Source organism: Salvia splendens, chromosome 9 (genome assembly GCF_004379255.2).
Source record: "Salvia splendens isolate huo1 chromosome 9, SspV2, whole genome shotgun sequence".
NCBI classification, from domain to species: Eukaryota; Viridiplantae; Streptophyta; class Magnoliopsida; order Lamiales; family Lamiaceae; genus Salvia; species Salvia splendens.
In genome coordinates, this window is record NC_056040.1 from 24,268,453 (window position 1) to 24,340,541 (window position 72,089).

Consider the following 72,089-nt stretch of genomic DNA (forward strand, 5'->3'; position numbering starts at 1 on the left):
TAATGTAAAGCACATAAAAGATTATCCGAAAGGTCGTGCAACTTTAGAATTGAGTCGACAGTGGAGCCCCAAAAATTGAATAAAAGACGAAGCAAAGAAGGACCCCTAGAATGGAAATATCAACCATAAATTGAATAAAATGGCAGCCCACACACATGTTACCATTGCAGGCAAACTACAGTTGCTTTGGTCTCTCAGAGCTTGCAAATACCCCACACAAATATCCCCACTCATAAATATAGTAGTACTAATATTTCTTAAATTTCTTTCCACTTCTCAAAACAGGACCACTTTTCAATGTTTTTCCTATTGAGATGTTGAGTGTGTATTATATGTGGTACGAGTTCTTAACTATGATAATAAAGAGAGGCGATGTTGTGGCTCTGCATAATGAAGAGAGGAAAAGATTGAGAGAAGGAATCGTTTATTTCTTATGTCTATGTAGTGTTTTACAATCTCCCGTTGTATAGGAAAAATATAATTCCTAACTAAGGAAAACAATCAATTACAAATCAATCTAAAATCAATGATTCCCTTAATCTTCTCTCATTTATTTACGTATTTTGACACTCCCCCACAAGTTGAGTAACGATATCTCCGATACTTAACTTGCCCAGTATTTCCTTGAATGCCTTTGGATGGACTGCTTTGGTTAGTATGTCAGCCAGCTGTTTAACAAATGGGAACTCTATGATACTCGTTTCGAGTTTTTCTTTGATGAAGTGGCGATCGACTTCCACGTGTTTGGTTCTGTTGTGTTGTACTAGATTCTCTGAAATGCTGATTGTTGCTTTGTTGTCACAAAATAGTTGACTTTTCTGTGTAGGTGGGAAGCCAATTTCTGTCAACAATCTCCTCAACCATATTATTCTCGTGAGTCCACTCTTGATTCCTCGAAATTCGGCTTCAGCACTAGATAGAGCTACTACTTTTTGTTTCTTGCTCCTCCAAGTAACGAGGTTACCCCCAACGAATGTGAAGTATCCCCATGTCGACTTTCTATCGACTGGATTGCTTGCCCAGTCAGCATCAGTATATCCATGGATCTCCAGATCTTCTCCTTTTGCTAGGAACACTCCATACCCCACAGTTCCTTTCAAATATCGAACGATCCTTAAGGCGGCCTCCATATGATCAATTTGTGGCTTGTGCATGAACTGACTAATCACGCCAACTGCATATGTGATGTCCGACCGAGTATGTGAAAGGTAGATAAGCTTCCCCACTAATCGTTGATATCTTTCTCTGTCAGCGAGATCAACTCCTTCTTCTATTTTTAACCCATGGTTTGGAATCATGGGAGTTTCTGCAGGCTTGCACTCCAATAAGCCTGTTTCTGCCAACAAATCCAAGACATATTTCCTCTGCCTCAAGAAAATTCCGTGTGATCTGAACACTTCAATTCTAAGGAAATACTTCAGCGCTCCTAAATCTTTCATCTCAAACTCTCTGACAAGTTCTCTTTTAGACTCTGGATTTCTTCAATATCATCTCCAGTGATGATCATGTCATAAACGTAGATGATCAGACATGTCACCTTATCGTCTATTTTCTTTGTGAAGAGTGTGTGATATGAAAGAATTTGCTTAAATTCTAGTTTGAACATTGCTTGGCATAATCTTCCAAACCAAATCCTTGGGGATTGTTTTAGCCCATACAGTGTTTTTCTCAACCGTCATACTTGTCCAGTTCCAAATTCAGCTGAGCATCCTGGAGGGACTTCCATATATACTTCTTTGTTTGCCTCAAGTTCTCCATGAATGAAGGCATTTGTAACATCGAACTGGTGTAGGGGCCAATCTTTGCATGCTACCACACACAGTAAAGTCCGAACGATATCCAATTTTGCCAATGGAGAAAAGGTTTCTTCATAGTCTACCCCATATACTTGTGAGTATCCTTAGGCCACGAGTCTCGCCTTATATCTCTCGATTGAACCATCAGCTCTTCTTTTGATTGTAAATACCCATCGACATCCCACCGTCTTCTTTCCTTGAGACAACGTACACTTCTCCCATGTTCCATTTTTTATGAGAGCATCTATCTCCTTCTTCATGGCTTCCCTCCAATGTTTATGTTTCGCAGCTTCCTCGGATTTCTGTGGGATTTCTTCTTCCTCATACAATGCTGCTTCGAATGCCCTAGCCATTTCTGAGAGTTGTCCCTGTGCAACATTGGTTATTGTGTAACACCCCTTACCCAGTTAATTTAATAATCGAATAAGTGATGTCACCTTTTGAGTACCAATCCCGACTTAATAGAAAATCCTTGATTCTTTTTTTTATACAGAGAGATTATTTTCCTTTACTTGGCAAACGGAAAACTGCTATATATCGTCTGAAATTAGACCATAAACCTGTTTCCGAAAGTCTATATATAAATATATATATATATATATATATATATATATATATATTTATACAACCTGGATAGAGAAGTAAATGAAACGTCTGAACTACATTACACTTTCTATACATGTCACATCTAGAATATCTGAAAGAATTTTCCGAACACAAAAAGGTTGGCTAGTGACCTGACTTGAGCAGCTGTACATCGAAAGAGTTAATCTGCAGGGGGGAAAAGAGGAATGGAATGAGCTTCAACAAGCTCAGTAGTATAATCAACATTAGAGCCTAATTTCCGGAGTTAAAGTAAACATTATGCAACCTATGTGTTTTCATTAGTATTAATCCAGAAAACACTCCAAGGCCTACCTCATCATATCTATTTAAATATGTCTAATATCAGAAACCCCCAACATCATAATCATAAGTTTAGGTCGTCATTCCTTGATCTCATGGAATTTACCAGATACATAGTCACATATAAATTCAAAAACCAATAAGATAGAACACGAAGTAAAGTGCACATCACCAATTATCGAGTTAACCACAGAATATGTCACAATATTATTTATACACCAACGCATATACAGATCGCCAACATTCTCATAACCATATACATATCAAAATAACCAACAATAAGTCTGACCTTTCCTCCTTTGATTTCTTGGGACTTATTGAAGGCATAATCATATAAACTCATAATATACCAATAAACATGATCAATTATCAATTGCTAGTGTCAAGCAACATCATAACTTCATACAACGTCAAATCATATCAAACAATGTCAGATTCACCCTTTTTGCATCAGAGGATCATTAGCATCAGAATGTATCATTTAGCATCACATAAGAATATAGCTTTCACATATCCAAACACATATAACAAAATCTGCTCTCATGTACCAGATATATCATAACACATATAACAGTCACCATTGTTCTCACATATCAGAACACATATAGCCCCATTAAGTGCTTAGTGACAAACTAGGGTACGCGGACCAGATCATAAACAGAATCAGATACAGACGCGGCCATGGTCCTCGAGAGGACGCCGCACAGACCACCCATTAGGGTGCAGACAGATAATCAGACCACCCATTAGGGTGCATATCAGACAGATCAGATAGGGGCCCATCAGATAGGGGCCCATCAGATAACAGACGATCCTCGCTTCGGTTATCCAGAAGACGAGAGATCACAGATAATGCAGCGCTGCTGTCCTATGGCATGCCAATTGTACCCACAGAACACACTTAAGCACGAGGCGTAAACAAGGTCAAATATACTCATTTTCATATCAATACTTATTTTCAATAGTCACTAACATAACACATCAGTATCATCTTTTCATACCATATCAGATCAGATAAACATATTAATTTTCAACTCTCACAATACCATCGCATATACAAAATTCACATAATTCACGTCACAAATAACATATACAAATCACATAAAAGCACATAAGATTCTATATACAATAGCGTAGACTTAATTCAGGAATTAAGACCTAATGTAGAATACACTACCTCAAAACCGAGAATGCCTTACTGGAATCAGTTTATCCTTTGCCTTCTCGATGCTCATGCTATCTCTCAGGGAAGAATTTCCTTTTAATATATGTAACTTTTATCAACAACACTACCAATAATGATTCATAACAAGTTCTGTTTACAATTACTTTGATCTACTAACATATTTTAGCTTTTTTCAGAGAACTGTATATTTCTTCCAAATTCCAAACCAACAACTTAACACCAAATCAAAGTTAAAATCTTATGAACTCGTGCACTAACTAATTGCATAAAGACTCAATTTAATCCACCAACCTTAGTCTGAACATTTAGAATATAACCCCAAAAGCTTATCGTGAGCATCTTTAATAAAAATAAATATAAAACTCCTCCAAATTCTATGTTGTGTATGGGCTATCCCAAACCTTCCCTTGCCAAGAATACACATTTCATGTTTATTAATGTGAAATTTATGTGTAGAAGATCAATTCCAAGGTCAATCCAAAGCAGCTTAACAAATTTCTCTATTAAAAAAAGAAGAATCTTAAGCTTTGCAACATTTACACCCCAAGATAAACATTTTATTCTATATCGTCTCTCCAATTATCTCTGGGCAAGGAGTCAGAAATTAAATGGTCAGATCTGCAGATTTGCACCTATTTTACTTGAATTCCAAATTAGGGAAAAATTTGATTATGAACCGTAGCTTTAATTTGAAGAAGTAATTGAATAAATAAGAGATGTAAGAGACTTGCTTATGGAAAAAGGGAAACAATTCCAGCTTATAGCTGCCGGAAAAAGGCGACGGTGGTGGCGGAATCGGTCGGACCACCGCTGCAGAGAGAGTTGTAAGTGTGTGGGAGTGTAGAGAGGGAGAGGTGTGACGAGACAGAGAGGTAGACAAGGAGGGGTTGCCGGAGGTGTGGCGGTGCTCCACGGAGGAATGTGAGCATAGCTGAAGTGGTGGGTGTGAGGTGAAAGTGTGAAAATTGTGGGATGGATTAATCCCGTAGGTTCCAGAAGAATGCATAGGAAAGAAAATCTCATTCAATTTTCCAATTTCTTTTTCTATTTCTTTAAATCACTCTTTTTTTCCTTATTCTTTCTCTATACTTCTAATAATAAACACCACAAACAAATAATTCACATTGTAAGAACTATCTACACACTTCTGGAATTAATTTTCTTACCAACCCAACATACTAAGTTATAGTACTAATTAAGACCTATAAATTAATTTATTTACGTCCTCCAACGCATTTGAACTAATTTAAATTTTCAAAATTTTCAGACCATTACAACTCTCCCCCCTTAGGAAATTTCGTCCTCGAAATTGATACCTAAATCGAAGAGACAGAATGTTGTTTTCATATCATATTCTCTCAAGGAATTTTTTTTTTCAATCTCATCAACATCAGATAGCAGAATCTCAAATGATCACATAAGCATGTAGTGAAGCTTCTGTAAGCCAATCACTATCACAGTAGTTCAAAGATTTTAAATCATAGTAACCAAACCAACATGAACTCAAGAGTTTTAAATCTTCAATTTGTCACAAGTCACAATCTCTCACCAACAATTAGTTTTGCAAGATAATCTTAGATCCGATCATCGTAGGCTCAAGGATTAGTCTCAGTAAGCACAAATTATAGGTTTATCGCAACTCAGATTTGAATGAACCTCAAGAACTTTCATAACATAACAAGTGTAGGAAAATCTTAAGTCAGTTCCATTTTCGATCGAACAACTCATACTCAAAAAAAGAAAGGAAAGAGAACTTTATATAAAGTGAATGATTGATTCGAAGATAAACGTGATATAAATTTGGGGAGAGGAATCTCCATGATTGTCAATGAGATTGGATTGTTCAATGACAGAGAAATGCAAACCGTACTTCACCAAAAGCAATGTTTGTAATATAAGAGCCATAAGACATCCGGTTCAAATTCAGACATAGAGACACTATTCACCAGAGAGAGAGTGTTTCGAAAATACCTCGATATCTCGAGTGGATTATTCAGAAAGGATCATAAGAAACTTACCGACAAGACAATCAATTTATCTTTGATAGAAGTTCTGGTAGCAGAAACTAACATCAGATGGTCAAAAATATCACCAACTCCAATAGGCAAGGGTACAGTACAGTATCGAATTATAGAAGGTTACACATTACGGAAGAAATAGGTATGGAAACACATATTGCCTCCTAGTAAGCCAAAACAGAAGATCCTGGACAAGGTGATCCAAACTCAGATACAAAGAAATCCATTAAGGCATGACTTTCTAGTGCAGATGTACGAGAAATATTAGATGACAGGAGACAGAGATTGACATAGAGATTGGTTAATACGGTTCACATGATTTAGGAAATTATTGAGGCAAAAATGGATCATTAACTTATTGGATGCATCAAGTGAATAATAAGTGGTTAAACTTGATCTTCAAAAGAAAATTAAGAGATTGACCATCTAAGATGTTCAACTAATATGATATCACAAAAAGATATTTCAGATCAAGACATGAAGATACCAATTGGAAGATTTGATCCACAAATTCCATGGAATGGAAAATCAGCAGGAAACAACAATGACGAGAAAATAGATGATCCCTTTAATACATTGTAGTAGAGTGACTGATCAAAAGATTTCATCAAATAATTACCGAACAAGCTTGGAAAAGGTAACCGATGGTAAGAATGAATTGACAATAAGTCCAATGAAATGACTTCAAAGTTAAAACCCATTGGTTTGTCGAAGAAGGACGCTACTAAGATTCGAGTTACATGGAGTGGCCAGTTCCACTTAACTACTTTCTCAGTCACATGGAAACTTTGCTCCATAATTCAGATATTTATTACCTCCCAGAACAATTTAAGCATCTGTAGGACATAAGCGAATGGTCAATAATCTGAAAGTCAAAAAGCATGATTGAAGTGGTAAAATTTTCAATAGAACAGAGACTGATTAGCATATTCTCTGAGCCACATCTGGTCTTATGTTAACAAACATCATGGTTAAGGTTCAATAGGAACATACGAATCATATCGTGGCTGGCTCCATATGTTTCGAAGATAGTTCAAAGAAAAACAACTCAGAGATGATGATTGAAGCAGAGTCGTTGGAGATAATGGTAAAACATCAACTCAATCTCAAATTGCAGAAAGGTCTCGAGATAGAAGACAATTTAAGGCTAAAAGAAGGAATCATTGTAATTTCAGCAGGAAAGAACGTCAATAATTTATATCGAAGGGGTCAATCAAAGATATTATGGTTAATGTGTCATCTCTTAAAAACAACAATCGAAGAGGTTTTGTCAAAATGAAAGACATAAGCTTGAATAACTTCAACACCAAACATTTAGTGACAAAAGCACACAAGTAAAGAATTATTGTCATTAGAGACAATAAATCACAAAGGACAGAAGGTTCAACCAAAAGTATCCCAAGTTTCAAGGGTAAGAATCATGTTTCACATATACTGCAAGTGGCTCCAGACTCGGTATAGAAATAATGACACAGTGGTGGTAGATAAGTAAACACTTAATGTTTAGATGACCCGGAAGGATACAATTATTAGGAATTAATCAAAGAAGATAATTCTCCAAGGTAACAGTACTAGCAGGAAAAATCACTTCCTTCAATTATCTTATAGGGTCAACAAAAAGGCAAACACGTTTGAGGGTCCCAAACAACAATTCTCAAAGGAAGAGATCACGAAGGATAACTCTCATTTGGCATATTCATATTACTACACCGTATCAGTTAAAGGAGCTTTAAAGCCTAGTTTTGATGAATGATCAGATCAGTGGACAACCAAAGTGGACTTTTTCGTTTTGTTGTTGAGAAAGTTCTACTCAGAAAGCGAGGGCAAGCCAAACTTGAGGAAGAGAACACGACGACGACTGACATCGTATATAATATAGGTTGAAGAGCCAATTTAAAGGGCAACAGATGCAGTTTTTTTTTTCAATAGCCGGCCAAATGACTATAGGATCATCGGTCTACTCAACCTCAATTCACCATTTCAAACCTTATACGGAAGGGTTTTCCATATCACTCAGAAACTAAAAGTTGTCAATTCTTGAAGCCAAAAAAACATGTACACATCAGGCCACTAGCAATGACTCAAATCAAAATCCTATGTGGCATGTTTCTAGACACATCTAAACACGTCTCAAGCCTAGGACCGCCTAAACCTAGGCTCTAATACCAAACTTGTAACACCCCTTACCCAGTTAATTTAATAATCGAATAAGTGATGTCACCTTTCAGTACCAATCCCGACTTAACAGAAAATCCTTTATTCTTTTTTTATACAGAGAGTGATTATTTTCCTTTACTTGGCAAACGAAAAAACTGCAATATATCGTCTGAAATTAGACCATAAACCTGTTTCCGAAAGTTAATATATATATATATATATATATATATATATATATATATATATATATATATATATATATATATATATATATATATATATTGATATATATATATATAGAGGTGTGATCAAATACAAACTCTCTATAATACAAATTATACAAACTATGTCACCGGAGTGTACAAATTCTGTCACCGGAGTGTACAAATTATGTCAACAGGGGTCGATGTCAACGGACTGTACAAATTCTGTCACCGGGGTTCGATGTCAACGGGATGTACGGAGTGTACAAATTCCGTCGACGGGGGTGTCCAAATTCTGATTTTTCGATGTCAAAATGTTGACATTAGAAAAATCTCTTATATTAACCGTTGATTAATTGTATTAAGTGAGTAGGATTAAAGTTTGTATAGTTTGTATTATAGAGGGTTTGTAGTTTATCACACCCCTATATATATATATATATATATATATATATATATATATATATATATATATATATATATATATATATTTATACAACCTAGATAACGAAGTAAATGAAATGTTCGAACTACATTACACATTCTCTACATGCCACATCTAGAATATCTGAAAGAATTTTCCGAACACAAAAAGGTTGGCTAGTGACCTGACTTGAGCACTTGTACATCGAAAGAGTTAATCTGCAGGGGAAAAAGAGGAATGGAATGAGCTTCAACAAGCCCAGTAGTATAATCAACATTAGAGCCTAATTTCCGGAGTTAAAGTAAACATTATGCAACCTATGTGTTTTCATTATTATTAATCCAGAAAACACTCCAAGGCTTACCTCATCATATCTATTTACATATACCTAATACCCTACATCATAATCATAAGTGTAGGTCGTCATTCCTTGATCTCATGGAATTTACCAGATACATAGTCACATATAAATTCAAAAACCAATAAGATAGAACACAAAGTAAAGTGCACATCACCAATTATCGAGTTAACCACAGAATATGTCACAATATTATTTATACACCAACGCGTATACAGATCGCCAACATTCTCATAACCGTATACATATCAAAATAACCAACAATAAAAGTCTGACCTTACCTTCTTTGATTTCTTGGGACTTATTGAAGGCACAATCATATAATCTCATAATATACCAATAAACATGATCAATTATCAATTGCTACCAGATACATAGTCACATATAAATTCAAAAACCAATAAGATAGAATACAAAGTAAAGTGCACATCACCAATTATGGAGTTAACCACAGAATATGTCACAATATCATTTATACACCAATGCGTATACAGATCGCCAACATTCTCATAACCATATACATATCAAAATAACCAACAATAAAAGTCTGTCCTTTCCTCCTTTGATTTCTTGGGACTTATTGAAGGCATAATCATATAATCTCATAATATGCCAATAAACATGATCAATTATCAATTGCTACCAGATACATTGTCACATATAAATTCAAAAACCAATAAGATAGAACACAAAGTAAAGTGCACATCACCAATTATCGAGTTAACCACAGAATATGTCACAATATTATTTATACACCAACGCGTATACAGATCGCCAACATTCTCATAACCATATACATATCAAAATAACCAACAATAAAAGTCTGACCTTTCCTCCTTTGATTTCTTGGGACTTATTGAAGGCATAATCATATAATCTCATAACATACCAATAAACATGATCAATTATCAATTGCTACCAGATACATTGTCACGTATAAATTCAAAAACCAATAAGATAGAACACAAAGTAAAGTGCACATCACCAATTATCGAGTTAACCATAGAATATGTCACAATATTATTTATACACTAACGCGTATACAGATCGCCAACATTCTTATAACCATATACATATCAAAATAACCAACAATAAAAGTCTGACCTTTCCTCCTTTGATTTCTTGGGACTTATTGAAGGCATAATCATATAATCTCATAATATACCAATAAACATGGTCAATTATCAATTGATACCAGATACATTGTCACATATACATTGTCACATATAAATTTAAAAACCAATAAGATAGAACACAAAGTAAAGTGCACATCACCAATTATCGAGTTAACCACAGAATATGTCACAATATTATTATACACCAACGCGTATACAGATCGCCAACATTCTCATAACCATATACATATCAAAATAACCAACAATAAAAGTCTGTCCTTTCCTCCTTTGATTTCTTGGGACTTATTGAAGGCATAATCATATAATCTCATAATATACCAATAAACATGGTCAATTATCAATTGCTACCAGATACATTGTCACATATAAATTCAAAAACCAATAAGATAGAACACAAAGTAAAGTGCACTTCACCAATTATCGAGTTAACCACAGAATATGTCACAATATTATTTATACACCAACGCGTATACAGATCGTCAACATTCTCATATCCATATACATATCAAAATAACCAACAATAAAAGTCTGACCTTTCCTCCTTTGATTTCTTGGGACTTATTGAAGGCATAATCATATAATCTCATAACATACCAATAAACATGATCAATTATCAATTGCTACCAGATGCATTGCCACGTATAAATTCAAAAACCAATAAGATAGAACACAAAGTAAAGTGCACATCACCAATTATCGAGTTAACCATAGAATATGTCACAATATTATTTATAGACTAACGCGTATACAGATCGCCAACATTCTCATAACCATATACATATCAAAATAACCAACAATAAAAGTCTGACCTTTCCTCCTTTGATTTCTTGGGACTTATTGAAGGCATAATCATAATCACAAATTCAAACAGACTTTTTAGCATCGTGGCCTTAAGGTATAAATGTCAAGGTACACAAAATATTTCAATAATGCACAATATCAATTAAAGTACACAAACTATATGCAAATATCATACTCCCTCCGTCCCTTAAAAATAGATCACATTTGTTATTTTGGGATGTCCCTTAAAAATAGACCAATTCTAATCAAAGAAACGCTTTTCTCTCTAATGAGGTGGGTCTTATTCTACACTAACAATACTCCAATCATTTTTTCTTTCTACCTCCCTCTCTTATTTTACCAAGTATGCATTAAAATTCGTGTCATTTCATATGTCTATTTTTTAAAGACGAAGGGAGTAACATGTTGGAAATTATTTATCATCATATATTCAAGAAGACATAAGTGAATATAAATAAAACAATATATTCGAACAACATGTATTTCACCTAAAACCATAAATATAATAGGATCGAAATATACCTTTACGATCCATAGCGTAAGCGATTGAGGAAGGAGGAGACGATTTCCTTGAACTCTTTTCGGCGTAGTGGCGCAACTCTAACTCTAAGGATTTGTTTCTCTCTCTTTCCCTCGTTTATGTACGCTCTTTAATGTGTGTGATTTGATGAGATCACCACACTGATATTTATAAGCAGAGAGATGACAAACCCTAATTATCCAAACTTAAAAGCCCTTTCCATCAAAGTGGCTATTAAAATAATTAATGTACATTTCTTATTGATAAAAATATGAATTGATACTACTAATTGATCATAATCAATTTTAATCAAATTATAAATATATGTACACATGTTTCTTTCCTTAATAGCCAAGGGAATGAAATATCCATTCTAATTAATGGCCAATCAACGGCAGACATATATATTCACATATATTCTCTCAGTATTAGTCAATTATATAAGGACTAATCAATAAATTGACAACGTCTCTTATTTTTTAGAAATGCTCACAAAATATAAAAAATCGATCCAATCGGTTGGCAGTTTACGGTTTAGCTGGTTGGTTTTTCCTGTTAATGGTTGCACAATAATTTTCACTAGTTTTCATAAGCGAATTGGAAATAACCAAGTATTAGTTTAGAGCTTAATCGATCGAATCTGTTCTGGCTAAAAAATATAGTCCCTGTCCCCCAAGAAATATGTGATTATCACAAGTTTTAATGTATAATTGATAAAATAAAAGAGAATGAGAAAAGTTGTTGAAACTGTGTATTGGATAGTAGGGCCTATAAATAATAAAGTAAAAAAGGAGAAAAATGTTGCAATAAATAAATATGAACTATTTTTATGACGAAAAATGAAATATGACCTATTTCTACAGGACGGAAGGAGTACGTATTTATTTTTGAAAAATGCTCACAAAATTTAACAAAACCGATCCACAGCCAACCAGATGTTCATCAAAACAGATCCATCCGGTCGGAGTACAATATTTCATTAGTTTACATATGCGAAGTCAACAAGACCAGTATCAATTCACAACTATATATATTGAATCTCATTGGCACAAAAATAAATTATTTTTGAAAAATTCTTACAAAATTCAAAAAATCAACCCGGTTGGTAGTAGATTGTCAACTCGGTCAGTTTCCCGTAGGGGTGAGTCTTTGTTTTTTTACCCAAATCAAATCGAATGGAAAATTAAAATTTTATGAAAATGAATACATGTAACTGAATTATCTGAAAAATCGAACAAAAAAAAACCGAAATCCAAACAATGAATACTGATCCGAACTGAAAAAATTGAGATTGCATGAATATATCCAAAATCTGAAAAACTTAACTCCAAACTATAAAATCGAACCCAAAAAACTGAAACTATACAATATATCCCAAAAAAACCGAAATTTGAAAAAATAACTTTCGATAATTGGCACAAAATACATTCCATATCACATCAACCAATTAACTAATCTTTATTAATATCTTTATCTAAATAATTGCAATCCTTATAAAATATAAATATTACTACTATTATACTATTTAATATTTATTAATATAAATCAATACAAATAGAGTTTGTTTTTAGTTATTAATATATTATATGTATAATAATTAAAAGAATTTCGGTTCTTTGTTTATAATATTTGAACAGAACAAACCAAATCGAATTTTAAATTATGAGTTGGTTCGGATCGGATATTCGATATTAGATATTTTTTCTCCCCCTAGGTTGGTGGTTAAAATGGCACGATAGTTTTCATATGCAAACTAGATCGAACCAAGTATCGATTCATAACTTAATCGATTGAATAGGCCTGTCCGGCTCAGTTTTAAAACATTGAGTCTTCACTAAAGAAAATGTGAATGTATAATTTATTATAGAGTAAAAAACAAATTTAGTCCAAAACCTATGACCAAAAAACAAATTTAGTCCGAAACCTATGACCAAAATACGAAATTGATCCTAAACTTGTGACCGTTAGTTTTTTTATGGAATCTTAAAAAAAGACCACTCCAACAAGGATTTCATTTGTTATGGACTGTTTTTCAAAAAGTAAATGTTTTGGACCAAATTCGTATTTTGGTCATATAGTTAGTACCAAAATTGACATTTAATCTTAATTATTGCATATAAATTTTTATAAACTCTGTCTATGAAAGTTTCCAAACATGGTAAGGTTTTGCATATAGACAAAATAATAAAGAACTTTTAAAAGGAAAATCACAACATAGAGAAACATACCTTGCTGATTGGGAAAGGCAGTGTTGAAATAATCCCAATGTTGTTGCTCCCACACGTAGTCCATAACTATAAAATAACTTGTTCCCTCCGATTGTCTATGAAGCATTTCTTGAAGGTTTTGTAGGAGATACATCTTGTCCTTGGTCGACTGCTCCAATTTCTGGATTTCTTCAACTATATTTAAGATAGTTATCAACTGATTATATGCCCAGAGGAAGTATTATAAATACATATGTAAAAGCACAATTATATACTTCCTCTGTTTCATGAAAATAGACACTTTTGGGGTGGCAAACCAACTTGGGAGCTTCAAATAAATGTCGGTTCAGTTTGTAATTCGCAAGTACTTCAATCCAACCAAGCACCAAGCACCGAAAAGAGTTGGGCACTTTCTTAAACCCAAATCTATCAAGGTAGAGTGTCTAAAGGAGTTGAAAGCTAATCCAGTAAGGAGTTGGAATATCCGTAAGACAGCTGATCTCAGTGAGGAAAACAGAGTGAAGATACTTATTCTTAAACCCAAATCCAGTGGGCAATTTCCTAAACCCAAATCCATTAAGGTAGAGTGTCTTAAGGAGTTGAAAGCTCATTTCTCTCTGATGAGGTGAGACTCATTCTCTACTAACAATACTTTAGAAACTCCTTTCTCTCTAATGAGGTGAGACTCATTCTCCACTAACAATACTTTAATTATTTTTTCTTTGTACCTCTCTCTTACTTTACCAATTTTATATTAAAACATGTGTCGAACTCAAAGTGCATATTCTTTAGGGACGGAGGGAGTATTAGAGCATCCGCCATAGCATACTAAAGGTAAAACTAGCGGTAAGGGCGTAGAGACATCCACTATTGCGTTAGGCTAACGCGACAGACGTTCTGAAGTAGGACGAGCGCTCATCCGCGACCTAACACCGTTTGCCGATCGCTAGTCCGCTATTGTGCGGACACCGATCGGCTAGCCAATTTATTTATTTATTATTATTTTAATATTTTTATTTATACTCTATATTTATAACTCACTGCACTTCATTTTTTTAATATTTGATAAACACCTACGATTAGAATAAATTAATCATATTTGTGAATTTGTTTTATTGGCTAGGGCATCGGCTAAACCTAGTGTTAGACTATTATTGTGTTATGGTTAGTTCTAATGATGTGACATGATGTGTTTGTGGTTAGTCCTAATGACTTAGCTATTTGTTAGTCCGCCGTATGATGGATGGATGGATGGACATATTAAGATCACAAGTTTATAAAGAATTATCAAATGAATTAGAGTTGTACTTTTTCTTTTTCGTATAAAGCCCAATAAAGGCCCACACGAGCTGCCAATTTTCTTTGTCGACCATATTTTCGGTTCTACTGTATCTCTCTCCCTCCCTCTCTCTATCTCTCCGACGAATCTAAATTCGCAATTTCATCAGGTCAGCTTCTTATGTCGGATAGATACACTGAATAATAGCGTGGCGATTCAATTTTTTGCATTACCTTTCCGCCCTTTCAATTATTTTTAGTGACGAGCTCCATCAGTTTCGATTCTAGGGTTAGAAAATTTCTCATTCATGGCTTGAATTGATTATGGAATTTTGTGGTTTTGCACAAACATTTTGGCGTCCTTATCATGATTGGCTGTTTGGGTACATTTAGGGTGCTAAATCTCTTCTTGAATGTAGAAATTGAAGTTTTTATTTAATTTCCCGATTTCAATAAATGTTGCGTTTTACCTATAGTTATTCTCTTGGTCTGCAGATCAAAATTTCTGAAGTGGATAATGCCCTCCATTTTTGTTTCCATTTTTGTTTGATCGGTTTTTGTATTTTTAATTTATTTGCCAGGAACATTATTGTAACCCTTATTGTTTAGAGTAGTGAGTCAAGTGATGGATGAAAATGAAGTTGGAGTTGGAGGTGATGGCTACAGTGGAGATCCGAACGAGCAGTTCCACCGGAACGAGGCAATCTCGGCTGTTGCTGATGACGATGGTTTTCTGGGCGAGGAGGACGATGACTATGAGGATCTCTACAATGACGTCAATGTTGGTGAGAACTTCCAGCAGTCTCTTCGTAGGAATGACGATCACCCAGCTCACAGGACTGAGGATGTTCAAGACAAGAAGCTGAACATGGACCTGCCTCCACCTCCTCCGCCACAGATGCAGCTGCAGCCACAGCTTCAGCCGCAACCTCAACCGCAGATAGAGGGTGAAGGTATGGGTTTGCCGGATGAGGCAGCTCCATCTAGGATTCCTGGTTTAGTGGCCGGGTTTCAAGATGTGGGAGTTAGAGGGGATGCCAGTGCAAGTGACGTGGGACTTGGTAGAGGTGCGGGTGGGATAGTTCCTGGTGGTGGGGGTGAATTTAGAGTTGAGTTGGGGCAGTCATCGAATAATATACCTGATTTGGAAAAGCGGGGAGTAAACAACAATGTCCCTAATAATCAACAAATGGTTCACCATCAACAGCCACATGCGGCTAGCATAGGAACTTATGATAATGCAAGGAACTTAGGGAATATGAACGGGACTGGTGGAAATGTGTATGGAGCTGATGGTATGGGTGGAGGGCCTGGTATTGGAGGTGATGGGGCAGTTGGAGGTGGAATTGGGGTTGGCAGTGGGGGTGGAGGGACAGTTCTCTTTGTCGGTGACCTGCATTGGTGGACAACAGATAGTGAACTGGAAGCAGAACTGTGCAAGTATGGACCGGTAAAAGAGGTGAAGTTCTTTGATGAGAGAGCTAGTGGCAAGTCCAAGGGATACTGTCAAGTCGAGTTTTTTGATCCTGGAGCTGCCACTTCCTGCAAAGAAGGAATGAATGGCCATGTTTTCAATGGGCGTCCCTGCGTTGTTGCTTATGCCTCACCATATACTGTTAAAAGAATGGGTGAAGCCCAGGTTAATAGAAATCAACAACAGATGGGTGGGACAGCTGTTAACCAACCAAGGAGAGGCCCTGCAGATTTACCCAGTAAACCTGGTGGAGTTGGTAACAATATACATGCTGGTGGGAATCCTCACAATGGTGGTGATAATAATGGCAGGGGTTTTGGGAGAGGAAACTGGGGTAGAGGTAATGCTCAGGGAGGGATTAATAACAGAGGCCCAGTTGGCCCCATGAGGAGTAGGGCTGGTGGAATGGCTGGTCGTGGCTTAGCTGGTAACGGATTTGGTCAGCTTGGTGGAGCCCCTCCAATGATGCACCCTCAGGCCATGATGGGCCAAGGTTTCGATCCTGCTTTTGCAGGTCATATGGGGAGAATGGGTGGTTATGGTGGATTTCCTGGTGCTCCTGCAGCTCCCTTTCCGGGCATCTTGTCTTCATTTGGGCCTGTCGGGAATGTCGGTTTGCCCGGTGTAGCTCCACATGTTAATCCTGCGTTCTATGGGAGGGGGATGCCCTTAGGTGGCATGGGGATGGGTCCCACTCCTGGAGTTGATGGGCCTAATATGGGAATGTGGTCAGATCCTAATATGGGAGGATGGGCTGGAGATGAACATGGAGCGAGAGCAGGGGAATCTAGTTATGGGGAAGAAGCTACATCTGACCATCAGTATGGGGAGGGGAGTCAAGAGAGGGGGCCGTGGACAAATACCGTGAAGGATAAAGATAGAGGGTCAGAAAGGGACTGGTCTGGCTCTTCTGAAAGAAGGTACAGAGATGATCGAGGAGCTGGGTATGAAAGAGATGCGTCTAGAGAGAAGGATGTTCGACAAGATCATGATTGGTCAGAAAGGAGACATCGTGATGACAAAGATGTTGGCAGAGACAGGCAAAAAGAGCGGGAAAAGGATCGTGAGCGTTCCACAGACCATGAGCGTGGTGGCCGTGAACGTGAAAGAGAACGACGTAGAGATGATAGAGACAGATATGGTGATCATCATAGGCACAAAAATCGCGAGGCAGAATATGATGATGACTGGGACAGGGGAAGATCATCAAGATCGCACGGAAAGTCAAGGGTATCTCATGAGGAAGAGCATAGATCACGGTCAAGGGATGCTGATTATGGGAAGAGGCGGCGTCTGACCTCCGAGTAACTCTAATGGATTGCAGGGCAACTTGAAGATACTGCTTCTCTTCTTGCTGGATGCTAGTAAGTTCTCCTACTCTATTATTCTTATTGAATTTATTCATATGTTATACTTTTTTGACTTTGTTATTTGTTTTAATTGCAATCTCTTCTTAGTTGTAAAATTAGCCTTTGACTTTCTTTGTTATGTTGATTTTAGTTGGATCATTACACACCAATAAAGCATCAGATTTTGGTCATGCATATCTGTCTGTTGATTCCCTTTCTTGAAAACCTAAAACTAAAGTTGAGCTGCCTATTAGGTTTATTTTATAGTATTTCTAACTCTGAACTGACAGTTTCCATTTTTTAGTTTAGGTACCTCTCAGCATGGTTAAACTTTGACTTTTTGAGAATGTTGGTGCATTTCCTTAACTTCTTTTTTATTCACTGGATATTCTTCTTGAGCAAAAAGTTTCAGATTAGTTGAAAAACTTAAGCAAGAATTAAATGTTAGTTAGCAATTATCACCTGGCATGATCGAGTAGAAAGGACCACACAGGAACTTAAGAACCAAACACGAATGTTAATTAATAAACAATCTCGAAATAATAGGAATCAACAAAGGAGATAATTTTCAGTTCCCCAGTGCTAGGCCCCGCTATTCTCCAAAATGAATCCTAGATGCCTCTGTGTACGGAAAACAGCCCTTTTATTTTACAGAGCCAGGGCAAAATGGCCAAAGCCTGACCACTGTCTAGCTCTAATCTAATTTTGAGAAAACTAACTCAACAAGATAATTATCTGTTAAATGAAATAACAGAAAATAGATGCGTAAACGTCCTCTTGCTTGCCTTTTTCTCTCATAAATTGGTTATCTAGCAAGGCATTTCGATTGATAAATTTTCTTTTGGACTGCTTTGTTTGTTTATTGGGTGTAGGTAGTGCTGAGTGGGGGTTAGAGTTTTCTAAGTTATGTGTGCTTATTTCAGTGAGGATCGCCTTTCTGCTGGCACAAGAAAAGAATTTTTACATGAATTTTATATGTGTTTATTTTGTAAGTTACAATTTTTAATGGGCTCACGAAACGACATTAGGTCTGAGCTTTTTTATGTAATAATAAAATTGCAAATCAATCAACTAGGGGTGTGCATTCGAGTTTCGGTTCGGTTTTTTGTCAAAACCGAACCAAAACCGAATTTAGTTCAAAATCCAAACCGAACCGAACCCGAAAAACCGAAAACCGAACTTAAAAAATCGAAAAACCCGAACAAAACCGAAAAAACCGAAAAAATAAATATAATATTAATATATATATATGTGTGTGTGAAATTTATTTTATTTTATATATACTAATAGAATATTTATATATAATATAAAATTAATAATACATATAATATATATAATATAGTAGAATTTATTAAAAGAATATACTATATATTATATATAATATAATATATTAAATTAATAGAATATATATATAATTCGGTTATTCGGTTTTTCGGTTTTTTTCTTCGCCCGAACCGAACCGAACCGAACCGAAAAACCGAAATTTTTGTATTTTCAAAACCGAACCGAACCGAAAAACCGAAATAACCGAACCGAATTTCAAAATTTCGGTTTAGTTCGGTTCGGATATTCGGTTTCCGGTTTTTTTGCTCACCCCTACAATCAACTTATCAAAAAAGTTATATATGCTCCAAAAGTAGCTATAGAACGTAACCCTATCTTGACTTGTCATGTCTATCCTCCAAAGTAAACAGGTTATTAATGTATAGATTATATGGACCTCCAAATATTATTCTCACAAATAGTTAAAGTGAGAACTGGATTTAGGACTCTGATCCATGAAATGGACGGAGTCCTATCAACTGTTCCCTGCTCTGCAAAATTTGTTCTCGACTTTTATTTTATACCTGACATAGTTACATAAAGCCCAGTGATGTCAATGGTGCGTAGATGGCTCTATGATGTAGATGGTGATAACAAATTGGGGATTATTAATTAAAAATATTTTCTGATCCTTGAAGAACTGCTGTCTCCTTTTTGTGTTAGGCGAAGGCTAATTTAGAAGTACATCTCAGATTGTTGGCTAATTTAGAAGTACTTCTCAGATTGTTTTTAATATATACCCATGTAATGGAAGGGTGAAGTAGTATATTAACACATATTTGCAAACACAGGAATATATTTTAGCATTAAATTTGATGAGGAAAATATACAGTTAGAGAGCAGTTTCCTGGCTAAAAAAAGTAGAAAATTGTAACGATGTATTATCTGTTGCCTCTTACTCATTGCATAGTAGTTTCTTGTAGGATTTTTTTGTGAGATCTAACACACCTAGCACAATTAAGGAGTACTGTATGCCATTTTTTACTTACACCCATCTTGTTGGACAGCTTTATTTTTATTTAAATATGTCTATTCAATCATTTATTCTGATTATGTCATTGATATTGCTATTGGGGTGCTGATTTAAGGTCAATTAGCACTGCAACACCCCTAGTAGATATCTGGTTGATACTGACAGTATATAACTCGGGTCTAACATATTTGTTCCGACAGTAGTTGGGAGCCGTGATATTCTGTTGGAAGTTGTTCGGCTGAAGTCTGGAGGAGTCCAGCAAAAACAGATAGGTGTATGCATAAAGATTCTACTTAGGAGAGGATGAGATGGCATGGGGACAACACCTCTTCGTGTTCGCTAGGCAGAACCTTCTATTTAGTTTTCAGACATTTTCATTTATGTTTAATTCGATTGTGTCTTTAACAAATCAATGTTGTGGATGATGGTTTAAAATGCTGAAGTCTAGCCTGAGACACTGAATATTTGAAAATGAATTGTTGTATGAATATGATGTAATAGATTAAAAGACTTAGGATGTTCCCTCTTTGCCCCATATTTTTGTTTTGAATTTTGTTCATGTAATTGTTTCTGCCCTGTTTTTAGTTGGGTGTAACTTGTTTAATTGATTTGGGCAAATATCATGTAGCAGTAGAGCATAGTAGTAACTATAGACAGCTAACAAATGTATATGTGTTTGTATGTAGAAATCGATTTGTATATATGAAAAAGAGGAAAATGATGTGTGTATTCATTGTTTTATGATTTGCTGTGTTTAACTTTATGTATCCCCCTCGTATTTACCTTTACTCTTTTATAATAACTTTTATTTGATTAACCCGAAACTTGAATAGGATTGACATGGTGAATTGGAAAATTTAAATTCGTTGTAAAAAATTTTTAAACTTTAAAACATGCTTGGATATTTCTTAAAAGGGTTATTTGCTCGTAAATATATACACTTTCACAATTTTCTGTTATTTCCTCCAAATTTTATTTTTTTTAATATAAATACATTAATTTTAAAATTTTCTAGTTTTTCTCCAAATTAAAAAATCAGAACTGATGTGACAATTTAAAACTTATGGGGCAATTATAATTTTGATTTAAATAATTTAAATAACTAAAAATTAAAACTAAAATTCTATGTCATCATCTTCTTCACCTATCTCTCTCCTTACTCTTCTTCCAAGTTGTAGAACCAATATGTCATCCCAAGGCATATCCCACTCGAGCATTGGGTCAAGTTGCTCCAAGTCGTGGGACTCCATATCAATTCTAACAGCAAATAAAAATTAGAATTTGGGGAAAAATCACAGAAGTACTAACGGAATTAGATTTCAGTATAAAAGGTGTAAGTTTTGATTTGACCAGGGAGCCCAAAAATGCATCAAAGACGAAGAAACAATTTTGGTGGGATGACATGAAGAGGGGCATATCATCGTTTATAGAGAGATGCCTGGCTTGTAGCAAGTGAATGCTCTACATCAACGATCCTATGGAAAATTGCAACCCCTTGAGATTCCTGAGTGGAAAAGGGAGAACATTGCAATGGACTTCGTGACGGGACTGCCAAAGTCCCAACGAGGAAACACTGCCATTTGAGTGATTATAGATCGTCTCACCAAAAGTGCTTGATAAGGCTCATTTCATGCATCGGTTTAAGGGTAAAAAGTACGCTACTTGATCGGTTTTATCGCGGAAAACAAGTGTTAAATGTGCAAGAATGCCGCTTGACCAAGGCAACAAGGCCAAACTGACCAAGCTAGTACAATAGGCGAAAATGTCAGATATCGGGGGGAGTTGATCAAGGGGAGTAACCAAGCAGTTAAGGAAGGGACCACTGAATTTCAGAAGAAGGACAAGCGAGGCTATGAGCTGGATGGTGCGCAGCATTCTGTTATCAAGGACAACGTTTTAGAAGGGGACACGTGCTGATATATGAGACGCAAGGACAGAGCTGAGTCATGAGTTTGTTACTGAAAAGCATCGACATTCTAGAAGAAGAGCACGTAGCAATCGATGAATCGCTCACTCTCAGCGTGAGCGAATATTCCCTGCCAAGATCGTTATCCAGCTGGAGGTCGTTGTCGAGCCTATATATAGAGGATGTGCCACCACATGAAGGGAATGTGATCTTTTACTTTCCGTCTTAGTTTAGTTTAGTTTTCTAGCTTAGTTCAGTTCTCTAGATAGCTTAGCTTAGATAAAGTAATGCTTAGTTAGAAAGGGCGATCAAAGGAGCGCTGCAGAATACTCGATTTCTGTCCGGCGCATTCTTTAGTTTCCCGCCGAGGATCTCCTCGGTTTTACTTGTTTTCGTAATCTCCAAAGTATTAGCTTAGTTTAAATTTCACGCTGTACTGAGTTTAGTTTTAATCGAAGTTATTTCGTTTTCATCCTCGCATTTACTGTTTTAATTTCGTTTCCGAGTACTTGACCCAGTAGTTAAAATTCCCTTGATCAAGTTAGTAAGTTAAATTCTGTCTAGAGTAAAACAGTAGTTAAAAACTCCCAAAAGTTAAAGCATGGCAGCAGTCAACCCCATGTTCACTACTCACACACTTGATACACTATCTTCTCTGTGGGACCGACCCGAACTTGCCGCTTTACTGTTAAAGTAGTGCAAAATTGGGAGTTATAAATTACTTCGGTAGGAATCGAGTGAGAGTGAGATTGCATTGATCAAGTGGCAACGACATTTGCTAACTGATCCAACCGGTTCGGTTATCTTTCATATTAACTTGATCCATTCATGCAACCTCTAATTCGAGGCCTTTCCAGTGCTCACTTCATACCAATCCGTATCACTTATGGATCGGACAAGTTAGCTCAGATCTATGTGCAGTTCCTGGTTTGATCCGGACACTGAAAATGATGGGTAACCATGGAGCGACATTTGCTGCTATTGGTGGAATCTACATGGGGGTGGAGCAGCTTACGCAGAAGCAGCGTATATTAATGGAGCAGTTGGAGGATTTTCTTATTCCAGTTTCAACATCATTTCATATTTGAGAGGATGCAAGTACATGATATGTTTATTTCCTATATATATATTTGCATCTAAACATTCTTTGCTGATTGTGATAAATGGTTTAAAAGGAATGGATGCCTAGAACATTCTAAGGGAGAAACATCAAAAATGTCTTTCTATGTGTTGCTAAGATGTCATCGCCTTTTTGTCTGTTTATGTTTCTGTTTCGTTCAAACTTAAATAAGGCCTATGCTTGGAAGAAATTTTGTCTGAGTTGTGACCAAAAGAAATTAAAAATACGTATATAGGGGGGAGCGTTTCATCAGCCATGTCAAATTAAAGACTATCAAAACAACTTTAAACACTGGTTCTTCTGTTTTAGGCAAAAACATGTTTCTTCACCCCGGGACTCCCAGCAGCCGGGAACAGAGGTATGGGCTTATATTCTCAATCGATAACGCACAATTTTTCTGATTGAAGGCCGAGCTTCGTCCCTAGAATGCAAACGAGCAGCTTCGTCCTGAGTTTGTTCTTGAATCCGGCTAACACTTGATTTTCTCAATTGTGTTTTAGCAGTTCCACTTTTGGTTTGAATCAGTACTCTGATTGGACCATATTGTGATTGTATACATAATATCTTATTGGTAGGTATGATAATCTTTGGTTATGTAATCCACTCTTTTCCAACAACTAAAACATAGTACTAGATCATAAGATAAGAAAGACATTGGTTTTAAGTAATTAATCTTATATAATTTGATGATCACTAGTAGAATAGACAATTTGTATCCATAATAATGCAATTATTACATGAAGTTTGAAATATATTATAGGAGTATCAGCCTTGACAATCAGTAAGTATGTCTGAAGCTCTACCGGTAGCCACGTCTGGGTGTTGGCAAGAGTAATTGTTTTTTAAGTCATCAACAATTGCAAAATAGCAATCCAAATCCATCCTATTATTACGAAGGAAACCACAACATACATTCTGAGGGTGATCACTAATATCGTTGCAGATCTCTTTCAGCAGCCCAAATTTACAATCATCATCCCAAATCTTGTAGCACTCTTTCAGATCCACTTTTACTGAATCACTCATTACAACCAAACTACTTATCATAATCACCATTACCATCACCATGACTCAGTTTTGAGGACTCATGCTTCTAACATAACATGTATAATAACCCTAGTCGCTTTTATAGATGTCATATCCCTCACTTCATTCATTTCATTACTCGTAACCTATCTATGTAATAGTAGTATTTATTGTCACCAACAATTAAATTGTGGAGTAATTAAGAAGGGTTTATTGTCACCAATAATTAAGAAGCTGAATTTAACCCTAGTTGCAATATCTTGCTTTAAGAGATGAAACCACCCAGCCACTTAATTCATTTCATAACACATAACCTACGTTATCACCATCATTAACTTGTATAATTAATAAGTCGAATTTAACCGACCATCAATTAACTTGTAATCAAGAAGCCGAATTTAACTGAAAACTTTAACCCTTCATTCATAATTGAAAATAGAAATTCAAATTCACAAACTATCAATTCATGGCATCTAATGATGAATATAATCCCTACACTTTTTCTCCAAAGTAGGTTGGTCGTCGAAGCTAGTGCAGTTCCGTGGCAAGTCATTGAGCATGTCCATCTCCTGGAACTCGCTCCGGTCGAAAAACCAATCTCCCACAGCTTGTGCTATCGTCTGAAATCATATTAAATTAGTAGTGTGCAACCAAACAATTTGTGTGGCAGATACTTTATATAGTTTCACTTACTTTGTTAGCAAGTCCGTTTCCAACAAACGATGAGCATGTCGATCTGCGTTTGTATTCCATATGTCCATGTTGGTAGCAACTATGTACAAAATAGCCTCTCCTTGATGAGCTATTCTTAATTGTACTTTTCAGCGTATTTATGAATGTGTACCTAAAATCTAAACCAAAATATTATGAGTATTAAATAGAGTCAAAATAAGTAATAATATTGTATATACCTTTCATTATTTTTATATCAGTCCAATTGCAAAACATCAAGTTATGGGTGCAACTGATCCATCTCAGGCTAGTATCACTCGGAGAGAACACATTTTGTGATATCTGTGATAGGTAGATTGGAAATAAAAAAATATAATTATGACATCAAAGATATTAATGAACACTAATAATTACATTATAAGATTGCACGTACCTGATATGAGTCAAATGCTGATTCGATTAAAAATAATGGGGTTTGGATATCTGGGACCAAAGTTTCAGGAAATAAACACTACAAATACAACTATGATTATATGAATACTTAATTATATTATCCAAAAAAGTAATGAAAATTAGCTAATACTATATTCATACCAGAGCTGAGCTAAATTTGGATGTGCATGATGTGGGTAACATATTCGTCAAACCCTATATATGTACATAGCAAAAAATGAAGAATGAATGTAAGAATACACGTGTTAATAATATATAGTAAAACTTGATTATAAAACAAAGTAAAATGAAATCAAAAGAATACATACATGTGCTGATATCACATTAAAGAAGAAAGCTTCTCTCCAATCAGCTCCCATAAAATGCTCTCTAGTGAGCCAAACAAAATTAATCAATGGCATTGTACGATAATATATTTAATAAAAAATATTTTGATAATTAGGTAATTAATAGATATAGTCTTACCCATGAACAAAAAAGCCTGAATCAGACACGCACTTCACCCTAGTTGTGTTGTGAAACAACGATTGGATGGAACTTATCACAATGTAAAGTAGTGGCTAATCCACCTGCCGAAGTGCCTGACAATAAAGCCTATAAAAATAACACTTCGTATCAATTAATATAAAGTAGCAATTAGAATTTAATTAATTCAAGAGTTACTATAATTTAATAACACAAACATTTTTAGCATTTCCCATTCCGATTCGTAGAAGCTCATCCATCATGGCATCATATATTCTCGCACCTCTGTAAGTCAGGTTGTATTTCTGTGTAAATGTTTCAGAAATTGAACAATTTAGTGAAGCGATTTAGCTATAATTGAATTGAGTAAAACATACAATCAGGACTAAACCCTAGACTAAACAAAACTCATCAACCTTCTAGTTCGTGACGAACCGTTTAATCCAGTTTTTAAAAGAGTGCATGTTAGGTTAGTATAACTAATTGTGCTTATTGATGACATGGAAGAAATTTAAAAACATACCGGGTCTACATCCTCAACATCGGACATGAGAGAAGAGCCGTCACAGTAGAAGATTTTGACCACGTGCCAATTGTAGAAATCTGAAATCATACACATGCAAGAATTAAATTATATATTTCAAATTAGAGAAATGAAATTGTGATTTTAATTAGATTTAACTACACATATATACCAGGATTAAAGGTGGAATTGGCGTCGAGCATCCCTCCAAAGGATACGATACCATTCTGCGTCGACATAAGCTTAGCACTACTTCCATTGGAACTTCTGGCTCTATCGAGGCAGGCATCTACATTCTGGCACCACCCACCACCCTTGCAACTCCAAATTGTTAGTCTTATTATCATAAAAACTTATAAACTCAACAATAATAGAAGTAAATGATAAAGCCATGAGCATACGGATAAAAATCCAAAAAAGCTGTTCATATTCATATACCTGTAGGAATACGTGCCAGTTGTCGTATCCGTCTCCGAACCCTGGGCTATAAGCATAGGCCGGAGGGGTGCCGTCTAGACAGACTATATATATAAATAGTTATGCAATGAATTAGCAACAATTGAGAACTAAACACACACACACATATATATATATATATATATGTGTGTGTATGTGTGTGTGTGTGTATGTACCAGCTCCTCTGGCAATAGCGGAGTCCAATAGAGAGATGGTGACGTTGTGGCCTGCTACGATTCCTGCCGCAACCAAAGATAGGATAGTAAGTGGCAGTGGTAATGTAGCCATGACGTGTGTCTCTGCGAAACGAAATCTGACTTCTTAATTAGTAGTTGTCAAAGACAAGAAAAAAGCACAAAATTTGTAGCAGAAACACATCAATTCATCATAATTGTTGAAGAAAACTGAGGTCAAGTTTATAGCGTCGTTAGCTTGGGAAGGGATTAATTAAGAGACTGGAACGGGGAAGTAAAGGGAAAGCACACCTTAATTACAGATGAAAATTAAGGTCGAAGTTACTATTAATTGAAAACCCACAGATATGAACAAGCATTCTGTGTTACACCTAAAAATTCATATATATTCAACGGCAGTAATTTTTTCAAAATCAAGGAACAAAATTAAGGTCATTTGTGCAACAGATCTGAAAGGAAAGGAAAGGGGAAGTAGTATAACAACATACCGAGACGGAGACGGAGACGAGTTCAGAGAAGAGACGGTGACGAGTTCAGAGCTGGCGATCGGCGAAAGTGTGAAAGTGTGTCCATGCAAACTACTGGAGCTCGGCTTCTGAGCTCGGAAATGAAGCTCGGCTTTGAGTCCGGTTGTGATCGAGTGGTGGAGCCTCGGCAGCTCCGAGAAGAGATCAAGAAATAAAGCTCGGCTTTGAGCTAGCCGAGAAAGGCAGTTCGGTTGATAGCCGAGAAAGGCAGTTCGGTTGATAGCCGAGAAAGGCAGTTCGGTTGATAGCCGAGAAATGCAGTTCGGTTGCTAACCAAGAATGGCAGTTCGGTTTTAGCCGAGCAGCGGTTATAACTAACTTTGGGAAATAGAGTTAGTTGGATTTTATTTCTTGATTGCATCTTGTATAAATAGCTCGATAGAGCTCAGTAGTGAGAGAGCAGAATTACACCATATACACACACTCAGAGAGATTAAATCTCAAGATAGCAAGCAGTTGTGAGCGGTAGAGTGTGAGTGTGAGTTCGTTGTAATTGTAAAGAGTTCGTCAATAAGATTCCGGTCATCTTCTCCGTGGACGTAGGTGGATTATCACCGAACCACGTTATATCGTTTGCGTGCTTTATTTCCTCGTTCGTGCGTGTGTGAGATCGGCGGTATCACGACCCAACAAGTGGCGCCGTCTGTGGGAAACGTTGAAACGTTTTCTTGATTGGTTTTCTGGGCGAGTTGAAGTCCGGGAGCTCTGTTGTCTGAGCCGATCTTGGCGATTGCCCACCGTTTGTTCGAGAAATGTCCACGGCCAGGTTCGAGGTGGAGAAGTTCACCGGCAGAAACGATTTTGGGCTGTGGAGGCTGAAGATGAAGGCCATCTTGATGCAGCAAGGCCTATGGGATGTCTTGAAGGGAAATAGTGATCCTAAAGAGAATCCGGAGGCCGACGAGAAGGAGAAAGGGAGGCTTCAAGACATGCAATACAAGGCCTATAGCACCCTGATCTTAAACTTGACAGATAGGGTGCTTAGAGAGGTTTCCAAGGAGGAGACAGCCGCAGGGGTGTGGACAAAACTTGAGTCATTATATATGACCAAGTCCCTTGCAAATCGATTGCATTTGAAGCAGAAACTTCTTGCCTTCAAGTTCTCGGATGGAAGAAGCATTGCTGAGCAGCTTGAGGAGTTCGGAAAGTGTATTGATGATCTTGAAAACATCGATGAGGTAATCAAGGATGAGGACAAAGCCTTGATGTTGCTGAATTCCCTTCCTAAAAGTTTCGAACATTTCAAGGATGCGGTGCTACTTGGAAGAGAGTCCAAGGTTACCTATGAGGAGATTCATTCTGCCCTAAAATTGAAAGAATCACAGAGGATTGATCATCCAACTTCTTCAAGGAAAAATGATCCAGTAGCTGAAAGTTTGTATCTGAAGAAAAGTCAGAACAAGAAAGGCTTCAAGAAAAAGAAACCAAAGAAGGAGAGGGCTGAGGGAGAGAAGGAGACCAGGAGCTGCTATTATTGCAAGAAACCGGGCCATTTAAAGAAATCTTGCAATGCTTGGAGAAGGAAGCAAGGGCAAGAGATGGCTGGCAACCTGGAGACTGCTGATCTAGCTCAAGAGGTGGAGGCCAACGAGGCCTTGAATATACACTCAGGAGCAAAGATTGAAGAGTGCTGGATTATGGACTCGGGCTGCTCCTTCCATATATGCTCTCACAAATCCTGGTTTCAAGAATTGTCAGCATGGAGAGGATCAGTGATGCTGGGGAATGATCAGACGTGTGATGTCAAGGGCATTGGGGAGATCAAGCTCAGAATGAAGGGTGGAAGTGTCAAGACTCTCACAGAGGTCAGGTTTATACCACAGATCAAGAGAAACTTGATCTCTCTTGGATTGTTAGAATCAAAGGGGTACAAGTTTGATTCCAGTAATGGGATTCTCAGAGTAACAAAGGGTTCCAGAATCATTATGGAGGCCCAAAGAAAGAATAGCTTGTACTACTTGCTGGGAGAGACAGTGGTTGATGCAGTGAATGTTGCTCAGTCAGAGAATCTTAATATTTGGCATGCTAGGCTGGGACATGTGGGTGAAAAGGGCATCAGGCAGCTGGCCAAACGTGGTGTGATGAAGTTAGGTACATCAGAGAAACTGAGTAAGTGTGAATCTTGCATTCTTGGAAAGGCGAAGAAGCTGCCATTCACTGGTGGGAAGCACACTTCAACCGCACCCTTTGTGTATGCCCACAGTGACCTTTGGGGGCCATCTCCAACTGAATCCATAGGTGGAGGTAAGTATTTCATCTCCATCATAGATGATTATTCAAGAAAAGTATGGATATATATCCTGAAAGAGAAGTCCCAAGCATTTGAGAAGTTTAGAGAATGGCATGCTAGATATGAGAATGAGAAAGGGTCAGTGCTGAAATATCTTAGGACTGATAATGGCATGGAGTTTCTGTCTACTGAATTTGATAGCTTCTGTAAGGAGAAGGGAATAAGGAGACATAGGACAGTGCCAAGAAACCCCCAACAAAACGGGTTGGCAGAGAGAATGAATAGGACATTGCTAGAGAAAGTGAGATGTATGCTATTTTATTCTGGAATGCCAAAGAAGTTTTGGGCAGAGGCCGTTTCTACTGCAGCTGCCCTCATCAATAAGTGTCCTTCTTCAGCAATCTCTGATGAGACCCCAGATCAGAGATGGTATGGGAGCTTGGGAGATTATTCTGCATTGAAGATTTTTGGATGTGCAGCTTATGCACATATAAGGCAGAATAAATTAGAACCAAGAGCCAAGAAATGTGCAATGTTAGGATACCAAGATGGTGTGAAGGGATACAGATTGTGGAACTTGGATGGAGAAGGTCAGAATGTTATAGTGAGCAGAGATGTAATATTCAATGAAGAAGAAATGCCATTCAAGAAAAATGGAAGAGCCTCTGATGGTGGCAGCAGCTCTAGTATGCAGAACTTTGAGTTTGGTGAAGGATCTGGTGGAACAGATACAGATGAGGATGCTGATATTACAGAAAATCAAGAAGAAGGTGGAGTACTTAATCCTCAACCAGCTCAGGATGTGAGTGATCATGATCCACCAATGGAGCAAGCTGCTGCAAGTCAGGAAATTAGAAGGAATCCGAGGAGGAATGCAGGCTTGCCTAGTAGGTTTTCAGATTATGATATGAGCTTCTTTGCTCTATGTGTAGCAGAAGTACTCATGTTTTCAGAGCCCTCGACCTATGAAGAAGCCATGAGTTGCAAGGAAAGTCAGAAATGGATCAAGGCCATGGAAGAAGAAATTGAGTCCCTATTGAAAAATGGAACTTGGGTTTTGGTGATTGATCCAGGGATACAGAAACTGATCAGTTGCAAATGGTTGTTCAAAAAGAAGGTAGAGGTGGGGGAGGTTGAAAGCATACGTTTTAAGGCAAGGCTGGTTGCTAGGGGGTTCACACAAGTGGAGGGAATTGATTACACAGAGGTGTTCTCTCCAGTGGTGAAACATACTTCCATTCGGATCTTGTTGGCCATGACTGCTCATTTTAACTGGGAGCTGCATCAACTCGATGTGAAGACAGCTTTTTTACATGGAGATCTAGAGGAAACAATCTACATGATGCAGCCTAAAGGCTTTGAGAAACCTGGAGAGGAGAAGAAAGTTTGCTTGCTGAAAAAGAGCCTATATGGCCTCAAGCAAAGTAGTAGGCAGTGGAACAAGAAATTCCATGAGCAGATGGAGCTGATGGATTTTGAGAGATCAAACTTTGATAGCTGTGTATATATCAAGAGAAAGGGAGATCTGATAGTTGCCTACTTATTGCTGTATGTAGATGACATCCTGTTGGCTGGATCTAGCAAGAATGAGCTGCAGATTGTCAAGAAGGAACTGAAGCAGAAGTTTGAAATGAAAGACCTTGGGGAGGCAAAGCGGATCCTAGGGATGGATATCATCAGAGACAGAGGAAAAAGGGAGCTGAGGTTGGTTCAAGCTGATTACATCAGGAAGGTGATAGAAAAGTATCAAGTGAAGGATGCAAGGTTCGTCTCCACTCCATTGGCAGGCCATTTCAAACTTAGCAAAGAACAAGAGCCAAAGACAGATGAAGCTAGAAGGGAAATGAGTCTGATACCCTATGCGAATATAGTGGGCAGTGTGATGTACTTGATGATTTGTACAAGGCCGGATGTTGCTCATGCTATAAGCGTGGCCAGTAGGTACATGGCTGACCCGGGCAGAGAGCACTGGGCCGCGCTGAAATGGATCTTGAAGTATCTAAAGGGATCTGTAATGATTGGTTTGAAGTTTGGTGGTGGAGCCTGGTCTGAAAAGGATGAAGTTCTTGAGGGATTTTGTGATTCGGATTATGCTGCCAACTTGGACAACAGAAAATCCCAAAGTGGCTACATATTCACGTTATTTGGCACAGCAGTGAGTTGGAAATCAAATCTACAGTCTGTGGTTGCATTGTCTACGACCGAGGCTGAGTATATTGCGCTAACAGAGGCTGCAAAGGAAGGAAAATGGCTGCAAGGGATACTACAAGATCTAGGAATGAAGCTGGGAGCAGTGAAGATTAACTGTGACAGCAACTCGGCTATATGTTTAGCAAAACATCAAATGTTCCATGAGAGGTCGAAGCATATAGATGTGAGGAGACACTTCATCAGAGATGAGATTCAAAGTGGAAAGATCAATGTGGTGAAAGTTCCTACCGAAGAAAATGCATCAGACATGTTGACAAAATCTCTGCCAACTTCGAAATTCAAACATTGTTTGAAGTTGGTTGAGATTGTGGAGTGTTGAAGCTTGTAACAAGGATTGAGAAGGGAATCCGGATATTGATGGAGTTTTGCAAGGACAAGGTGGAGATTTGTGAAAGTGTGTCCATGCAAACTACTGGAGCTCGGCTTCTGAGCTCGGAAATGAAGCTCGGCTTTGAGTCCGGTTGTGATCGAGTGGTGGAGCCTCGGCAGCTCCGAGAAGAGATCAAGAAATAAAGCTCGGCTTTGAGCTAGCCGAGAAAGGCAGTTCGGTTGATAGCCGAGAAAGGCAGTTTGGTTGATAGCCGAGAAAGGCAGTTCGGTTGATAGCCGAGAAATGCAGTTCGGTTGCTAACCAAGAATGGCAGTTCGGTTTTAGCCGAGCAGCGGTTATAACTAACTTTGGGAAATAGAGTTAGTTGGATTTTATTTCTTGATTGCATCTTGTATAAATAGCTCGATAGAGCTCAGTAGTGAGAGAGCAGAATTACACCATATACACACACTCAGAGAGATTAAATCTCAAGATAGCAAGCAGTTGTGAGCGGTAGAGTGTGAGTGTGAGTTCGTTGTAATTGTAAAGAGTTCGATCAATAAGATTCCGGTCATCTTCTCCGTGGACGTAGGTGGATTATCACCGAACCACGTTATATCGTTTGCGTGCTTTATTTCCTCGTTCGTGCGTGTGTGAGATCGGCGGTATCACGACCCAACAGAAAGTGTGTGTGAAACTGAGAATGTAAGCTGTGTGAGTGTGAATCTAAATCTCCACTCTTATTATGAATGGAAATGGAGATGGAGATGGAGATGGAGATATCCATCCACCTGCCAAACTTTCCTAAATCTGCATGGAATTGGAGCATTCTCATTGGTTTACACAAATAGTATTTTTCTTTCTTTATTTATTTATCTTCTCACTCTCAACATACACATCCCATTCCCAACTTTAAATTAACTCATTTCTCCACCTATAAATAAGATTATATACTACTGAGATTAAAACTTAATGGATTGTTACATGTTATTTTTTTGGATTATAGAATAATATTTTTAGAGAAAAAAAATGGGAGTTTTAGAATTCGGAATTGACTCAATAATTTAGTTGTAGTAGTTCTCGTGATTTTGTATTCCAACTTTGAATCTAATTTGAACTCAATTCATATCTCTAAATTATATTATTTGAAAAGGAAACAAGAGATATGAATGCATTTTGATTCAGCTTCTGGAATATATACTTTAATAGGAAACAAGAGATAAGAATGCATTTTAATTAGGCTCCTGTCCACATACTATTATCACTCCTAGAGTTGGTTAATATTTCCTGACCCAGTCATTTTTTAGTGTGCTAAATAAATATTTTGCATAACTTAATTGAAAAAACTTAATTCTTCTATAAAAGTTACTTGAGTAAATGAACTTTCGCAACATCATATTTCTAAAGCCGTACATTACCAATATAATTATTTCAATATAACTCTTGGAAATAGCAAGTGACGATATTATTTCAACTTAAAGAGAAAGAATCATCAATAATGTACCCCTTATTGCGAGTACTCCATTAATTAAAGATTAACAAATTGGTGGCATGTTTTGGTGATAATGCATTATACTATTAGCTACAATTATCAAAAAAGTTAGACTAATTTAATTCATGAAATAAATCAAAAGCAAGTTCACTAGTAAATTATTTTTGACAACAATGCAAATAAAATATAAAACTCGCCTTATTTTGCAATTTGGGTGTTCCTTGCCAATTCAGTTGTTTACTAGGTACACCCTCAGTTCCACAATAAGAGTCGCTCTTATTGTGGGCACGATTTTTAAGAAATTTAAAGAATAGTCGATTGGAAAAGTTAGTGGAATATGAAACTCACTTTTTATATTGGTTTTATATTTAGATGTGAGTGAAGTAAGTTAGTGATATGTGAGACCTACTTACCATTTATTATAAAAATGAATTGTGACTCTTACTGTGGGACATAGCAAAATAGCAAAGTGTGACTCTTATTATGGGACGGATGGAATATTATGTGAGACAAGATGAATAGAAAACCTAAATTTTAATAACTAATAATTATAATTGAAATTTGAAATACTAAGAATTTGGATTACCTATTATGAGATGTAGTTTGGTAGGCTATGCAATACTCACAAAGCTATAAATGGGCTGTAAATGGGCTGTAAATATGGGCTTATCAATAAAGAGACTAACGGGCTATGAGTCATACTATTCTATTTTCTATTTTCTATTTTCTATTTTCAGCCCAATCGCTCAACACGTGACCTCCTTCGTAGTTTTTTTTTATTTTTTTTAAAAAGTAATCAGTGTATTATTGGAAACTTTTTTAAAATAGAAGAAAATTTATATAAAGATCACATGTCGACCAAGACGATATTATATCAGCTATGACCCATGTCTTGATACATTCTATTTGTTTTTTTCTTTTAATCTTTTGATATGGATTGGGCCTTTCCAAATAGATAGTATCTCCAATAGATAGTATCAATTAAGTATTTCTTATATACTACTATGCTAACTAATTTTAAAGTGCTAACATACATCTAATCACGTGCTGCCATATGACACGAAAAATGCAATATTGTAAACACAAAAATGCAATATACATTTATAGAAATGATATATGAATTTTGGCAGATTGCATTTTAGTTATAGGCAGATTGCAATTTTTATTGTTGAATTTTGCATTTTAGATATTGGCTATTTAATTTGCATATTATATATAGACGGATTGCATTTATATATAGTTTATTTTGCATTGTAGACAATTTATGTTAAAATGCAAAACTTAACAATATAAAATGCAATTTACCTATAACTAAAATGCAATCCGCGGAATTGCATGTATAACTTTACAAATGTGTATTGCATTTTTTGTCTTTACAATATTACATTTTTTCGTGCCACGTGGCAGCACGTGATTAGATATACGTTAGCACTCTAATTAAGGATGCACCCCAATGCCCCCTTTCTCTATATGTTGCAATATTTTATTTATATACATAACATCTTAAGGTAGGTATGTTAATTTTTGGTTATTTATTTTACTCTTTTTCAATAAATAAAACATGTTTATTATGAATTAAGAAAGGATCAAATAATAGGACAAATGAATGAAACATAGACCATAAGATAAAAAGACATTGTTTTTCACTAATTAATCTCATGCAATTTGATGACTAATACAATAACAAATTTGTATCCATGATATACGCTTATTAAATGAGTTTAAAATAAATTATAGAAGTATCAGTGGGATGTCAATCGGGTCGGGCCGGTCCGTTGAATTTCGGGGCCAACTCTACTCAGGTTGTCGGTCAATCGGGTGCAGGCTAATCGGGTTGTGATTTCTTTCGAGTTATAAAAGCTCAATCCTAACCCTAAAAGATCGGGTTTCGGGCTAGCCCGGTGGGTTAATCGGGTTGCTACTGATAATATTAACATTCGTTCAATCCAATAAATACTGATTAAAATTACTAATATTCATATAATGTAAAACATTTAATTATGATATATTTGATATATATGCTTAAAGTCAATTATAAACATGATCAAATACTAATATTTGAGATATTTCGAAGAATTTTAATGCATGTTTTAGAAATATAAATATATTTTTTGTAAATTTGAAGTTTTTAATTTATTTATCAATGATTATATTAATAAAAATTTAATATATAATTTATATATTTAATATAAAATTGAAATTTATTTTTTAGTTAAAATTAATCAATGAAATGTCGAATTAGGAGTTAAAAAATAGAATAATAGAAATTTTATCGGGTTTTCGGACCAGCCCATCGGGTTTTCGAATCTGATCCTAATGGGTTGCGGGTTAATCGGGTGCGGGTTAATCAGATTTTGATTTTATCGGGCTAGAAATTTTCAGCTCTAACCCTATAAATTTGACTGGCTATTCGGGCCAGCCCACAAGTTACGGGCTACATTGACATCCCTAAGTATCAATCTACACAACTTAGTCACATATCTGTAAGCTATACTAAGAATAAAGATTAAACCAAAAACTTACCCTTCATTTATTAACTAAAAGTAGAAATTAAACTTATACCATTTATTTATCTATCTTCTCAGTCTCTACATACATATCCCATTCCAAACTTTAAATTAACTCACACTCCTACTAACTAATTACTCCACCTACAACTATGATAGTAAATTTATGTCTTCAACTAATGCTACAAATTATTGATATATCTCTATTAGTATCCATCTGAGTTTGCTATCCGCTACTAAATACCAATTTCGAGGTCTTTCTTAACACTTTTTATGAAAACTTCTGGATTGTTATACACCCGCTAATTTTTTGGATCATAGAACAAGAAGTGTTTTTAAAGGAAAAATTTTGGTATAGCCTGCCTTAGAAATTGACTCAATAAAATGTACTCCCTCCGTTACATAGTAATGAGAGTGTTTCTTTTTTGGCACGGAGATTAAGAAAAATTGAGTAAGGTGAATTAAGTAAAGGGGGAATAATGTAGAAAATGAAAAATGTGGAGAGATGAAAAGAGAAAAAAGTAAGGGAACGTATAGTAGGTGTGGCAAAATGTAACGACCTGCTAAAACGATATTATTAGAAACAATAATGTTGGCGTAATTATACACATATAAGTAACTTTTTGCGTAATTAATTTCGAATTACGATAGAGTGTCGTTGTTGTTTCTAACGACAACCAAGTATATAAAAAAAATATATATGTATAATAAAAGAATCAAGACCCATAATCAAAATTTTAATGTCCGATACATCCAACAAAATTTAATACATCGCACTCTAAGCAAATTGGGTACTTCAGCGCGGGCAGCCACGGACTTGAACCGATTATATCTACACCAAATTAAATAAACAATGAAATAAATACTCAATTAATTATTAAATGATTAAATAAAATAAAATAAAAAGAGAGAGGGCAGATCCAATGGATCGAATTTTTTTTAGACACATCATTTAATGCTGTATTTAATTAGTGCACACAAATCATATTCCTTCCTTCCTGACAAAGGCAAATCAAATCATATTCCTTCTACACCGTCACTTTCACTCCATCTTTTATGCATTGTATCATTTCTTTTCTTCACCCCACAGCACCACCACACCATCTATCCCCTCTATAATACTCTTTCACAAATCAATTTTCTTCTACTTCGTTCCTCTGCAACAAGAACAAGATTTATTCTTCTCAACTTCTACTCAATCAAATTCAAGAAACCAAGAATCCAAATTCAGGGAGGGGAAAACCAACAGCCTTGCTTGAGCCGATCTGTTCAGTGAGGTATAAATCCCTAAATCCCTTCCCTTTGATCGTTGTTATACATATCATGTTCATTATACATCACTCCCACACATAACACAATCAAATCCAATCGAACATCACGAATTGAAACCCCCTTGCTGGGAATTGAAAACTAAAAACGAAAAGAAGCATACTTTGAATGAGAACCGATCTGTTCGGTTGAAATCGGGTTAGTGTCGGGGCTATTCGGAGGTGAATCGGGACTGTCCCGTTTGAAGTTGGGGGCTGCGGTGATGTTTCGGGGCTGCACGACCACCGACGGAGCAGCGGCTCCCGGCGGCGACAGCAATAGCTCTTCCGGCAGCGAGCTCGGAATAAAAGAGAGGAATTGGAGGAACGAATTCCGACCATCCCACCTGTCGGAAATCGGCGTCGGCGGCTGTGGGAGGTTCTCGGCGACGGCGGCAGAGGCGGATCCGCAGCGGCGGCGGCGGTGCGGCGAATCGGAGGGGGTTTAGGGTTTAGGGGGAGAGAGAGTGCAGAGAGAGAGAGAGAGTGCAGAGCGCCGTTGATAGGACCGTACTTCCGGGTGGAGGTCGGCGAAGCCGCCGCCTGTGCATGTACAGTGGCGGCGGCGGCGAATCGGGAGAGAGAGAGAGGGGATGGCGGCGGCGTGAGACTGATAGACGAAGAGAGAAAGAAGGGAGAGAAGAGAGGGAGAGAGGGGCGGCGCTGGAGCGGCGGCGCTGGTAGGACGGCGGAACGACGGCGACGACGCTGGAGGGCGGCGGGTCGACGGGAATTTCGAATTGGGGGAGGGATTTCCCTATTTTGTGTAATTGGGGAAGAAGGGGGTTAATAGTGATTGAGAGAGAGACGATAAGTTGAGGGGGGGAGTACATGGTTGAATTTAATCTTAGATTTGGGCTTATTCATTGGGCTAGTTCTTTTATTTACTTGGGCCAAGGGAGTGAGGAAATTAAGATGAGCCCAGTTCTTTTAAAATCATAATGGCTGTTTTAATTGGAGGGAGGCCCAATTTTTTTAGATTTAGTTATTGTGGGTTAAAAATGGGAGAGACACTCGGCCCAGTTTCGAAAATGGTATCTTTTGGGAGCAAATCTAATATTAAATTTTAGCCTAAGTTTTAGAATAAGATTTAATTAATGATTATATTAATTTTTTTTATGATTTCTTCCAATGATGTAACTAAGCTAACATAATTGAGCTTGGGACTTATTTTAGAGTTTTGCGTAAAATTGTAGTAGTGAATGGAATGCCACTTAATCGGAGCCGAAATAACAAACGAACTAGTAATAAATAATGTAAGTTCAAATAATGTAAGTTTAGAAATTTCGTAGTAGTAGTAATAATAATATTAATAAAGAAGTGCTATTAATTAAATTTTCCAATTTAATTAATATGCAAGTTTCTAAAATTTTCTAACGGTGAACAAATGATAAAAGAAATAAAGTAGGGGCATGCATTCCTATAAGTATGTGAATTTCTCGAGTCTTATTAGTACATTGTTTGTTTTCAAAAAGGTTATCTCCTCAAGTAAGGTCGGAGTAAGAAATTCAAGTTAAGGAAACTAAGCGATCAAGGTGAGCTTTCTTATACTAAAAATACAAATTGTATTTTATGAAAACTTGAACACATGTTCGTGATTTTTAAAGATGTTGTCTTGCCATAAATGTTTTTGTGTATGATGCCTATCTGTTGGCTACGGCCAAGTGAATTATGAATGATGATATAAGTCGAATTCGGGTCCCAGTGAGGGTGGTGTCCCCACTCGGACTAGTGTACACAAGCTCCCTCTGCATGTTGGGCAGAGCAGGTGACCGAGGAAGGTGGCCACCTTCCCGGCACAAAAATACCTCTGACATGTTGGGCAGAGAAGGTGACCGTGCGAGAACACCATCTCGACGGCACAATGTGATCAGATATGGCTAAGTACAGGAAAAAAAGGGGACTGCAGTCCAATGTGATATTTTTAGTAAGCTCGGGTCTTTTCAACAACACCCCGAGTGTTACTGTGATGATGGCTTGACAATATTTTCAAATGTATATGTGTAATTGTCGACAATGTGTTCACTGAGTACTTTTTGTACTCAGCCCTGCATATATTTCTAAATGTGCAGGTTGAGCAGCGAAGTGGTGGAGGAAGTGCTATTGAGACAAGACATTTAATTCAGTCAGATTTTGACTCTCGGAGGTTCATGTCTTCATACATGGAACCGCGTTCATTTGCTTCCGTTGTGCATCTTAAAAGACTCAAGTCTATTTTGTTCAAAACTCTGATTTTATTTTGAGCTATGGTCGATTTGTGTTTTCCCCCTTTCTTCCCCGCTTCTTTAATCCTCCCCTAGTCGCGATCAACCGTGTTTTCTATCCTGAGAAAATGCGGTCGTGACAGAGTGGTATCAGAGCATTCTTTCTTGCTCTGAACCCGAGAGTCTTCTTTGAAAATCTTTGGTCTAGCCTTGTTCCACTAGACTGTCTAATCGATGAAAATGCTCTTAGCACTCCCACCACTCACACTCAACGAGGAAAAAGGTAACTTGTTCTTTTTCAAAAGAAAGTCAAGATGTTTGAAAGTTTGAAATGAAGAAATAACTCATGTAGTTAATTTGAGTGAACAGATGAAAATACCAAGTTTAAAGAAAGAGTTGATGTTTCTTGATTTGATAGCGTGCTTATAAAAAAGAGTTAGTATGTCTTTTCTTGGCTAAAGACTATGAATGCATGAATAAAAGAAGTAACTTTCCTAAATGAAAAAAAAATGGTACTGAAATATGAAAGTATAAAGTATACGAATCTGGTACCAATTGTTGAAATGATGTCTCTTTTTGAGTTTGTGAAATGATATCTCGTTTTGAGTTAGCTATTGAATCATGTTGCTAGTATGGGGAAATCGAAATTTTCAAGAACTTAGAATATTTAGTTATGCGTTCCTTCTAGAACCTAATATGAACTCGAACTTAGTAGTACAGTATGAACATTTCTCGCTTTCCCGAGCGACGAAAAGAAAGTACGCGATAAGAAAGAAACTTTGTCACGAGAAAAGAAATCCGGCATAGATAAAACAAAACGATGTTTCTAGAAAGATGGTAGGGGCTAAAATCCATTTTCTACGTCCCAATGACATGAATAATCTGGGTTAGCCGTTGTCTTTCTTGACAATTCAATCACTCCAGATGATCATACATTTGATCCAACTAAGCGATGTACACATACATAGCAAGAGAATATGATTACAATGTAAACAAAGAACCTAACTCTACATAATAAGTAAGCAGAAACGACGTGTTATGAGGATGAGCGTTATGACGAACCGAGAGTACCAAAGAGCCATAATCCCCACATATGGTCATATGACGTGATCGTAAGGTGAATGTAGCTTGTGACCAAAGTTTTCTATAACTTATTTATTATTCTCTATAAAGAGTTAAATAAGGGAGTATCACCATCGTAGTTAACCAGGAAGATTCATCAACAACGCTTACTTGGGTTCCCATGAATTCCAATTTCTCGAATCCCCCTGATCAAAATACTTTTGTTGAATTAAGATCTTAAATGACTTTCTTTGCAAGGTAATGTGCCATTATTTTCCCTCTTCTATGTCAAGGTTGTGAATCACTTTCAGTTTTGAGCTTGCTCCCTCATGTTTTCTGATAACCTCCAGTGACTACGGTCCTTCTTTACTCATTCTGTATAAAAGTAATATTTTGACTCTCTGAATTCTTGCCACCAAACTCCTATACTCGGAGCTGCTTTATTTATAGCCTTCAGAATAAACATGTTTCCCTAAACTATTGTCTCTTCAATGATAATATATTCTTCAAAGATCGTTGGTAGACCTTTTGTGATTTCAAATGTACTTATTGACAAGCTCATTAATAGTCACCTCTTCTTAATTCCACTATAATTATTCCATCATGTTTTGAGCTCTTCAGCAACTCCAGGTCTAAAGCAAATTGCTCTCTCCCTGAACTAGGTTGTTCTGATTGTCTTCTCTACTAGTTAATTTCCGTGATTTGATTATAAACGTTGTGAATTCATTAACGTGATATAGTATCACGATGTTGTTGACCCAAAAGGGTAGTTCCTTGTTATTCTTCTTTCTCAAATCCACTTGAGACCAATCATTTTCAGTCTTACTATTTTGGAGCAGCCATATGGTGAGACTTTAAACCTTTTAATTTGACTCTTTGTGTTTTTAGACATACTTATTGACAAGCTCTTTGTTTTACATGAATACTCTCATCTTCTGAATTCAAATATGACTGTTGTCTCTTGATTTGAGCTTTTCTGCAAGCTCCATGTTAAAGCTGGCACATTGCTTATCCCTTGGCTAGTTTCCTCTTGTTGCCCTCTTTATTAGTTAGTTTCCCTGAATTGCCTATAAACTCTAAAAATTTCGTTGATATGATCTCCTATCACAGTGTTGTCGAGCAAATTGCAATTGGTTGTGTTTCCTATTCTTTTCAAATCCATTTGTAACCAACCATCTCAGGTCTTCCTATTATCATCTGGGGATACTTGAAACTTTTCTACTTCACTTTTCATTTTTATTGTATTATTGGCCATCTATTATTGACATCTACATTCTATTCCTCATACCCTCACTTTCGCAATTTATTCCATCTGGCAAGCTCTTCCCATAATAAAATTCTCAAGTTCTATGGGTATAGCTCAAGCCCTTTGAAGTTGTATCTTTTCTTTTCCTGGAGTGAGCATAATGAGCCCAATTGAGCCTAGTCTTTGCACTTCATGAAAACCTTTGTTGCAAGCTATTGGTGAGAGTTTGTGGTGAACCAAACACTCACATAATTGAAATAATTATAATCGTTTTATTTTCATGGCTACCTTCGAGCCTACACAAAGCAAGAACGATTTGAATATTTCTCTTGGAATCCCAAGTTCAGTTCCTATCAAAGTTAAAACTGTTAGACCACCTCTAAATTTCCTCGCGTGAGACCCTATGAAATTCTAGAGGAAGTGGGCCCAGTAGCATATCGCTTGGCATTACCACCCAACTTTGGGAACGCACACAACGTATTCCACGTCACCCAACTTCGAATGCACGTGTTTGAAAAAAAAATGTGATGTGCCACGAAAAATCGCTCTAGAGTCTGACCTGAGTTACGAAGAAAAGCCGGTGGAAATACTAGATTGAAAGACGCAATAGCTTCGGAACAAGTCGATTACTACAGTGAAGGTTTTGCGGAAAAACCACGGACCAGAAGAGGCAACATGGGAGCTAGAAGAGAAAATGAATAAAAATATCCAAAGCTTTTTGTCTAACTACTTTCTAAATTTCGGGACGAAATTTCTTTTAAGGGGGATAGTATGTAACGACCTGCTAAAACGATATTATTAGAAACAATAATGTTGGCGTAATTATACACATATAAGTAACTTTTTGCGTAATTAATTTCGAATTACGATAGAGGGTTGTTTACGATAGAGTGTCGTTGTTGTTTCTAACGACAACCAAGTATATAAAAAAAATATATATGTATAATAAAAGAATCAAGACCCATAATCAAAATTTTAATGTCCGATACATCCAACAAAATTTAATACATCGCACTCTAAGCAAATTGGGTACTTCAGCGCGGGCAGCCACGGACTTGAACTGATTATATCTACACCAAATTAAATAAACAATTAAATAAATACTCAATTAATTATTAAATGATTAAATAAAATAAAATAAAAAGAGAGAGGGCAGATCCAATGGATCGAATTTTTTTTAGACACATCATTTAATATTGTATTTAATTAGTGCACACAAATCATATTCCTTCCTTCCTGACAAAGGCAAATCAAATCATATTCCTTCTACACCGTCACTTTCACTCCATCTTTTATGCATTGTATCATTTCTTTTCTTCACCCCACAGCACCACCACACCATCTATCCCCTCTATAATACTCTTTCACAAATCAATTTCTTCTACTCCGTTCCTCTGCAACAAGAACAAGATTTATTCTTCTCAACTTCTACTCAATCAAATTCAAGAAACCAAGAATCCAAATTCAGGGAGGGGAAAACCAACAGCCTTGCTTGAGCCGATCTGTTCAGTGAGGTATAAATCCCTAAATCCCTTCCCTTTGATCGTTGTTATACATATCATGTTCATCATACATCACTCCCACACATAACACAATCAAATCCAATCGAACATCACGAATTGAAACCCCCTTGCTGCGAATTGAAAACTAAAAATGAAAAGAAGCATACTTTGAATGAGAACCGATCTGTTCGGTTGAAATCGGGTTAGTGTCGGGGCTATTCGGAGGTGAATCGGGACTGTCCCGTTTGAAGTTGGGGGCTGCGGTGATGTTTCGGGGCTGCACGACCACCGACGGAGCAGCGGCTCCCGGCGGCGACAGCAACAGCTCTTCCGGCAGCGAGCTCGGCACTCCGTCGCCGATGATGGCAGCCACGCTCCAAAAACACATATGCCCTTCTTCATTCCTTTGAATCTGGAAATTTTTGAATTAACTAACAAAGTTAATCATCAAAAAGAAAAAAAAAATATATATATATATATATATATATAATCCTCATGAACAAATAAAAGAGAGGAATTGGAGGAACGAATTCCGACCATCCCACCTGTCGGAAATCGGCGTCGGCGGCTGTGGGAGGTTCTCGGCGACGGCGGCGGTGCGGCGAATCGGAGGGGAGAAGAGAGAGAGAGACCGACCGAGAGGGGGAGAGAGAGTGCAGAGCGCCGCTGATAGGACCGTACTTCCGGGTGGAGGTCGGCGAAGCCGCCGCCTGTGCATGTACAGTGGCGGCGGCGGCGAATCGGGAGAGAGAGAGAGGGGATGGCGGCGGCGTGAGACTGATAGACGAAGAGAGAAAGAAGGGAGAGAAGAGAGGGAGAGAGGGGCGGCGCTGGAGCGGCGGCGCTGGTAGGACGGCGGAGCGACGGCGACGATGCTGGAGGGCGGCGGGTCGACGGGAATTTCGAATTGGGGGAGGGATTTCCCTATTTTGTGTAATTGGGGAAGAAGGGGGTTAATAGTGATTGAGAGAGAGACGATAAGTTGAGGGGGGAGTACATGGTTGAATTTAATCTTAGATTTGGGCTTATTCATTGGGCTAGTTCTTTTATTTACTTGGGCCAAGGGAGTGAGGAAATTAAGATGAGCCCAGTTCTTTTAAAATCATAATGGCTGTTTTAATTGGAGGGAGGCCCAATTTTTTTAGATTTAGTTATTGTGGGTTAAAAATGGGAGAGAGACTCGGCCCAGTTTCGAAAATGGTATCTTTTGGGAGCAAATCTAATATTAAATTTTAGCCTAAGTTTTAGAATAAGATTTAATTAATGATTATATTAATTTTTTTTATGATTTCTTCCAATGATGTAACTAAGCTAACATAATTGAGCTTGGGACTTATTTTAGAGTTTTGCGTAAAATTGTAGTAGTGAATGGAATGCCACTTAATCGGAGCCGAAATAACAAACGAACTAGTAATAAATAATGTAAGTTCAAATAATGTAAGTTTAGAAATTTCGTAGTAGTAGTAATAATAATATTAATAAAGAAGTGCTATTAATTAAATTTCCCAATTTAATTAATATGCAAGTTTCTAAAATTTTCTAACGGTGAGCAAATGATAAAAGAAATAAAGTAGGGGCATGCATTCCTATAAGTATGTGAATTTCTCGAGTCTTATTAGTACATTGTTTGTTTTCAAAAAGGTTATCTCCTCAAGTAAGGTCGGAGTAAGAAATTCAAGTTAAGGAAACTAAGCGATCAAGGTGAGCTTTCTTATACTAAAAATACAAATTGTATTTTATGAAAACTTGAACACATGTTCGTGATTTTTAAAGATGTTGTCTTGCCATAAATGTTTTTGTGTATGATGCCTATCTGTTGGCTACGGCCAAGTGAATTATGAATGATGATATAAGTCGAATTCGGGTCCCAGTGAGGGTGGTGTCCCCACTCGGACTAGTGTACACAAGCTCCCTCTGCATGTTGGGCAGAGCAGGTGACCAAGGAAGGTGGCCACCTTCCCGGCACAAAAATACCTCTGACATGTTGGGCAGAGAAGGTGACCGTGCGAGAACACCATCTCGACGGCACAATGTGATCAGATATGGCTAAGTACAGGAAAAAAAGGGGACTGCAGTCCAATGTGATATTTTTAGTAAGCTCGGGTCTTTTCAACAACACCCCGAGTGTTACTGTGATGATGGCTTGACAATATTTTCAAATGTATATGTGTAATTGTCGGCAATGTGTTCACTGAGTACTTTTTGTACTCAGCCCTGCATATATTTCTAAATGTGCAGGTTGAGCAGCGAAGTGGTGGAGGAAGTGCTATTGAGACAAGACATTTAATTCAGTCAGATTTTGACTCTCGGAGGTTCATGTCTTCATACATGGAACCGCGTTCATTTGTTTCCGTTGTGCATCTTAAAAGACTCAAGTCTATTTTGTTCAAAACTCTGATTTTATTTCGAGCTATGGTCGATTTGTGTTTTCCCCTTTCTTCCCCGCTTCTTTAATCATCCCCTAGTCGCGATCAACCGTGTCTTCTATCCTTAGAAAATGCGGTCGTGACACAAAATGTGTTGATTTTTACTAAAAAGGGAAATGACTCTATTACTATGGAACGTACTAAAATGACAAAATGATTCTATTACTGTAGAAGAAGGAAGGGACTATGTACTCCTGAATTTGACCCATTTTTAAGAATTCACGTGATTTTGTACTCCAATATATGAATGCATTTTGATTTGGCTCCTGTCCACATACTATTATTACTACTTAGAGCTGGGTAGTCCTGGTCTAGTTATTTTTAGTGTACTAAATAAATAATCTCAAAAACTTAACTCTTCCGTAAAAGTTAATTGAGTGAAAGTGTGTGAAAGTCTACAAACAATGAATGAGGTTAGGTAGTAAAATCTTGCATAAATAGAGAGCGTAAAAATAGAATTTTTATTGAAATGTGTGTTCTCCCTTTTCATAGAATTTAAAATTGAACAATTAGTCATTTATTAAACATGCATTTCTTTTTGGTCAAATATTTATCCAAATTAATATTATCATTCAGTGGAGTATAATATAAGATTGATTACCAAAAACCTAAATCATACTCCCTCCGTTCCATAGTAGTGGAGTCATTTTGACATTTTGGTACATTCCATAGTAGTGGAGTAATTTCCCTTTTTAGTAAAAGTTAACACACGTCTTCTCACTTACTTTACTCTCTCTTTACTTTATTCTCTCTTCATCTCTCTACTTTCTTAATCTCCGTGCCGAAAAGAAATGCCCCCCACTACTATGGAATGGAGGGAGTATTTCGGAATAGTTAGCACTCTAATTGAGTGAAAAAGTGTGAAAGTCTACAAACAATTAATGAGGTTAGGTAATAAAATCTTGCATAAATAGAGAGCGCAAAAGTAGAATTTTTATTGAAATTTGTGTTCTCCCTTTTCATAGAATTTAAAATTGAACAATTAGTCATTTATTAAACATGCATTTCTTTTTGGTCAAATATTTATCCAAATCAATATTATCCTTCAATACAGTACCCGATTGGATGTACGTTAGTACTCTAATTAAGGATGTACCATAGTTGCTCCCCCTTCTCTATATTTGTGCTCCCCTTTCTCTATATGTTGCAGTATTTTATTTATATACATAACATCTTAAGGTAGGTATGTTAATCTTTGGCTATTTATTTTACTCTTTTTCAATAAATAAAGCATGTTTATTATGAATTAAGAAAGAATCAAATAATAGGACAAATGAATGAAACATAGACCATAAGATAAAAAAGACATTGTTTTTCACTAATCAATTGTATGGTTTATTATGCATTAAGAAAGGATCAAATGATAGGACAAATGAATGAAACATAGACCATAAGATAAAGAAGACATTGCTTTTCACTAATCAATCTCATACAATTTGATAACTAATACAATAAGAAATTTGTATCCTTATATATGCTTATTATATGAATATAAAATAAATTATAGAACTATCAGGGCATCAGCAATGGGGCGGACGATAGCGCGCTCGATGCACCACGGACGACGGACGATGCGTCGTCCGCGCTCGACGCTTAGTCCGCGGGCGATAGGGCATCGTCCGCGCCATCGTCTGCCCACTGTGGGCGACGCGGACGATGGCGCGAACGATGCAACGCGTTTTAGTTTTTTTTTTAATTTGAAATTTTTGTTATATATATATACCCTGGGTTCACTTTTCATTTGTAACTTTTCGATTCACTTTTCAACTCTCAAATTACGCTATAAAATGGATTCTGGTGGATACTCAAGTCCTAATAGCCTGACGTTTGGAGATGTCGCACGGTGGTTGGGTACACAACCTGGTGAATATCGGTCGTTCGACGCCGACCAGACGTACGATCTGGACTTCAGTACGGATTCGTACGGTCTCTCTGACATGGAGCAGTCGCCAACTAGCGCGGCCGCCGCTTCCCGTCGCACGGCTGCCGCCGCCGCCACCGCCTCTCCCGCCAGAAAGAAGCGGACCAAGCACGTCGCGAGAAAGTTGCCACCTCCGGCAACGAATGAAGTGTACGCCCCCGGCCGTAAGAAATACCAGCCGGATGAAACCCTCGTCTTGGCGAGGTGTTGGGTGGATATATCGGAGGACCCGATATTCGCCAACAACCAGAAGCAGCACGCACTACTGGGAGCGCATTGCCGGACGCTACAATGAGGAGAACCCGCCGAGCGCGTACAAGCGCCAACGGGAGTAGCTCTGGAAGCACTGGGATCAGGTGAAGAAGCAAGTCAACCTGTTCGCGGCGGAGTACGAGAAGTGTACGAGGGAGCAGGGAAGCGGCGAGAGCTTGAGCGACGTGCGCGATAGAGTGTTGTTGTCGTACCAGTCCATGTACGACGACTTCAAGCATTTCAACATCTGGGCGCTCTTGAGGGACGAGCAGAAGTTCCAAGGCGGGATTCTGCACACCAGTGCGGCGAAGAGGACGAAGACCACAGACACTGGTGGTTACACGACCAGCGAAAGCAGAACTCGTCCGGTGGACCTCAACCAGACGTGCACGGAGGAAGAGAGTTCCGGCACACTGATGTCCTCCCGGCGGCGTCCCATAGGCGTGAAGGCTGCGAAGAACAAGGGGAAGGCGAAGGAGACATCCTCCTCGGCCGCCACCCCCCGTCGCCGATCCCGACCCCGACCCCGGCGACACTTGCCTACACGGATTTGATAACCGCCTCGATGGCACGGACGTTGTTGGATACGCACAACGCCCTTATGAAGTGTACGGATCCGGTCCAAGCCGAGCGCCTCCAGAGGTTGAGAGATGAGTTGAGCCGGAAGTTGGGGCTTTTGTAGGATAGTCTCTTTTTTTATTTCTAACTCATGCGACTTTTTTTTATAGTCAATGAATTTGTTGTCTTTCTTAGTTAATCGTTGTGCATTTTAATAAGTTTGCATTTATATATTTGAAAATAGTTAAATTAATTAATAAAACAATAGTAAAATGCTTAGGGCGCACCTTAGGGCGCCCCACTGCAGGTGGAAGGGTAAGAGAATAAAATGCTGACGTGACGGTGCATAGGGCGGGCTTTAGGGCGCGTCTTAAGGCGCCCCATTGCTGATAGCCTCGGTCTACACAACTTAGTCACATATCTGTAAGATATACAAAGAATAAAGATTAAACCAAAAACTTACCCTTCATTTATTAACTAAAAGTAGAAATTAAACTTACCCTTTATTTATTTATCTTCTCAATCTCTACATACATATCCCATTCCCAACTTTAAATTAACTCACACTCCTACTAACTAATTACTCCACCTACCACTATGATAGTAAATTTTATGTCTTCAACTAATGCTACAAATTTTTGATATATCTCTATTAGTATCCATCCGAGTTTGCTTAATTGTTGATATATCCTCTACTGAATACCAATTTTGAGGTCTTTCTTAACACTTTTTATGAAAACTTCTGGATTGTTATATACCCGCTAATTTTTTGGATCATAGATCAGGGAGTATTTTTAAAGGAAAATTTTTGGTATAGCCTGCCTTAGAAATTGACTCAATAAAATGTACTCCCTCTGTTCCATAGTAATGGAGGTGTTTCTTTTTTGGCACGCAGATTAAGAAAAAATATGTTGGGTGAGTTAAGTAAAAGAAGAATAAAGTGAAAAATAAAAAAGGTTGAGAGATGAAGAGAGAAAAAAGTAAGAGAGAGTAAAGTAGGTGTGGAAAAATGTGCTCGACTTTTACTAAAAAGGGAAATGACTCTATTATTATAGAATATACTAAAATGGCAAAATGACTTTATTACTATGAAACAGATGTGGTATATACTCCTGATTTTGACCCATTTTTGTAAGAATTCACGTGATTTTGTATTCCAATATATGAATGTATTTTGATTTGGCTCCTGGACCCATTTTTGTAAGAATTCACGTGATTTTGTATTCCAATATATGAATGCATTTTGATTTGGCTCCTGTCGACATACTATTATTACTACTTAGAGCTGGGTAGTCCTGGTGTAGTTATATTTAGTGTACTAAATAAATATTCTCAAAAAATTAACTCTTCCGTAAAAGTTAATTGAGTGAAAATGTGTGAAAGTCTACAAGCAATTAATGAGGTTAGGTAGTAAAATCTTGCATAAATAGAGAGCGCAAAAGTAGAATTTTTATTGAAATTTGTGTTCTCCCTTTTCATAGAATTTAAAATTGAACAATTAGTCATTAACCAAACGACAAACAAACACAATTGTTTTCAATTTTATTAAACATGCATTTCTTTTTGGTCAAATATTTATCCAAATTAATATTATCATTCAGTGGAGTATAATATAAGATTGATTACCAAAAACCTAAATCATATTTTGGAATAGTTAATTTTGTCCAAGCTTATTTTTTGATGTTACGATTGCCATATACTAGTATCCATCTTAATTCTGAAGTAAGATATTACATTTGAAGTTTGCTTTAAATATGACTAGTGTTTCACCCCAACATATTATATTTCATTGAGATTAAAGAGATTAATTCTCCTGACTATTAAATCTTTAGATTTAATTATTCTCTTGAATTAGCCCAACTTAATGAACTTGAGTGAGCCCAACTAGATTAATCAAATAGGAGGCCCCAACATCATATTTTTCATCCATAAAAATATGCGTGGACCGGTGATCAAGTCGGTCGACCCATTAAATTATAAACCAAAATTTGAACAATTTTGGTTTATAATTCAGCTTTCTGTTTTTGTTTATCTTTGGTTATGTATTCCACTTTTTTCAAACAAATAAAACATGCTACCTCCGTGTCGCATTAACCGACATATTTATTTTTCTACACCCGTTTTGTAAAAATGATAATAAATAGTTAAAGTTGAGAAAATAGTAAAATAAGAGAGAGAATAAGGTGGAGAAGGGTTCTTTACATTATTCTCTCTTATTTTACTATTTTTTCACTTTAACTATTTATTATCATTTTTACAAAATGAGTGCAGACTAGTAAATGTGACAGTTAATGCATGACGAAAGTAGTATTTGTTATGTATAAAACATAACAGATGAAAGAAATTTAAAAAGACATTGGTTTCCACTAATTAATCAACAACTATAGCAAATCTCGTCTCGATTTCCTTAAACTCATACATAGATTTTTTTAAACCTCAATAGGCATTTCTTATGCACACAACAAAACTCACATGCTTACCATACAAATTTTTTAAAAACCTCAATAGTCATTTCATATGCACACAACAAAACTCACATGCTTACCATACAAATGTGATTTTATCTAAGCTTGCACAAAGCATTCAAAAGTTTGAGTAGTCACAATGATACAATAATTTATTCTTAGAACAAATGTCAGGCTCTGGAATAGAATAATGTGTTAGATTGGAATTCATACCTCACATTACCTCGCGTTCCATCACACACTGCAAAGTCCTTGTTTCAATATATAGCATATTTGATTTTATGACAAGTTATCAATTAAGTCATGAAATATGAACGAATTCTTATCCGTCCTATTATCTTTTGTTAAAATGGTCGATAAAGGGCTGTATATTCATTCATATGATAACTATGCATCTATCTTTTATTAAAGTGGTCGATAAAGGGCTGTATATTCATTCATATAATAACTATATGTGTAGCGCCATTATATAGGTACTAGGAGAGATTATACGAAGTAAACCTATTTTACATTAATTACATTGATTCTATATCTTCTATAGTCGGTAAGAGATAATCACCCCTAATCTTCCTCCGGATCTCGTGTGATATTCTTCCAACACTACGCCTCAAGTTAAGTAATGGGATTCCCGATACTTAACTTGCACAGTACTTCTCAAAATGATTTCGAGTTCACTGCCTTTGTCAGGATATCAGTCAGTTGGTCCTCGGACTTGACATTTGACATTTCAATGATCTTTGCACCAATGTTCTCTTTTATAAATTGTCTATCCAGTTCCACGTGCTTCGTGCGATCATGTTGGGCTGGGTTTTCAGATATGCTAATAGCCGTCTTGTTGTCATAGAATAGCTTGCAAGTCTAAGATGAATACAGATCCAACTCCTTCATAAGCTTCCTTAGCCAAAGTATCTCAGTCATCTCACTCTCGATTCCCCGATACTCTGCTTCTGCACTTGATAGTGCCACCACTTTCTGTTTCTTGCGTCTCTATGTCACGAGGTTGCCTCCTACGAAGGTAAAGTACCCGACAGTTGACTTCTTGTCATTTGGGTTCCCGACCCAATCAGCATCAGTAAATCCTTGTATCTCCAAGTGCCCATGCTTCTCGAATAATAGGCCATGTTCGGCCGTTCCTTTCAAATACTGGACTATGCGCAAAACCGCCGCCCAGTGTTCTTCTTGCGGTACATGCATAAACTGACTTACTACTCCTACGGCGTATGCAATGACTGGTCTAGTGTGTGATAGGTAAATCAGCATCCCTACCAACCTCTGGTATCTCCCTTTGTCCGTCTGTTTAGGCTGTTTTTTCATCTGTAGTCCATGGTTTTGAACTATTGGAGTGTCTACCGGTTTACAATCAAGCATCCCAACTTCAGCTAACAGATCCACTACATACTTCCTTTGGTTCATGAAGATTCCCCTTTTTTTAATCTCAATACCTCTATGCCTAGGAAGTACTTAAGAAGTCCCAAATCTTTCATCTCAAATTCACTGAACAAGTTCTTCCGTAGTTCAACTATTTCTTCTTCATCATCTCCAGTAATGATCATGTCGTCTACATATATAATCAAACATGTGATCTTACCATTTTTCTTCTTGATGAACAGTGTGTGGTCAGAATTACTCTGCTTATATTCGCACTTTTTCATCACCTCCGTGAATCTCCCAAACCAGGCTCGTGGAGACTGTTTCAGCCCATATAGTGTCTTCTTCAACTGACATACTTCTCCATCTCGAAAGTCGCCAGTGAATTCTGGCGGAGGTTCCATGATGACCGGCTTTGGTAACTCTCCATGCAAGAAGACATTAGTCACATCGAACTGATGAACTGACCAATCCTTGTTGGGAGCAATCTAGAATAACACCCTTACAGTGTTGATCCTCGCCACTGGTAAAAAGGTCTCAGCGTAGTCAACTCCATAAGTCTGGGTGTATCCTTTTGCTACAAGTATCGCCTTATATCTCTCTATTGTGCCGTCTGGCCTCCGTTTTATCGTGAACACCCATCTACACCCAACAGTTCCGGCTCCTTCGGGTAGCTTGCCTTTCACCCATGTGTTATTCCTCATTAGTTCCTTCATCTATGTGAACATAGCATCTCTCCAATGTTTATGTTTCATTGCTTCCTCAGATGACTGTGGGATCTCCTCTTCTTCATACTATGCAACTTCGAAAGCTCGAGCCATCTTGGTCAGGTTCCTTGTACAAAGTTTGCTACTCTATAACGGCTTTTCTTTTCAATCTTTTCAGGAGAGTATCGTTTTGGTGGAACTTCTCTAGTACTCCGAAATGGGAGAATATACCTCACAGTATCTCCATCAATTGTGTTTTCCTATGAGAGTTCTATACTAGGGTCAGTAGAAATTGTATTTTCACCGGGACTTGGTTCAGGGATTACCTCAGATATCATTGGAGGGGGATCTTTGGGTTGCGGGTGAGGTCACTTTGGCAGCGAGACCTGATCGGTGGCAGTGACAACTGGTTCTGTTAGATCCTCAATCGAAGAGTTTGGAAGTGGCACAACCCAACTTAGGTAGTCCTCGGAACTACCTGGATCACTCTCCCCCTTGACTAAGGTGGGTGTGGTAGAAGAATTCGGTTTCCGAGAAATTACAGTTCATGGTGGTCACGAATTTTCTGGATTTGGGATTAAAACATCATTATCCTTTCGGTTTAGCCCATACCCAACGAAAACACATTTGTTTGCACATGAGGATAATTTGGTTCTCTCGTGTTTTGGTATGTGGACGTAGACGGTACATCCAAAAACTTTGGGCTGAAGGTTCAGGTGCAGTGGAATTTTAGTCTGTTTGGATAGAATGTCAACATGGTTTTTTTTTGTTTAGGATTTTTTTCGGCAGACGGTTCATGACAAACACAGATGTGGCTACGACTTCTGGCCAAAAATGGTTGGGGACTTTGGATTCAATCATCATAGCTCGGGTTATTTATAGGATTATCCTATTTTTCTGTTCCGCTACCCCATTTTGTTCGGGTGTATAAGCACAAGAGGTTTGATGAATCATTCTCTTTTCCTTACAAAATTGAGTCAAAGGACTATTCATGAATTCCCTCCCATTATCCGAGCGAAGAGTTTTGATGGTTTGAAACTGGGTTTGGACCATTTTAAAGAACAAGGTACATTTTTCAACAACTTTAGATTTATGTTTCATAAAATAAATCCAAGTCATTCTTGTGCAATCATCCATATAAATTACAAAGTATCGAAAACCATTCCCTCCCAAAAAATGTGCCAGACCCCACGCATCAGAATGTACTAAGGAAAATATGGAATTCATACGAGTGCTTGTAAGTTTAAATGATTGTATGTGGCTCTTGGCCAAAACGCAAGTTTCACACAAAAAATCAGTAGGAATGGAATGTTTTGGAAAAAGAAGTTTAAAGTAACCAGGGGATGGGTGTCCTAGTCTTCAGTGCCACAGCCAAATTTCTTGTTTCATGGACCCGTGAGCCAGCATCGCACTGCCATGTTGAGCTATCTTGCCCACATAGTAGTAGTCCTTGTTTCTTAGTGCCACACCCAAGAATCCTCCTTGTCCGAATATTCTGTAATATGCAAAAATCGGGATGCATTAGCAGAGTACAATTCAACTCCTTCATCACATGACTTATAAACATCAATCTCTGAGATAAAGTTGGGACATGTAAACAATTTCTGAGTCGTAGAGTATGAGATATCTCAATAGTGCCTGAACCCTCCACAGTTATTAATCCTCCACTTGCAGTTTTAATATAGCTCTTACTAATTTCACTTAGTCCAATGAAATCATTTTTATCCTGGGTCATAGTATCAGTTGCCCCACAATAAAAAGTCCAACCCTTTTGTGTTTCGTTCCCACTTTGGACATGATATGCAGTGGAAATATTTTCTAACGGTGCAAGTGGGTTCAGATGTAAAATTGGATATATGAGAGTCAATATGAAATTTATAGCTACTACTAGGGTCTTTTTCGGATATATAAAGATCCGGGGGCTGTTTTTAAATAGATGGGGTGCAACATGTAATAAACTTCTATCATGGGGGAGACTATTTGTATTTATGAAAATAATTAGGGTTTAGTATAAAAATAACAAACCCTTTACCTCCTTCAGCGCCGCCACTCCCGTGAATCACCGCCCCTCCCGTCTCCGTTCGTCCGGCGAAGTTCCCGGCTCCCCGCACGTTGCCGCCACCGGTTGGAGTCTTAGGGTGCATCGGCGTTCGTTGTCTGGCTGTTTCCCCACTATTTCCGACGGAGATCTGCCTCCGCTGTCCGTCCTCATTAACACCGATGACCATTTAGGCCTGAAACATTCTCGCCTTCTGCCGTTCTTCCCACCACTTCGGATACCCCAATCTTTTGAACAGGTTTCATAAGTGTGCTTCTGTTTTCCGCAGTGGGAGCACCACAGCTTCGATGTATCTTGTCGGTAGTTCCCTGGTCGGACGCTAGTTGCGGGGCGTGGTGGTCAACTCTGGTATGACGGGCGTTGACTCTGGGCAGCGAATCCACTCCCGATACCCCAAATGATGAGTCACCGCCGTTTCCATTGCTGGTTTCCACGGTGGGTGGACGCGATGCCGGTGGCATGATTTGACGTCGAGCCGCCTCCGTTTTCACCCACTCGTGGGCGCCTTCGACTGATGGGTAGGGGTCCTCCTTAAGGATATCCCGTCGGATCAAAGCGTACTCTGGATTCAATCCTGCCAGAAATTTGAACAAGCGTTTCTCGTTTGAATGAACTCTATACTGCCCTACTCCCTTGTCGCAACGCGTGATGGGCTGCTTTTGGAAGCGGTAAATGTTAATCCATAGTCCTTGGATCCTTCATAAGTAAGTTTCTACATCGAGATCTCTATGTCTGATTGTGATTGCCTTTTCTTCTAGGTCGTATATGAGATACTTGTGTGCCTTGTTTTCGAACGTCACGGCAAGACTATCCCACACCGCCTTCGATGTCTGATGGTGGGCGAAGTCGGCGATGATATCGTTCTCGATATTATCGATGATCCAAGAGAAGACCACCAAGTCGTTCTCTTCCCAGTCGTCATACCTCTTACTCTTCGGATCTGGGGGGTCCTTTCGGATGTACGAATATGCACCTCTTCCTCCTATCTTGACTTTCATTAGTCTGAACCAAAGTGGGTAATTCCTCCCATTTAATTTGAATGCCACAGTGAAATTCTTGCTATTCTTCAAATTTGTGGTCTGTTCTGTTTCGGTTTTGGTATCGTCGGTATCTGACATGTTTCTGATGTGTAAGGTTTGATTTTCTGATCTGGTTTCTGTATCGGTTATGGGCTGAGAGTTTTCTGTGCCAAAATCGTTCCTGCTCTGAAGCCATGTTAAAGTGATCGATAAAGGGCAGTATATTCATTCATATGATAACTGTACATGTAGCACCATTATATAGGTACCAGGAGAGATTATACAAGGTAAACCTATTTTACATTAATTACATTGATTCCATATCATCTATAGTTGGTAAGAGATAATCACCCCTAATCTTCCTCCGGATCTCATGTGATATTCTTCCAACATCTTTATATAGTCACATACTCCATAAAGTATGTTTCAATTATTGGCATACCACAGCCCTCAAACTTCAACTTGGCTTCAATGATAGTTCCACAGTATTAATTTTTAGGATATTATAAAATAAATTGTGCGATTTCAATTAGTCCTAAGTATTGCTACTTCAATGAAGATCCACGAAATGCTACTCACGTGATCGGTTAAAGTAACAAAGGCATTGCCAGTGCCAAAAAGGAAGAGGCAACGTCATAACCCTCACTGGCAATAGATCACATACAAAAAATAGAAGTGAACCTCAAACTCAAAAGATTTGACTGGAGTTGCCAGGCCCCAAGGTCAGCACCGGCTCCTAAAGCCAAATTTAGTTGAATTTCACACATGCCATTGACTTGTTCATTTCAGTTCAAAATTTAGACAACATTCCTAAAGTTGGGTTAACTTTATATAGTGGCGTAAAAACGAAATTACCCGTGAGCATTGCACCTGGTTAATATTTTGTTGAAGGGTAGTTCAGAACTTACGTGAAATTCTAAAATTTAGATTCAATCAACTGTCCCCCTTAGGGTATGTTTGGTAATTTTGATCCAGAAAATATACACTCATAAAAGAATCAAGAAAATATAATGGCATGGGTAGAAATGCTTTTTCTTTTCATGCATTTGTTACATCAGAAAATCTGTCAAAAAGTGAACCGACTTGTTATATTAGTTCAAATTACATTTTCACCCCTTCATTATTGATTATTATATCCAAACAATTACAGAAGAATCCAATTTGTAAGATGAATTCTGCATCAATGTTGCAGATGATGGCATAAGACCATACCAAAAACCAAAATTGAGGCCATAAAAAAAGAAATCAAAACTGAAGTTGAACACAAACAATTATTGCCCACCTCAGTCTCAAGCACAAGGCCCCAACGCAAAGGCACCGGCTTGCTTTGTGGATTATGTTTAAGTCGCTCTTTTATTTCAGTAATTTAGAGGAGTCGAACAAAATTATAAGCTCATCCCTATTATTTCTCGGATCACAAAAGAGAGTGAACCACATAGGGTCCATAGATGGCTCTATTTAATGTGTACTGCTTTTTATTAGAGTTATCTAAATTAAATCCTTTCCTCTCCTTTCTTATTAGGACTTTTTTATAACATGGAAGAAAATAAGATATACTCCCTTAGTCGCACGAAAGTGTGTATTTTTGGTTGGGCATGGCTTTCTTATTAGGACTTTTTTATAATATGCAAAATTGATTAAGTGAGAGAGATGTAGAAAGAAAAAGTAATAAAAGTATTATTAGTGGATAATGAGTCACACCTCGTTAGATAGAAGAGAGTTTCAAAATTTTAAAGTGTATATTCTTGTGGGACGGAGGCATAGATTCTAGAGGGGTATATTTTTTGGGGTTCTACGAATTTGGGAAACACACATTTTCTAAATGATACTCCCTCCGTTCAACAGTTGTAGAATCATTTTGTTATTTTTGTATGTTCCATAGTAGTGTTGTCATTTTTTTTTATTAAAGTCAATCTAATTTTTCTCATTTACTTTACTCTCTCTTACTTTATTATCTCTTTATCACTCTATCTTTTTTATTTCTTACTTTATTCTTTCTTTACTTAACATACTTAATACAATTTTTCTTAAATCGTCTGCCGAAAAGAAATGTCTTCACAATTTTTCTTAAATCTCTTTCTTACTTTATTCATCTCTCCTACTTTTAAACACCCAACAACCTTTTCTCTCTTACTTTTTGTATCTCTCCTACTTTTAAGCACTCAACAACCCTTTATCTCTCTTAATGTATAATAATCTTAGGTTATGTATTCCACCTTTTTCCAATAAATAAATCATAGTACTAGATCATTAGGTTTTGAGTAATTAACCTTATATAATTTGATCACCAATTTGTATCCATGATATGATATACAATTATTAAATGACGTTTGCAATAAATTATAGGAGTATTAGCCTATACAGTTGGTATACATAAATTATAGGAGTATTAGCCTATACAATTGGTATACATAAATTATAGGAGTATTAGCCTATACAATTGGGTGTGGGCAAGGCTAATTGTTTTTTAAGTCATTAGTAATTCCAAAGTAGGAATTCATTTCATGTTACTGTCTGTGATGATGGATGCAAGATGTAGTTACTCCTTTTGTGTTTATTCCAAGTAAACAAATGATTAAATGGTTGTAATGGGAGATTTTGCCGTTGGTGATGAGATGGGAACTCAATTTGAACTAGTTATCTCTGTTGTATCATGGTCTTTCCTTACTACTCCAAAGTCCATGGTCCATGAGATGAGTAGTATAATGTATCTACAATGGTCTGTGTATGAGTACGTAAATATAGCTTCAGATTAATAACCTATCTAACTATGCAATTCCACTATATCTCTATGGATTTGATAATGTGTTATATGCTTAGGCTCGTTTGACTTGTTTTTAGCTAGGATGTAATATACTAGTATATATAGAATTGCCAGGATGCTATACTGAAGTAATTTTATGTGTATAGGGTCTTGTTTTCTAGTTTATTTAGTATAGAAGTTTGAATTTCTGAATTTTGTCTGGAACGTGGCCATCACAGATAGGTGAATGAACAAGCAAATTTAGTTGTGTGGTTTCCTTGTGGGTACATCACTAGCTATCTTGATCTTGGTGCAAAACTTATTTCTTCAAAACTCTTTCTTGATGAGCTTCCTTTGTTGCTAACAAGAGGTACATGAATCTAGGGGTTACAGATCATGAAGCTTCAGTGCCATCAACTTATGATTTGTTTTGTTTTAATCTCATTGTGATTCTTTCATTTTGAAAATTGATTTATTGTGTAATTGATAAGGCCTATTTCATGCATCGGTTTAGGGGTAAAATGTACGCTACTTGATCGGTTTATAGCGCAAAATAAGTGTTAAATGTGCAGGAATGCCGCTTGACCAAGGCAACAAGGCCAAGCTGATCAAGTGAGTACAATAGGTGAAAAAGGCCAGAAATCGGGGAAGTTGATCAAGGGGAGTAATCAAGCAGTTAAGGAGGGGACCACTGGATTTCAGAAGAAGGACACGCGAGGCTATGAGCTGGATGGTGCACAACATTCTGTTACCAAGGACAACGTTCTAGAAGGGGACACGTGCTGAAATATGAGACGCAAGGACGGAGCTGAATCACGAATCTGTTGCAGAAAAGCGTCGTCATTCTAGAAGGAAAGCACGTAGCAATCAATGAGTCGCTCACTCTCAGCAAGAGCGAATATTCCCTGCTAAGATCGTTATCCAGCTGGAGGTCTCGCTGAGCCTATAAATAGAGGATGTGACACCACAAGAAAAGGATCCGATACTTTAATTTCCGTCTTTAGTTTAGTTTAGTTCTCTAGCTTAGTTCACTTCTCTAGAATAGCTTAGCTTAGATAAAGTAATACTTAGTTAAAAAGGGCGATCGAAGGAGCGCTGCAGAATACTTGATATCTGTCGGCGTATTCTTAAGTTTCCCGCCGAAGATCTCCTCGGATTTACTTGCTTTCGTATTTTCCGAAGTGTTAGCTTAGTTTAACTTTCACGCTGTACCGTTCTTAGGTTTAATTGAAGTTTTTCATTTTCATCCTCGCATTTACTGTTTCAATTTCGTTTCCGATACACTTCACCCAGTAGTTAATATTCCCTTAATCAAGTTAGTAAGTTTAATTCTGTCTAGAATAAAACAAGTAGTTAAAAAACTCCCAAAGTTAAAGTGTGGTAGCAGCCAACCCCCTGTTCACTATTCACACATTTGACACACCAACTTCTCTGTGGGATCGACCCCGAACTTGCCGCTTTACTGTTAAAGTAGTGCAAAATTGAGAGTTTACAAATTACTTTGGAGGCGAGCGAGAGCGAGAACGTTTGATCAAGTGGCAACGACATTTGTTAACTGATCCATCCGGTTCGGTTATCTTTCCATATAACTTGATCCACAATCGATTCGAACTCTCGCTCTTTCTAAGTAATTTCTCTAAAGAGATTGTAAATGTTCTAGTAGGTTCAGATAAAATGGTTATAATCATAAATCTCTAGAAGTTTCATGAACAAATTTATTCTATATAAACTAGACACCCGTAACTTTTATCTTCCACTGGTTTCGCTGATTTTTGACTTTATACTCAATCATAATTATTTGTCAAAAGTTAGAGATTTTTTCTATAAAATTATTTGTTACATTTATTTTGGTATGAGTAACAAACAACATTTAGTAATTGGGTTTATTAGGGTGATATTTATGTACTCCACTAAGCCAATAGCAAGCACTGTATGTTGAGAACATAGACAAATTTAATATTATAAATTATACAGAATGATAATTAATTTACAAATAATGATGTTCAAGGTGAGTGTTAGGACATATATTCTCTCTTACTTTACCATTTCTCCACTTATTTAATAAACTTATTTAATATTTACATATTTAATTAATAAAATAGTGATTTAAATCAAAATCTATGAATATCTATTTTACCGGCAGCGAGGTGAAAAATTGGGGTTTGACCGTAGTAGTGGAGAACACTACGGCGGTGTTGTAGTCTTCTCAACTCATCAAATTTTATGCACTTAAACTCAATTTCTTAATTGAGTAGTAGTATAATATAATTGCTTATATATATATATATAGGGTCCCCTTATTCCCACAACACCTTCTTAGTGCAGAACTAGAGACAAATATTAGCCAATGGATTTTAATTTTGTGGCTGAGATTAGAGATCCTACATCTTAAATTCGTAATTCATCCTGTGCATTAAATTGTTCAGCCAAAGGGCATCTTAGTCATTTCTTAATGTGGTCAAACATGGTAAAAATGATGGAGACGTTAATCACGGTAATATGAATTAGGGTAAAACTCTCTCCCATTTTCTTCCCGCTCGACGTTTCAGCTTTAGCCCCACTATCTTCTCCGCCGTTTCACTACACCATTTCTCAACCCTAGCTCACTGCTTTTCCTCAACCCTAGTCTTCTACTGATTCTCACCATGGTGGACATAAGGCGGTGCAAATTGAACGGTATTCATTGTCTTAAAAATAGTTACAGTCTACCAAATCCATTTGAACTAATCTCATTCATTTTGGATGTAGATGAGCGGTCGTTGCGTTCCAAAACTTCATCCGTTCCCGGTGAGTTTAGTTTTGTCCTTAATTTAGTTCAGATTCTTTGTTTTGAAAATCGCATTCCAGAACTTCAAATTGGTTCATTACATTTGGTATTTTAGTTCAGATTCTGATTATCGTTTTTCTTATAATTAGTACCAAGACATTCATCTGGAACAACTATACTGCCACGACCTCTAAAAACCAAACCCAGGTCTAGCCCACACCGGATTGAACCAAACATTTCGGGTGAGCTAACCCCAATTTTGGAATTTATATTTTGTTCACAGCTTCAATTGTATTTAGTTCATTAAAGTTCTTAGTTTTAGTTGAAACTTGGATGAATTTGTTGGATGAAGTACGTTGGACTAATGTTGATGAACCTATTAACTTATAAGATGAAATATGTTCAGATTCGGCTGAAGTATGTCCAAAATTGTTGTGTTGGGTGAAGGTTTTGTAGATGTGATATGAATGTATACGATTATAAGCTGAAGTGTTGTCAACATTATATGAAGAATTATGTATTTATATTTTGTTCACAGTTTTCATTTTAATTTAGCCGATTAAAGTTCTTGTTTTTCATTCAAACTCGGGTGAATTTGTTGGATGAAGTATGTTAGACTGGTGTAAATAAACTTATCAACGTAAAGGATGAAGTAACTTCAGAATCGGTTGATGTCTGTCCAAAATTGGGGCTGAAGGTTTTAAAGATGTGATCTGAACGTATACAATTATAAGATGAAGTCTTGTCGACACTAGCTGAAGTAGTATGTATTTATATTATGTATTCTGGTTAACGTATGCTGAAGTATTTTTTGTTATGATCTATGTGTCATATAACTTGATGATTGGTGATGTATTTTACTAGATGTGGAATGAGTATTTGACAATATGGACTGGTTTTTTGATGAACTGTTGTTTTGTTCTCTTATTGTAATTATTTGATGTATTTCTGTATTAATTATAGGATGAAAATGAGAATGATTTAGTTGATTTTATTTAATTATAAAATGAAATCTTTTATGCATCTGATGAAGTATTTACATCTGATTTGTGTCAGTTGGTGGTTTGTGAATGATTTATGTGTGTGATATATGATGTGTGTTCATTGTAAGATGAATTTGTTCTAATCTCTTTTTTGTGTAAAGGTCATAAAAATTGTGTGAATAAGATGAATACATGTCATTGTATGATGAAATGAAATGATTATTTGATCTCTTTGATGGTGTTGGTATGATCCATTTCTTGCAGATGGAAACACAGGCAAAACTCTTGCTAGTGCAAAGTCAACACCATCTTATAGTCGATTAGCCAAGCTACCACCACTCAACAAACAGCCGGATGTTATTCTAAAAGCACATGGTAATATTAATATGATTTGGAGAAATATTGACAGGACGTGTATATGACACGACTTCTAAGATCTATCCATTCTATGCATTTGATTCATTATGTATAATTTGTTTATTTGAACTTGGTGTGTTTAGAGAAAACAATAGCTGCACCTAGTAAGGATATTGGTGCTGACAGAAATAAAGGCGAATCTGTAAATGATCAACAAGAGAAGGTGCGGAAATTACTTGATTCTTGTAATCCGGTCAGCATGCTGAAAGGTTTGAATTACGAGACATTTCCTGTTTGTTTGTTAAGTACAAAATGTGAAACTTGTGGATTCAATTGAATAATGTGTATAATGTTTTCTTCTCAATATTTACTATGTCATTTCATGCAACATAATGTTTCATTGAATAGGTCTTCTTCCCGATATGTGCAAATGAACACTATTATGTTGTATGTTTTTGCTTTCAAAGAAGAGCTATCACTGTTACAGACAATTCAAAAAATGGGGACGACAACGATATTACGAAGAACTACGGAGACATTCCAGAGACACTGGTCAGTGTTCTTTGCTTCTTAAGTGAACGTTCTTCCTACATAAGAACATAATATATCTCTGAACTTAGATTTACTGTGTCTGCAGAGGTTGTTTTTCTGTCATTATTTGACACAGATTGGCCTTGTACAACAATGCAAAATCATTTCCTCTGCAAGAATAGAGAGGATGGCAAGGCCATGGAGGACAACAACGAATGGTGAAGATTGTGGTGACTTTCTGATGAGACACATGGAAACGTACAAGGGTGAGTGCGTTGAATATTGGAATTGTGGGCTAAAAACAACTAGCAAAGGATTACTGTAGAGCTTGAGGGCCAAATACTGTTCAACTTTGATGAATGCAATAATCAGTCATGAATGCCTCAACAACAAGCGCATCACAACAAGATACTACGTAGAGGAAAGCAAAAACAAGGACATTGATGTTGAAAAGATGATAGCATGTTACCTTAAGAAGAAGTGATGTTTTGATATTTGAAATCGGAACAATTTTTCCCACGTAAATTGTAAACCGAATAGTCTAAATCTTCCTTTGTTTTTAGCTTAAATTAACCAAAACTGGTATATTGTGTACTACAGTTATTTGAGTTTCTTATTAGATTAAAGAATATATTATGGAATTTTTATACCGAGGGCTGCGGAAACATGGTTTTACTATGAATTAAATGTACTACAGTATGAAAAAACATTTTATGAATTCGATAAAATATGAATGATAGTATAAAGAGATCACTCTATATTAAAAATATTCATTCTGTATAGATAATTATTCATCAAACCATCAGATTAGTTCATCCATCCAAAACGTAATTTGAATAGCCTAACTACTTCATTTATTATGAAACTATATTCATCGAAACAGAAACATCTAAGAAAAATATAAAGAAGTTAAAAAACTTAGACAATACATCAAGACATCGTGACGAAAGATATCTTGTATTACTTTTTCTTCTGCCACTCCTTAATATTTTTGCAATTTCTTGCATCATGATTACCAACCTCGCCGCATTCGGCACATTTACTACCAGGCTTTGCCTTCATCTTCATAGCTTGCTCAAGACGTGTAAGAGGCCGCCTTCCTGAACCCTTGGTTTTGACAACGTTGGGAGGATGGACATCTATTTCGCTAGGGGCTTGAGACCCATAGAAATTCTCAGTCATTTGCCTCTTATCACTAATAGACAATACAATCCCTTCACCCAATATCGCTTTCTTCCCTTCAGCAATAATTTGTCTGAATGCACGAATTTGGTCAACGTTTCCCTTAATAGTCTGTGCAACCTCAAAATAATCACCATGCATATCCCTCCATTCTTGTGCTGCCTCATCGATAATGAGCGCTTTTTCAATATCGTCAACAAAACCACAATGAACAGGCTTGGCAAAATTAGACTTCAACCAACGTCCTCCATGTAAATAATCAGGAACCAGCTTCAATTTTTTGTTTCGTAAGACCCAAAAAATGTGGCTGCATACGAGTCCAAGTCTTTGAAATAGTTTACACCCACATACGTATGAATCACCAGAGACGGAATAAGACATGGACTAGTCCTTAGAGAACTTGTCATTGATCACATATATTTCACTGTCATCCTCGATTGAAGTTTTTACCATGGTGCAAATATCAATTGCTTCCTCAATCTCTTCCTTAATTGCCTTAAACCCACCGTCACTGTAGATTGTTGATGCATGCCTCTCAAGTGCAGAATTTGTTTTCAACATTGGAGTCGTGTTGAAGTCTTGATATTCAAACCTGTTGCTATTGCTCCTTTGGGCATCCAACGCATTGTTGTAATGCATAAGAAACTCGACTAGATTACATCGAGACTTAGTGTACCTCTTGAAGAAATTGTTTTGAGACTCGGATATAGAGGTGGTCTGTAACACCCCGACTTTTTCTACCCTTTTATTGTGTTCTTGAAAGGATCGTCGTTTGTGCACTTGAAAATTTTTCGACCTAGTTCCTTTTGTCGAGAGAAGAATTTTACTTTTTGAGCCAAACAATTATTTTTTTTCTAGCCCAATTGTTATGAGCCCAATACACATTTTAGTCCTTTCTTTTCAGCCCAATTTTGAGAAGCCCAAAAATCAATTATTTATTCCAAATTTGTAGTCAACTACTTGGTCAAATATATTTCTCCAAACCTCATCACCAAACGATTTCCCCATATCTCCACTGCCTATAATCTCTCCATCAAACCAAATCCAATCTTTTTAGATACACACCCATAGTGATATATATATATATATATATATATATATATATATATATATATATATATATTCCACCGATTCTGTAAAAATTAAATCATTCTCTCTAAATTCCAAAGAAAATACCGTGAGATGGTATTCTTCTTCCTGCCGTTCAACCAAGGTATACTTTTCTTAGTTTTGAAATCTCCCAGGTTTAATTCCACTACATATTATCATGATTTCACAATAGTCTAAACAAGTTTCACTCTTTAGCCTTTTAGATGTTTTTTAAATCCAAATTTTTGAAAAACGTTGTCTGCCTATAAGTAATTGAACTTGAACTATTAGAGAATTCAATTAGAGAATAAGAATGTGGAAAGGCGGAGGGACTTACCTGCTTGAGATAAGAGGGCAGCGGCGGCAACGGCTGCTAGGGCTTCCGCAGCGACGACGGCAGACAGCAGTGGCGGCGATGAAGAAGCAGCCCTGTGACGCGGCGAGCTCTCTTCCATAGTTTTGCGGTGACCGGCGTGAAATAAGAGAGGAGTGAGAGAGTTGCGATTGATTCTGAATTGAATTTTAGAAAAGAGAGATAGAGATAGTTACGTGTTGGTGGATGGGAGTAAATGCATGCGGCTGACTCCTTTTCTTCTTGTTTAATTCTACCTAATTATTATTATTATTATTAGGCCCAAGTAGGTTGTGTATGGTAGTTTAAAAGTGGGGAATTGATACGTATATAATTGGGTTTGGAAGATATGTGTATACACGAATGGTGGCCGGAATAAATTAATTATCGGGGATGAGCGCGAAAAATGGAAATTTTATCGAGGAAAAGACGAAGGATAAACTGAGCACGCACGTACAATGCATGCATTTTTTTAAGTTAATGTTTTTCGCAAAGTCTAATTAGCATGTTATTTATTTTATTGCGAAAGGTAATCTCCGTGAGCGAAGTAAGATCGAAAAGGAAAATCCAAGTTAAGGAACTAAGCAAACGAGGTGCGCTTTCTTTTTAAATAAGGGCAATGCCCTAAGTATATTTTTATGTGAAAATGATATGAATATTTGAAATGCCGTGTTTTGTTTTATTCTATGGAACCTATCTGATTTGGCTTTTGCCATCAATGGATAATCGAATTCGGGTTTGTCTAGGTAGTGAGTCCCTATTCAGGCTAGTGTACACCTATGGAGATCGTGAGCTGTCTTTTGGGTCGGCCGGTCTAGTGACTTGGAATGTGGCCACGTTCCTTGTCATCAATAGATCAGATATGGTAGATAGCTATGGGAAAATGGTTGATCAACCGAATTTTACGATGGAAATGATTTTAGTGTCTTGGGCAATTTCTAAAGTTAAAACCCCAAGGTCACTCAATGGTGGCATGATAAATACTTTTTATAAAATGTTTTCGGCATGAGTTCACTGAGTGCATCAAGTACTCAGCCCTGCATTTCTTTTTAAAAATGTGCAGGTTGAGCGGTGACGAGCGCGGTGAGTGTTGAGCATAAAAGTGAAGAATGTCTATCAAATGTCTAGAATATGTTGTGTCTTCATACATAGCATTATTCTACTCTCAAAATGCTTCCGTTAAATATTGTTTCTTTTGAGTTGTTGATTGATGAGATACTCTGATTTTATTCGAGCTATTCCCATTTGTTTCGGGCTATGGTTGAGTTGTGTTGTTTTCCCCTTTTGTTCCCCGCTTCTTTAATCCTCCCCTAGTAGCGATCAACCGTGTTTTCTATCCTTAGAAAATGCGGGTGTGACAAAGTGGAATCAGAGCAAATGTTTCCTTCCGCTCTGGACCCGAGAGTCTTTTTCAGTCATAGTCTAGACTTGTTTCGCTAGACTAAAATAATAAATAAAATTAAATAAAAAGATAAAATAATAATTGTGTATTGAAGGCTCAACACCCCGCTTCGCCACGCTCAATCATGAAAGAGGTAATTTATTTTTATGAAAATTTTTATGAGAAAGTTTTCAGGAAAAGAGATGAGAAGCTAGGTTATGAAAAATAAGAGTATGTTTTACAATGGGATAGAAGAGCTATGGTTATTAAAACAAAGTATGTTTTACAATGGGATAGAAGAGCTATGGTTATTAATACAAAGTATGTTTTACAATGTGATAGAGAAGCTATGGGTATATAAAAAATATATATGTGTGTTTTGTGAAAGATGAAAATCTATGGTGATAAAAAGATGTATGCTTCCAATGGTATGGCTTGTCTTTTATGAAAAGATTTGATCAATAGAAAATGTTGTGTTTATGAATTTTTCACAAATTTTTAATCGAGGAAAATAGTTTTAACTTTTTTCTTTTTGGAAAATTGAGCTATGGAAGTGTGATAATATTTATGTTATGGGGTGCAAAGTACGATGCGTTAATCTATGGAGTGTTTTATACGAATGATGAAAGTTGATGCGAAAGTACATTTTAGTCTTGAGAGTGTTGCAATTGATTCTGAATTGAATTTTAGAAAAGAGAGATAGTGATAGTTACGTGTTGGTGGATGGGAGTAAATACATGCGGCTGACTCCTTTTCTTTTTGTTTAATTCTACCTAATTATTATTATTATTATTAACCCCAAGTAGGTTGTGTATGGTAGTTTAAAAGTGGGGAATTGATACGTATATAATTGGGTTTGGAAGATATGTGTATACACGAATGGTGGCCGGAATAAATTAATTATCGGGGATGAGCGCGAAAAATGGAAATTTTATCAATGAAAAGACGAAGGATAAACTGAGCACGCACGTACGATGCATGCATTTTTTGTAAGTTAATGTTTTTCGAAAAGTCTAATTAGCATGTTATTTATTTTATTGCGAAAGGGTAATCTCCGTGAGCGAAGTAAGATTAAAAAGGAAAATCCAAGTTAAGGAACTAAGCAAACGAGGTGGGCTTTCTTTTTAAATAAGGGCAATGCCCTAAGTATATTTTTATGAGAAAATGATATGAATATTTGTCATGCCGTGTTTTGTTTCATTCTATGGAACTTATCTGATGTGGCTTTTGGCATCAATGGATAATCGAATTCGGGTCTGTCTAGGGAGTGAGTCCCTATTCAGGCTAGTGTAGACCTATGGAGATTGTGAGCTGTCTTTTGGGTCGGCCGGTCTAGTGACTTGGAATGTGGTCACGTTCCTTGTCATCAATAGATCAGATATGGTAGATAGCTATGGGAAAATGGTTGATCAACCGAATTTTACGATTGAAATGAATTTAGTGTCTTGGGCGATTTCTAAAGTTAAAACTTGTCACGACCGCCCTTACTAAGGATAGTAAAGACGGGAAAAACGTGACGAGGGGAGGGACTAAGGAGCGAGGAAGAAAATGGGGACGCAAATATGAAAAAAACCCAATTAACTTCAAAAAGAAATATTTTAGTTTATTGAAAAGTTAAGCAATGGATTTTAGCCTCAAAACATAAAGCAGTATTACATAGTGCGGAAGACTTCTAGAAATTAATTTCAAACACGGCAGCGGAAAAATAAGTATTCAAGAGAGTCAAAGGGAGTCGTCTATGTATGAAGACACGACGCATCCGGAATTTCTTAAGGCTCAACTCAACATCCGCCGCAACATCACCGCTCAACCTGCACATAGGGAAAACATATGCAGGGCTGAGTACTTGATATACTCAGTGGACACATGCCAAAATATTTGATAAAAGTTATGTCATACATACCATAGTGAACTCGAGTTTTAACATTTTAGAAAAGAAATATCATCGAGTATCACAAAAACAGTTTCATAGCCTGGCCAGGCAAAACAATCTCCCCACTTTCTCAACAATCAATCATTCACATCCTCTTACCATAGTGCGACGAAAGTGTGGCCACACTATTCGCCCACGAGATCGGCCGACTTGCAAGGACGGCTCCCGATCTTTCCTGTGTATACAGCCTAATAGGGTTTGCAGCCCTACTCAGACCCGAATTCGTTTATCATAGCCCTATAGCCTAATGGAGCGAACTCACAAACTAGGCATCAAGCACAATCTCAACATAACTCTATAGCCTAACGGAGTAAGCTCAAACGAACTAGGCATCAAGCACAATCTCAACATCAAAACAATCACGGCATGACATAACACTTTAAACCACCCTTATAGCTCCACAATCATACTTTGGAAAAATAAAAGAGTTTAGTTAAAGAAAGCCCACCTCGTTCGCTTAACAATTCACAATCCAACTTATGGCAACTCTCGTTCCTCGAGTTCACGAATACACAATCACCCTTGTCAACGACAACACAAGTCAGCCTTTCACAAAATCATATTACCACGCATGTCCTATCGTTTCTTTCTCATCGTTTTTCTCAATTTACCCAACCCAACGTTCGTCACAAAGATGGAAAAACACACCATAATATATTTCAACGTATCTCACGTGATCACATCATTAAACACGTTCCTTGGACATACATGCATCATATAATACTTTTAAACTTGAAAATAAGTGTCATTTTATCCAGGCAGAAAACTGACAGAACTGCGCGACCATTTTGTAAAAAATCACTATAAATTCACCCGACCTCATATGAAGCTAAACTTTGGTCACAACACAGAAGACACATTCAAGTTCATCCATACAAATTTTCACACTGAAATCACGTCTTTTAGTCAGTCAAAAAAATAATTAAACTCTCTGGTCGGAACATAAAATTTCTGGCAGCACTGCGCAGTTCATTTGAAAAATTCACCAAAAATTCATCAAATGCCCAAAAAGACTGAAAATTTAACACGACTCAGAAGACACTTAAAATTGTCATATAGTTCAAGAATCACATCAATCAGAGGTCATTTGGTCGATCAAATAGAAAACGTAACATTCTTGGCGAGAACACGAGTTTCTGGCAGATTTGCGCAGTCAACTTCAAAAATTTATTAAAAACTCATTTTTCGACAAAGAGGGCTGAAATTTACACGAGACACATAAAACATCTTGAAGTTTACTCAGTAAAAATTACCTGTCAAAATTCGATCGTTTGATAGGTCAATTACACATCAGAAACCGCTGTTTGAACGTCACAGATTTCAGGCTCACAAATTCGAATTTAGGGTTTCTTCTTCATTCATCCAAATACCAATTTTTCATGCTTATAACACACAATCATGCTTAAAAAGGTTCTCATAATCATGTTTGCACATAAACTCACATCATTCACCAAAGATTCAAATCAAACTTCACATAAACTCATTCAAAATTGCATATTCATCAAAGTTCTCATGCAAACACAAATTCCCACCGATTAATTTTGCGATCTATGATTCCTACACTCACTATATGCATGTAGGATTCAAGAACAAGGATTATATGAAAAGATTGAGGGAAAGTGAATCAAATATACCTTTCTTGATGAAAACGAATCGGTAGAAACAAGAATTGATGCGATTCGTCAGAAATTCTTGAAAATCAACTCCAACGGATGCAAGAACAAGGATGAATGGAGGATTTTTTGGAGAGGATGAAGAGAGGGAGGGAGAAAACGTGTGTTATGAAGATTAGGGCTAGGTTACTTTTAATTTATAGGGAAAGAAAGAATCAAATCCTAATTAAAATAGGATATGGAGAGATTTGGGAAGATATGGTTGGATTTAATTAAGGAAGATAAACACAAAGAATTAATTAAATCCACAAAACAAATCCATCTCCTAATTAATAGAAGGGTTTCGAAAATTTCACAAGGAAAATGATAGGGTTCGAAATTTATGGAAAGTTCCATAAGGAAAGATTTGAATTGGATTTAATTTGGATAAATATCCCAAAGCAATTAATTAAATCCAAGAAAGAAAGTATTATTTCCAATAAATATGAGGGCCGAAAATTCCAATAAAATGGCTAGAATGATTATGCATGCTCCCATTTAATTTAATTCACACATTGGAAATTAAATCACATTATCTCACATAACCCACAACAACTAATTTCACATAATTAACTCAATCACATAGAAATTAAATTTCATAAAAGCATTTCCCATTCAACATCCACATCAATAAAATAAAATAAATCACAAATTTTTGGGGTGTTACAAAACTCCAAGGTCACTCAATGGTGGTATGATAAATACTTTTTATAAATGTTTTCGGCATGAGTCCACTGAGTGCATCAAGTACTCAGCCCTGCATTTCTTTTTAAAAATATGCAGGTTGAGCGGTGACGAGCGCGGTGGGTGTTGAGCATAAAA

General features: G+C 37.0%; 4 protein-coding genes and 2 long non-coding RNA genes across 8 annotated transcripts in view; 1 reads left to right on the forward strand and 5 right to left on the reverse strand.

Moving 5' to 3' along the window:
• The first annotated feature begins 15,034 nt into the window (after positions 1-15,034).
• Positions 15,035-20,850, forward strand: LOC121748569 (cleavage and polyadenylation specificity factor subunit 6-like). Of its 2 annotated transcripts, none has more exons than XM_042143009.1 (3): positions 15,035-15,160; positions 15,572-17,828; positions 20,310-20,850. In XM_042143009.1, the coding sequence occupies exon 2, from the start codon at positions 15,616-15,618 to the stop codon at positions 17,770-17,772; it is 2,157 nt and encodes a 718-aa protein (XP_041998943.1). In that variant the 5' UTR covers positions 15,035-15,160; positions 15,572-15,615; the 3' UTR covers positions 17,773-17,828; positions 20,310-20,850. The 2 variants fall into 2 exon arrangements, with proteins under 2 accessions (XP_041998943.1, XP_041998944.1); XM_042143010.1 differs by having other exon boundaries at positions 20,313-20,850.
• Positions 20,851-24,558: 3,708 nt separating this feature from the next.
• Positions 24,559-25,687, reverse strand: LOC121749326 (pectin acetylesterase 8-like). The gene is made up of 6 exons (XM_042143906.1): positions 25,595-25,687; positions 25,428-25,481; positions 25,267-25,344; positions 25,073-25,175; positions 24,855-25,012; positions 24,559-24,781 (listed from the first exon to the last, which is right to left on the reverse strand). Exons 1-6 carry the CDS (start codon positions 25,685-25,687, stop codon positions 24,635-24,637), a joined length of 633 nt encoding a protein of 210 aa, XP_041999840.1. The 3' UTR covers positions 24,559-24,634.
• On the reverse strand, positions 25,594-27,486 carry LOC121747446 (pectin acetylesterase 11-like). 2 transcript variants are annotated; one of them, XM_042141482.1, is made up of 8 exons: positions 27,413-27,486; positions 26,907-27,043; positions 26,713-26,795; positions 26,447-26,588; positions 26,275-26,354; positions 25,970-26,056; positions 25,752-25,880; positions 25,594-25,655 (listed from the first exon to the last, which is right to left on the reverse strand). In XM_042141482.1, exons 2-7 carry the CDS (start codon positions 27,016-27,018, stop codon positions 25,791-25,793), a joined length of 594 nt encoding a protein of 197 aa, XP_041997416.1. In that variant the 5' UTR covers positions 27,019-27,043; positions 27,413-27,486; the 3' UTR covers positions 25,594-25,655; positions 25,752-25,790. The 2 variants fall into 2 exon arrangements, with proteins under 2 accessions (XP_041997416.1, XP_041997415.1); XM_042141481.1 differs by lacking the exon at positions 25,594-25,655 and having other exon boundaries at positions 25,698-25,880; positions 26,907-27,029; positions 27,413-27,484.
• Positions 27,487-36,904: 9,418 nt separating this feature from the next.
• Positions 36,905-38,155, reverse strand: LOC121747566. Its single transcript, XR_006039223.1, has 2 exons — positions 37,634-38,155; positions 36,905-37,033 (listed from the first exon to the last, which is right to left on the reverse strand). It is a non-coding gene; the product is annotated as an uncharacterized LOC121747566 (long non-coding RNA).
• A 26,483-nt stretch (positions 38,156-64,638) lies between these two features.
• Positions 64,639-66,404, reverse strand: LOC121749328. Its single transcript, XM_042143907.1, has 3 exons — positions 66,287-66,404; positions 65,261-65,510; positions 64,639-65,167 (listed from the first exon to the last, which is right to left on the reverse strand). The coding sequence occupies exons 1-3, from the start codon at positions 66,402-66,404 to the stop codon at positions 64,639-64,641; spliced, it is 897 nt and encodes a 298-aa protein (XP_041999841.1).
• Positions 66,405-69,248: 2,844 nt separating this feature from the next.
• LOC121747624 overlaps positions 69,249-72,089 on the reverse strand; it is a 7,134-nt gene continuing 4,293 nt past the window's right edge. Inside the window, exon 2 of the long non-coding RNA XR_006039243.1 lies at positions 69,249-69,493. This is a non-coding gene — a long non-coding RNA (uncharacterized LOC121747624). The remainder of the gene's footprint in view (positions 69,494-72,089) is intronic.

What these genes read in the sequence shown, in the direction of transcription:
- LOC121749328 (XM_042143907.1), bottom strand. Translation starts at nt 66,404, where the DNA reads ATGGAAGAGAGCTCGCCGCGTCACAGGGCTGCTTCTTCATCGCCGCCA. An exon ending in TGCCCTCTTATCTCAAGCAG is followed by an intron (nt 65,511 to 66,286) that starts GTAAGTCCCTCC and finishes GATGTAATCTAG; the next exon opens with TCGAGTTTCTTATGCATTAC. An exon ending in ATATATGTGATCAATGACAA is followed by an intron (nt 65,168 to 65,260) that starts GTTCTCTAAGGA and finishes ACTCGTATGCAG; the next exon opens with CCACATTTTTTGGGTCTTAC.
- LOC121748569 (XM_042143009.1), top strand. Translation starts at nt 15,616, where the DNA reads ATGGATGAAAATGAAGTTGGAGTTGGAGGTGATGGCTACAGTGGAGAT.
- LOC121747446 (XM_042141482.1), bottom strand. Translation starts at nt 27,018, where the DNA reads ATGGCTACATTACCACTGCCACTTACTATCCTATCTTTGGTTGCGGCA. An exon ending in CAATTCCACCTTTAATCCTG is followed by an intron (nt 26,355 to 26,446) that starts GTATATATGTGT and finishes GTATGATTTCAG; the next exon opens with ATTTCTACAATTGGCACGTG. An exon ending in ATGTTGAGGATGTAGACCCG is followed by an intron (nt 26,057 to 26,274) that starts GTATGTTTTTAA and finishes ACATTTACACAG; the next exon opens with AAATACAACCTGACTTACAG.
- LOC121749326 (XM_042143906.1), bottom strand. Translation starts at nt 25,687, where the DNA reads ATGCCATTGATTAATTTTGTTTGGCTCACTAGAGAGCATTTTATGGGA. An exon ending in CAGCATTTGACTCATATCAG is followed by an intron (nt 25,176 to 25,266) that starts GTACGTGCAATC and finishes TACCTATCACAG; the next exon opens with ATATCACAAAATGTGTTCTC. An exon ending in TGATATAAAAATAATGAAAG is followed by an intron (nt 25,013 to 25,072) that starts GTATATACAATA and finishes ATTTTGGTTTAG; the next exon opens with ATTTTAGGTACACATTCATA.